Source organism: Sparus aurata, chromosome 5 (genome assembly GCF_900880675.1).
Source record: "Sparus aurata chromosome 5, fSpaAur1.1, whole genome shotgun sequence".
Classification (NCBI taxonomy): domain Eukaryota; kingdom Metazoa; phylum Chordata; class Actinopteri; order Spariformes; family Sparidae; genus Sparus; species Sparus aurata.
In genome coordinates, this window is record NC_044191.1 from 11,137,363 (window position 1) to 11,209,451 (window position 72,089).

Sequence of the window (72,089 nt, forward strand, 5' to 3'; positions counted from 1 at the left end):
AGCTCACAGGCCAGGTGAGGTCACTGTAATTTCACTGCTGGGTACCAAAGGTGTGCCATCCGCCAGCTCCCTGCAGGAAAATTACAGGAACATCCCGGTGATTCTTCTATAAAGTAACATTTATTACAGGGCCTCTCGGTGTGCCCGCGTCCCCACCGGCAGCGCCCTCTGCCGGCCGGCTCTAACTCCTCTGTATAAAGTGCCGCGATGCCTCGACACACATGCAGTCAGTGCGAAAGACGCGTCCACTCCCTCCAGAGGAGCGCACAGCTTCTTCTTTTTCTTCTTCCAGGGAGCCAGTGGTGGGGAGAGAGAGAGAAAAAAAATCCAGTCAGCGTTCTGTGGCACTTTCAGATGAGTTCCTCTACCTCGTTAGAGATATCGGCATAGCTGACAGATCATTTTACGCCAGTTTAAGGGATGTTTTAGGGACAAATTGTCTCCAAGGGGCAATTGGAGCGGGCAGCCTGAGCCCTTATAATGCGGAGAGATCAAGTCTCAGTAGTTTGTCGGCATGAACGCAGCACAGACGGACCCTGAGAAACTGCTTTCATGGATTGACTGATTGATTGATTGACATTTGATTTTTTTATTTTTTGCATTAGCAGAGGATTTTCCTGCCTGCGTCGTGGTTAGTCTAAAATCCCCTTAAAAAAAAAAAAAAAAAATCTAACAAAAAAGAAATCGCGGATTATTTTTTGGGATTCGAGGATTTTCTTTTTTTCTTTTTTTCCCCCACGTCTTTAATGAGGATATTGATTTTTTCACAGTTAGACTACAGCCTGGGTCAAGGATCCGGAGAGGGGAATTAACCTTTCACAAGGTGGAAATATTAGTCTTTTCGGAGCCTAACTCATCTGCGCTGCTGCCGCTGAGTCCAACATGAAGTCTGACACTGTGTGGATGTGCGTCCACATCTTTCTTCTGCTCTTAGGTGAGAAGTGAAATGTGAAATTTAACGTGCAAATGTTGGCAATTCATTAATTCTCACTGTCATGTAGACACATCATGTTATCACTCGTTTATTTCTCAGGTTGGTGCCCACTTTTCTCGTGTTGTTGTTTGAGCGCACGGGGTTTTTTCCCCTTATTTACCCCGTGTGCTGAAATACTGATGGGCGTTCTTGCAGGATGCTTTGATTAGATTGTGTTCAGTTGTCACCCACTGCTTCAGATCGAACTTGACATATGCGAGTGAATCCCCTCTCTTGGATCCATCAACCTAACCACAGCTTCCATAGTAGAAATAGAAAGCTCATTATTGTAACAGCAGAGTTCAGCTCTCAGCCAGTGGATGGGAAATATAGGAGGTCTTTTCAGTTACACACTTGTGTTTGGTTGAATATGAGAAAATTCATCATCATCATCATCATTATCAGCAGCAGCACAATTATCACCATATTCCGCGAAAGCAGCACAATTATCGCTGTATCCGTATATTCTGCTGCTTCAAATACAAAATCTAAATAATCCGCCACACTAAAAAATATGTTAACAGTTGTCAACACAGTAACTTCATGTTACTCTCTCCTGATTCTGATGCAGTATCCCCCTTTCCTTTCTCGAGCTCAGTGCTCCACATCACCACAAGGGGTCTCTCTTGTCATTTCACCAGAATCTTCTGCACTTTGCCTGACTCCTGTCAAACCGCAACACCTGAGAGTCTCTCTTGCTCTGTGGATCACTGTTTGCTCATTTTAAGCTCATTTTCTGGTCACCCAGAAGTGAACTGAATGTAGTTCACATCTTTTAAGTGCTCGTTTGATGTGTGATAATTTGATATCCGGCACTGATCAAGTCCTCCTTTGACTGGATTTAATTGGGAACTGAAAGCTGCAGGTGTTTCAAAAATGCACTAACGTGACTACATCTTAGCACGAGTAAATCACTGTAACAAGACCCCATGTAGAGATGTTGAGGGTTCACGTGGACCGTGAAGAATGTAACTGTCTCGTTAAAAAGATGCCTTTGCCTGTGTGGGCATGTCAGTGCGATCAAACCTCTTCATGGGTCCCACATCCAACCTGTTGCATCAACATCACAAAATGAAAACCAGGTTTTATAACATGCGCCTGCACTTGCACAAACATAAACAAACACAAAATCCTTGACACATTGATTTCAACTTTCTCTTGCCACCTCCGCCTCTGTCTCCTGGTCCCCACCTAGATAAGGCAGCAAGTTCCTTGGATGGTCCCTCAGCTTTGTCCGTGTCCTTGGCCAACGATTCCCCAGGATCTCCAGACGCTGGGTCTGGGCCCGGAGCTCAGCCAGAATGGGTGGACTGCATCCAGGCGAGTGACATGTGCAACCAGAACCCTTACTGCAGCTCTCGGTACCGGGTGATGCGCCAGTGCCTTGTGGGCAAGGAGAAGGAAGCCATGCTGGACAACAACAGGGAGTGCCAGGCTGCCTTGGAAGTGCTGCTGGTTAGTCCTCTGTACGACTGCCGCTGCAAGAGGGGCATGAAGAAGGAGCTGCAGTGTCTGCAGAACTACTGGACCATCCACATGGGACTCACTGAAGGTAGGAGGCAGATGGTTTTACGATTCTCTGTTTCATAAAATTGAACCAACCTCATGTTTAACAGGTTGGCAATTTCAGATCCATGAATAGACTCACAACAATACCTCTTGGGAGTCGCGTAGCTTCTTTTCTCTAAAACTGCAAATGTATTCATGTGAAATTTCAGGTTGTTCTCAGTCTCCTTATTATAAACTATCTGGGCCTTCAGTGTCATTTGTTTCCCTCTGTATTCTCCCAGTGGCTGTGAATTCATCTTCCACCATGGTCAAGGTTTTGTTGCTTGAATACTGGTACGTACAGCAGGGCTCTGCGTGCGTCTCATGGCCACGCGTACAAAAAGAGGCTGTGTACTGCTGCAGTAAGTAGTGTGTGTGTCTGTAGTTGCGTAACACACCATTATTGATATTAATGCGTATGACTTAGAGCCTTCTGCAGCATTATAACATTTATTTTAAATGAATCTTCCGATCTCAAGCACCAGTGTACTTTCCGAGCAAAGGAAAGTGGGTTGTTCGCCACACCCAGTGTTGATGCCCTATTCCCTGATGCCCTCTTACAGTGATACCCAGAAGCCCCTGATGAAAAATATATGCTTTCCTACTTTCCTCACCCTCTCGAAGGTAATGGATCTATAATGGGATTACATCATGTAGACCTGTTATGGTAGACTTATTGGTTTTCACCTAAAGTGTTCCATATTACCATGTAATTAGGTTGCATTTGTGTTGCGCAGTGGCCCTTATGTGTCCACTTACACTGGGCATAAAATAGCACTCTCGCTGTTATATCGAAACCTTCAGTAGAGCACGCAGCAGCCTCCTGGCCTGACATAAGTCTCGGTCCATCCTTAAGGGTCAAAGGCACACAGTGTTTCATATGAAGACAAATGGGACTGAGTCAGAGCTGCTAGAGATGCCGTGCCCCAGGGATAAGGCTAAAGGGGGACCTTAACCCAACAGTGACATTTCTTCATGCTTGCACACGTGGCCAAAGTCTCTGATACTGATGTCAGGTCTCACGGCACGTAAACACGAACATGTACTCAGCTGTTTTGACACGTGGGCTAATGGTGGAAATGTTGCGAAGTCGCTGGGCTCGGAGCATTCTGAGCTTTTGTGTTGTGATCCGTGAAGTGATTCGCCAGGCTGACTGCTCATAGCACCAGCTACACTTCATCAGACTGATGGTAGCAGAGGGTCCCTGACATGAGTTCAAGGGAAATGTAATGACATGGATGCTCCCCAGGCCTTCTGTCTCCCCTCCTGTCTTTCGTTCCTTTTTCTCTTTTGTAGGGATCTTTCTGCTCTCCCTCTCTGCCCTTTTCTCCCTCTTCTTCTGCTTCTTTTCTCGACTAAATAGCTGCATCAGTCAAAGTGTTTGTGTTTGAATGAATCATGCAAGTTGTCTGGCTGTCATGGATAGAGACCTCCTGCGCCTGCGGTATGCCCTTCACAGAGCCTGTGTTTCTTTCCGAATAAATGCCTCTCAGCAGTGTCCCGTTTTGGCCCTGTCGCCCTCAGAGATAAAACCTGCTTTAACACAAACGAAAAGCTCTTACAGTGCAGCTTTAATCTAATCACGATCCATTGTGCAGTCAAGCAGGCTTTTGTTAACTGGAAACAATCTATGTACAACATCCATCTCTGGAAACAAACACGAAGGGCTGAATCCCAGCAGACCCAATCGAAATGGTGCTAAACCACCTCCAAAATGATTTCTGGTCATAACAGGAAGGTTTCGATGTAGTAATTGGGTTAGATAATGTGTAATGTAGCTGTGAAAGTTTTATTTTTCTTGTGGGTAATGTGGAAAGATGAAGAGTGCGGGAGCATATGAGAGGAAAAAGATAAGAAAAGCGAGGAATTAGGGATTAAAAGAAGAGCAGAGCTCAGGAAGGTGAAAGGAAGAGGATGAAAGACGAGGGCAGAGATTGTTGAAGACCTGTGTAATTTCTACTAATGTGATAAGCTCTGCGTGAGAGGTAATGCATGATGGCTTAAGGACAAACATATTTAGCCCCGTTGCACATATGGCCACTTTTCTGCAGCCTCGGGCCATTGCAAAGCATAGAAAGCAGTAGACTGTAGAAATCAGGCTCCAGCGTTGGCATGTTTCTTATGACCTGTGTTGACCGGGGGCCTGCGAGCTCGAGGGCTAAACCATTGTGTCTGTGAAGGGAAAGCTGATGTCGACCAGGGATGGACTAGGATTGAAACAATGCCCAGACCAGCCCTACACAAAGAGCACACAAATGCTCCGCTGCCTCGGGCGAGGTTAGCCCAGCAACTTATTACCTGTGTATTCTGTTATTCTTCAATTAAATAAAGAATCAAATAAATCTAGTAGTAAACAGTTCAATGAAATGTGCGAAAGGTGGACGAACAGGAAAAAAATGTAATGCCTTGAATTTTAATACCTTTAGCAAGATTAAGAATGGGGTATAGGGTTAGATTACGCAAACGTGTGACCTGGTGACGTAGTGTGATGTCTCTGAGATTTTTCACTTTCAAGACAGTTAACGTGCACAAGAACCTATTCAACCCGCTGAAGGAAAGCAAGCAAGTAAGAAAGAAACATATCTCCTTTGTACATGTTCATTGAAGAACTGTATGGTAATTGTTTTCCAAAATGTGCATAATAGAGAAAAAAGAAAAAATCTGCATTGATGTAGTGCCATGTGTGCTTCTGTAACCTGGTTAGGATTAAGACTTATATCATCAGATAAGACTGATGAGTGAATGAAGGAAGGATAAGATATGTACAAGCCAAGGTGGTTTGTACTTGTAAGAGACGACCGTGTTTGAAATATGCACATTACTACCTACTTGTTCTATAAGATTTTTATTTTGCAGATCAAAAGGACTTTGTCAACCTCAGACCACAAGGCATTAAGTAGTCATCATCTGAATTGCTTTAGGGACTGCACTTCTAGAGATAAAGACTCTCTGTTAAAGAGGTGCCGCAACCTTGGACAGATCTGCTTCTTCGAATGAGTTACTTTGCAGCTTCATCTCTTTCTCCAGCTGCTGATTTATGTCGTTCAGCTACAAAATGGTTGCATTAGCAACAGTGCAAGCTCAGTCCTTTAAAGAAATGGCGACTCAGATTGTTCGATTTAATTAATTTTGTTTCGTATTTGTGATGAAAAAGTGTCGAAACAGCCAACAGATTGTTGGAATGGGTCCCGATGATATTGTAATTATAGTAATGATCCATATGGAGTGAAGAATACACTCAAAACTAAAGTATTTACAGGTACTTCATAGTCCCCTGTCATCATTTTCAATACCAGGTGTTGCACATGACCTCCAAGTAGATAGAAAAAACGAAACACCTGCAGTTTGATCGTCAAAGATGAAGTTAGGGTTGGTGTGTATTTAGTCACCATCTGCCAAAGAAAATAAAAATAAAACTCACCACTTGCCCTTCGCCCCACTCACCGCAGAGAGGTTTAAGACGAGAAAAGTAGGCTGAAGCAATGTGTATTAGTTTAATTTCATCAGAAAATAGTCAGCAGTGGCAAAGGTACACAAATTCTTCACTAGATTAGAAGTACATATGTTTGTGAAGAAAAAAAACAAAACAGATTCTGGTAAAAGTAAGAAGGTACCGGCCCTTGAAAATGCTCTCAAAGTATACAAGTAGAAAGTTGTAGGACATTTCTACTGGCCATTTCTGTGCAAAGCTGATTGAACCTCACGTCATATTAATACAATTCCAAGACTATTAAACTTAAAGGTAGAATCAGTAGGATTTGTCAGAGCTGTTTGTAAAGGCACCAGAGAGATTGTTGAGTCTCATTCCCAGGACGTCAAATACCGACAAATTGGGTAGGTAAAGCGCCCAGAGCACTGCAGAAAAAATTGAGAAAGTACGAAAATACAGGCAAATATGAGATACTAACACACCTTTTATTCCCATTTGAGTCTCCCTCTCTGTCTTGTTATGTCTTTTCACATAGTCTTGTGATGTTGGGTAGGCAGTGTGCAAAAATAAAAAAATAAAATAAAAAACTGATCATGCCCCTCAAATGCGTTAAAACTAAAGTACTAAGCCTTTTTTGTAAAAGGTTTGTAATGTAAGGGGCAGAATGCCTAGATATTTGTGTTTTAATATAGGGAGTAAAACTAAAAAAGTTGTCAGAAAAAGAAATGCTCAAATTAAGTACAGATACATTAAAAATCAACTTACTTGTACCCGGTTACGTGCCATCTCTGAAAACAGTTCAGTTAATTTTAGTTGCAAATCTTAAAGTTTTGTGTCTAGCCGAGGGTATTTATGGCATGTCTCGGTTGCCATGGAAGAAAACAATGGTTTATAATGGACAGAAGGGAATATGTTGTGTCACCTTGTGTGTGAGGTGCGTGTTAATTACCCACCCAGGTGGTGTGACGTCAGTACATGTAATTGCTGGTTTCTGCAGACAGTTCTGTGCTATCAAAATTAATTTCCGATTAAAGTGGATATTGTCCACGCGCGGGCTTTAAAACCATTGTGTGAAACGGATCGACATGCACCCCTCGTACGTCTCTTTCTTGTGAGACTCCACGTCTCCTTCAGTCTGATAACTGCAAATCATAGTCAAGTCATACTTATTGAAGATAGAGTCCGCCTTGAGACTGCAAAATTAATCATTCAGTCTTTTGTCAAAACAGACTCACCATAAAATTCACCTGGTTGGAAGGCCCTAAGGCTGCTGTGTGTCCTGTGGTAGTGAGTCGTGACTGTAAATTATGTCGGTTATAGCAAACAAGGACACTGACACTTAACAGTTACGTGAGCCTTCTACTTAGCCCAGTGAGGGGCCGGAATCTTATATCGCACCATTCAGACACAAGGCAAATTCAAAGCACTTTTCAAGGGCAAAGAAATACATTAGAAATAAAACATCAGGCAAATAAATAGCTACTCACTAGCTACAAAATGTATGTATCTGATTTATTGTAAAGCCACAGTAGCACATGTTTTAAACCCTGATTTAAATGAACTGACAGTTGCGGCAGACCTCAGGTCTTCAGGAGGGGAACGGAAACAAAAAGCTGCTTTACCTTTGCTTGGCTTTGATCCTGAGAACACTGAGTCAACCTGTCCCAGACGGCCTGGGAAAGCTGTTTCAAAGTGAATTGCTGCTAAGAAAAACAATGACAGCATAACTCGATAACAGTTATGTGACGCGAGGAATTTGGTCCAATTCTTAAACAAGTCCGGAGTCATTTTTTCTTTGATCAATCAGGAGAGACTTTGTTCTGAATAAATACATATTTCTTGCGATCAGAAAAAGAAATACTCTTTGTGGCTTGGGGTGGGGGATGGGGTGGGCTGTGGGAAGTAGAGGACACGCCTTAATGCTTGTGGTGGTGATGGGATGAAGATGAATGGCTTAAGATCTGGATTTGATAAGGGGGACTCTGATGAGCCTGACCTGGGCACTGAATAGGATGAACCAGAGGTGGAGGAGGGTCCCAACGATTTTGCACTGATGCTAAAGCTGAGAACAGCAGAGAGGAAAACAGAAAGGACATGATTGGTTGATTTAATTGTGGCAAGATGTGGTTGGTTTAATTGAAGGAGTGAAGCTGATTCAGAAGCGGGGAAAGAGAGAGAGAGAGAGTTGTCCAGGATTAAATATTAAAATAGTCTTCCTGATTGAACTGAGCATCATTATTGGCTGAGTTATTTAACCCCTTCAAGACAATGAATTTAGTTTCTGTTGTAATTATAATATATTTAGCAAAACACATTTAATCAAACAAAAAACAAATAACTCTATCAAAGCTTATTTATCTCTTATTTCTTTTCAAAAAAAAAAAATATACCACAAGTGTCCATGCAAAAAGTGGGAGGGAATCCTGAACCGGGGCTGGAACCACTCAAGGTTCTTTGGATCAGAAGGTGGATGATTCGATCCCCGGATCCCCAGCTACAGTATCCTCAGGCAAGATACCGAACCCCGGAATTGTTCCCGATGGATGTTTCAGAGGTGTGTGAGTGTTTGTGTGAATGGTTGAGCATAAAAATATCACGGGGCACTTTAGATAGGAAACGCTGTATCGCTCCCGCTGAGGCAGGCTCGCACCTCGCATGGCAGCCTCCGCCGCCAGTGTGAACGGGTGAATGTGACAGGTGTTGCAACATATTTTGTCTATTTAAATTTTGCACATTGAACTGACAGGCGGACCACAACATGAAACACAATATCTCAGTTATGAGCAGATTTCAGGGTCTTAAGCCACATATGCGTGGGGATTTGTAATTCCTGCCCACCACCATGGAAATAATTAAAATACCCAAACACAAAATGAACAGGGAGAAGTCATTCGAGTCATCGTGTGTCAAGTCAAGTTATGAGTCTTTATCCTCCAAGTCCAAGTCGAATCTCAAGTAATTGTGTTAATTGATGTGTCTTTTTTGAATAATAGCAGAGACATTTCTCTTTTTGACGCTTTCCAGCAGGTGTTTCTGCAGCATTTTAAATGTTTTAAATGTATAATTTACCAGTTGGAATCTGAATGAAAAGGCCTGAGGCTATGTGGGGTCAGATTTCCTTTTTAATTACCATGCAGTTGTTGCCTGCCTTAAGGCTACTGTACTGCCCCGAAAGGCTAAAGGGTCTTATAATGCCGCTCTTTGCGTTATCAGTAATGGTGCTACTGATGAAATGTTAATTGTGTTTTCTAACGGAAAATGGCAGCTGAATTCAATGTGTCAATGCAGTCGTTCCTGATGGATAATGGGGGGTTTCTGCTCTGAATGAGCCTGTGTCAGCGTAAGCAATGAGGTCTTGCAGTTTGAATCTATAAAAGTAGTAATTACTAAAAAAGAAACATTGGCTGCTACACACGGGGATAATGTATAGGCGGCTGTGGCTCTCTTTCAATTGTGCCCTGGGCCTCATGTGAGTATCGCCTTGTAGGTTTCCAGCAGAATTGGTCATTTAAGCGATACGTTTCACACCTCCAACATGCATTATTTCACAGCCTCAGCTATGAAAACATAGCCTGGGTCTCAAAGTAGGAAATCGAAGATCTTTTGTGCGGACCTTTCGGAGCACTTTAATTAGTTGAGCCAACTTCTATTGCAGAGAGAGAAAGGGGGGCTCCACCAGTGCTCCGCACTAGTTTGTTCATTGTGAGAGGAGACCAGACGAGAATATCAGACAGTTTTGTGGAGTGATTTATTTTCTCCATATTCAGGAGTGTCGCCGCTGCAAAGGTCACCTTCTGAATATGTCACTGCGTCATGCTAATACCACAGGTTGGCCCTTAATGCCGTGGGAAGGTGGATGAAACGGGCAAGTGAGCAGGAATGCTGCGCACATCATGATAGACTAGCAGAGAAATGGAGAGAGCCAGAGAGGGGGACAGGAGGTGACGACAGGCACGATAGATAGATGATGAGGGGGGAAGAGACAGAGAGAACCATAGAATGAAAGAGCGAGAGGAAGAAAGAGAGAGTCATGAGGGGAAACCACGGAGGAGGGGGGTTTACAAAGGTACACAGTATTCCTGGGTGAAACCATCATTACTATGAGCAATGGTAGCAGTCACCGGCCATTACCTTAGCCATCCACTGTCATAAGCAGAACATTTTTCCAGCCTGCCCTGCATGTCAGGGGAGAGGGGAAGCAGGCTCTTGCATGCTGAATATGTCCTCTCTGCTTCTCCCTGCCTGCGCTGGAGACACAGTCGGCACTCGCTAGGTGGCTACTTTATCATCAGAGGAAGGGACCTGTCGATAGCTTCTGGACGTGATCAATAAGGCCTTTCAGAGCTTTCCCTTCCCCGTCCTTTTCATTCTCCCCTTTTAATCTCTCATCCCAAAATGCGAAAAGGATCAGTGAAATACGGCGACAAAACAGGCACTGTTTGTCCCCATAAATCTGTCTAATGATTTTCTATACTGTAAGGTGAGCTGTGAGAGATGACTCCCATTCACCATGAGAACGGTATAGAGGGTGACAGCGCGGCTGAAATGAGAGGCCGAGTGAGTTCTCAGGCTCTCTATCAGGCGGCAGGGTGATTGAGTGACGGGCCATTCTGCTCAGTGAATACTGTCATGATGTGGGCATTAAGACTCACTCCTGGCAGAAAGGTTTCGCAGCGGTGCTGAATGAATGTGCATCGCAGAAAGTAGACTACCAGACCCAGCGGCTGTCAACATGCCATGGTTACCTCTCCCCCTCTCTCACTCTCTCTGTCTGTGTCACTCTTTTCTCTGTGTAATTAAATGAAGTAAGTCAGCCAAGTTTTCTTTCTGGCAGAATTCAAAGCACAGAAGTCAAACACAAGTTATTTATACAGGAGACCTACAGGTGAGTAGGGTTGAAACTTTTAACTTATGGATATAAACATAGGAGGTCCTCAGTTAATTACTAAGATTAAGAGGATGATTTGTTGTAGTCGTACGTTTTCTGAAATGTGTTTTAATATGTGATTATTTAAATCATATAGTACATACAGTAAACATAATATAGTTAAATTAATGCTGATTCGTATATATTCCCAGAACAGAAATCTGAATGTCAGATAAAACCAGGTAAAAAGTAATTGTTTCATTCTGTTGACATATTAGATCTGAACATATTTTTTTTTCACAGAGGGGAATTTGCGTATCTGTTTTGATTCCTCCACTAATGAGAATATACTGTCAATAACCATAAAAAAATGAAACAAAGAGAAGGCCCACACACCGCCGGGCTCTAATGTCCAAATGATTTAATGCACCATTGGAGTGATGTTTCAGGCAAACCTGCTCTCCACAAGTCTAAGGTGACACTGCACGACTTTCTTTCTTTCTATCTTAAGTTCACATGACAGCAGCCACATGAACAGTCAAAAGTGTATTTATATAGAAACACACAAGCAACACTAGAAGACACTACACTGTCTCCAAAACATGTTCATACGAGAATAACCCTTAAAATCAATTTTCACCATGTTTGTAAGAATAAAAATAATAATCAAATCGATTGAGAAGATGAAGATGAACAAGTCCTTAAGTGAAAACCTTCAGAATGTAGATAGGAATAAACCTGGAAAGTTTGTTGTATGCGCTTGTTATTAGAAAACAGGCTTTAAAGACATATGTTGCACAATTCCATAGATGTTTAGCCAAAACAATTCTGAATAAGGTAACAATTTTAAATGGTACATATCACCACCAAACTTCCCCATCTGACTTAGGTTAAGAAGGCTACTATAACAAGTATACAGTAAGTATGCATATGAAGTATTATATATTTAAATATATGCTAATTTGAATTGGTTTAAGCCAGATTTAGAATTGTTGTTTCATTGTTGTTTAATGGTGGCAGACTGTCTGGAGCTCCTCGTCTCGGTGCCTCTCTCCACTCCAAGGCCCTTTTAAATTTTCCTACTTGATTAGTTACATTAAGACATCATGATTTTGTATTACAAGTTCTTTTTTTTTTTTTAGATCTAATGTGTAAATAGGCAAACTAGATTAAAAAAAACAAACTAAATGTGTATTTTGGATCTTTTTATTTCTCTAGTCTGACTGAAAGACACGTTATGGAGGCAAAATAGCCCAATTCTTTTTTAAAAGTTGACTTTTGCATGAAGAAAATGCTTTCACCTGTAGTGTCTCTTCTAAATCATTTGGGTTGTCATCCATCTGTTACCAGTGCAGCAGCACTAATCTTGTTTACAGTGAGTTGCTGAATATTGGCTATTGAAGCTGCGGTACATTTCTAACATCCAAAATGACAGTGCTTCCATTTGTTCATGTTGATATAAAGTATAAAATGGCGAGGAGAGGCTGATAAATTGGGCTGCAACTGCTGCTGCCTGTTTTTAATGTTCTCCCCAATATGCTGCTCCGCCATAAAGATGATAGCCGTTTTTACTTAAGTTTTGCAGGATTTACACCCTATTCAACATTTAGCACCTGACACCAGGTATTAAAAAGCTGATTTAGTTAAGCGAGTGTGTAACTATTCGTATTAACATTACAGTCGCATAGCCAAGGGGAAGGCTGGAGATTTCAGCACTCATTTTCTCAGCTGTGTTTGCCCACCACGCCACGCTGGATTGGAATTGTGACTTGAAATATTATTCTGAGCTAATCCAATATTCTATTTGTATGGTTTGAAATTGAGTTTAAAATGTCAATATCACTTCAAAAGCTGAGCCGTTAACTGAATTTGTGCTTCAACTTGTGTTCTGTTAAGCACAACTCGAATGAGGATGCATTTGCCGCGTCCCTCCACTCATTTTTATCTTTTCTTTGGTGAAAACGAGAACTTTATGGGTGTGGAAAGATGAATGCATCTGCCCTAATGTAATAGAAATGTGAATTCCCATATTCCACTGGTGCTACCTCTGGTACATTTCTATAGAATACAAATGTGCTTTGAGAAGTGATTAAAAGAGGAAAGTGTTCTGGCTAGCCTTATCGCCGCTGACAGCTCATTTGCAAACTTTAGGAGCTCCGACAGTGGAAGCTTGGTCACCTTTTGTTACCAGCCGAGTCTGTATATAACCAGCGGGGCTCTGCTGAGGACCTCCGGCTGTGCTCCAGGCTGCTCAGGCTGTGCTAATCTTTCTTTTGTATATAATTACCAAAGATAGCGTTGCAATATATTACTATCATCTAAACACGAAGAATGTGCTATGTAACAGGGATGTGTTTTCCAACACTGCCTGCGGCAAAAATAGATATACAGTATAAATCAATATTAAACAGGAGCACAATCAGTATAGGGCAACTTTAAAAACCAAAACAAGGTGAATGACATTTATTAAAATTGACTTTGCTTCAAGCACTAAACGTTTTGCCAAGAATGTCACTAAAAAATCCATATGACAGTTTCCATCACCTCAGGAGTTTAGCTTCATTGATAATGCATATGAAAAGGATGAGTGATGGCGCCCAAAGGCTTCATAAAACCCCTTATGGCAGAAGAGAGGGCCGTGAATTCACTTAAAAGCAGCATTCCTCTCATGCTGTAACTACGAAAAAAAGAGCTGATTGTCTGTCTGAGCCGTGCCGGTCATGCTCCACACTGTCAGAGCAAATGAAGTCAAACGGAGGCTTAATTACGGCGATAAGTTGTTGCCCTGTGGCTAAAAACATCTTATCGCTAAACAGCTGGGAAGAATTTTCTATTATGAATGCATTATTGGGTCCAGGGTGACTGTCAAAGAGCAGTTTTTTTTTCTTACACAGTGCAACAAGGCCTCCTGCTGCGAGGTTTTTAACATCCTAAGGCTGTGTGTGATTATAGTGTGTTTTGCAATTTAATGATTCAGCACGGCTTGTAACATCCATGTAAATAAGCTTTTAATATTCATTAACTACTGCTGCCTTTGTGGTTGGACATTATTGTTTCATGGGAGGAACACAGCACACACTGTACAGTTCTGCTTTATATTTAATACGGCTTGATTCCCGGCTGATTGTGCAGTGAAGCCTCTCTAATGTGAGATGCTGCCCAGACAAAATGGTAAGCAACCTCATTACGAGATGTTTTGCTTTTGGCAAGAGATGGAGCATCCTGTGTTCCATGTTGCTCAACAGTACAACATGTTCTTGGTTTACTGGGAGAAACATCAGACTTTCCTGTGGAATATTTGCCTCTCTTTTGAAAATACACAATAGCTGTGTGTCTACCACGAAAAAGAAGACATAGCAGGAGGGTTAAGGTGGTTGTTTGCCCGGTAAGTGCTAGTGTTGAGCGCTTGAGAGGCTTCTAAAGCACTATAGCTTTAGAAGGTAATTGTTGTAATTAGACATAGTGAGAGATCTCGAGTCCAGCGGCCACAGGTCCCTCGCTCTTGACAGAAAGGTAAAAAAAAAACTAACATGAAAGGCAGAGGCAAACAGAAAAAATATAGGAAGACACATGCATGTTCTCCAATATGCAAACAAAAAAGAAACTTTTAATAATCATGTAATTCCTCTTCATGTGCAAGTCCTCTCCCTCTCCTCTGTATTTTCTTCCCTCGCCTTTGTGTCTCTGGTCCGACTCTCCTCTGCTCTGTGTTTTTTTTTCTTCTTTTTTTTCTATTTCTCAAGCACACAGACGATCCTCAACTGTGCCAGATGTCGATAGCTATATGTGCTCAGAGAATGGCCAGCTGAGCCGCTCTATCTTGTTATGATTGTAAATATTGATAGACAGGGAGAAGTGTGGAGCTTGGCCCGAAACAATGACTCTGCAGATGTACACAAGTCCGTGGTCGGTTTTTCTTTACCCTTCGGATGAATTGTGAGAGAAAAATTCCCTTTAGTAACTCCCTGTTTGCTTCATTTTCTAACCTTAGTCATTCCTTTTAACCGTGTGCTTTTGATTAGTTTTTAAGGAGACTTATTATTATTATATTATTACTTATTATGGCTTTTTCATTTTCCCCTTTCCTTCAGTATGTTATGTGCGTTGTTGTGCATGTAAAAGATCTTGAAAATTAAGGAAGTCAAAATTCGCACTGTCAGTAGCCAGTCGTCAGTTCTCCTGCCTCTAAATCTGTGACTTTGTGACATCAGTCACACATTTACTTAATTTAGGCCTAGGAGCTAGTTTGGCACATGAGAATTGATTTAGCACAGCTGCTCTGTTGCTGGTGGTGCTGGGTCAGGCGTGTGCGAGCTGACCAATCAGATGAAAGTGGGTATGTGGGAGGGGCCCGAAAAGAGGCATTAGCTAAAAGAGAGCATTTCAGACAGAGGTGCAGCACCTGATAGCATGAGAAAACTGAAATGTACGGTAGTTTCAGCAAAATAAAATCATTAACCTGAAATTGAGCAAAATATGGCTCCTTTAAAAGACAAGTACAATGTCTGCAATGTGGATTCCTCTTTCAGTGAAATAGCAACACAAAGCTGATGTTATCTTTTATTTTATTCCTGATTTCTGACTCTTATTTGATGATAAATTATGTTCACAACAGATATGATGAACACTACTTTGTGTTAACACACACAAATACACGTTTCACAGCAGCTTGGCCTATTATCAAAGCAGCCATATAAGACAACGTGTTATCACCATGAAGCATCCTTTTTCCGAGAAGGATGCTGAAAAAAAAACAAAAACAAAGCTTTATCTATTGGTTGTATCTACTGATTGGTTGTCTGGGAAGCACGGTCTTGTACCAACAGGTTTAGGATTTTGTCATTTGTATCAGCGGCCTCCAAACCTTCCTCCTCACAACACCCTCACTGTGTTTCTGTTGGGATCAGAATGCAAAGCTATTACACACTGGAGGGTTTGTCTCAATCACACCGAATGGCTATGAATTTTAAATGCGGGATTAGGGCCTACAGAGAAGCAGGCACATGGGGGAGACTCAGTCAGTGGAGTGCTAATTTGATTTTTAAATTTTGACTTTTTTGTTTTTTTACACACGGCTCTGGCAACACTTTGTTAACAGGGAAGAGTCACTGCTCGTGCTCTAGGCCTTCAATGCCGCCACAGCAGGAACACATCTTCTTTCCAAAAGGAAATGATGTGGCCATGAAGAACATCCTGTCTTCCATATGAAAAAAATATAGGAAATTACATCACCACAGCAAATTACATTTAAATCCAAAACATGCACTCACTTGATCTATCAAAGAAAAGATAAAAGTGTCTCCAAAAAGGAAACATGAACTGAATGTCCTCTCTGTTGTTGTGTCATTTTCAGGAAACTGGAGCTAAAATGCATTCCTGCACTTTTGATAGACTGAAATGCTCAAATGTTCTGCTTTGCCAGGAAGACAGAGTGCAGGGAAGGTCATCCGCATGGGTGTTAATGAATCTTTGTCATCCTCACTGTTGTTTCAGGTGGAGACATGGATGACTCATCACCGTATGAACCCGTGGCACCAAACCGGCAGCCTGACGTGTTTCGCTTGGCCTCCATCTCCTCAGGTATCACAAGTTTGATCTTTATCATATGAGTGGGAATATTTGTTTTAGAGAGGGGGAAATGGACGTTCCTTTGGGAGAATAAACAGCAGCTGAGTGTCGATATTTCTCCGCTGGAATTCCACCCGTCCTTGGCCTTGCTTATCGTTTGATCTGTCTTGTTACATACGGCGGCAGCTGTCAGCTTGTGAGGTAAATTGTAATCTCGGTGCGCTATCTAACATTTCTCCCAGCTATCGATTTGATTTTAGTTTGATTTCCTCATTGGTTTACTAATTAAACAACCCAGCACTCAGCAGGGGAGTCTTTGGTCTGCTGTTTAATTTACTGTTTATTACCGTCATGGTATCACTAATCAATGGAGATCTTATTATAAAACACAGCTACAGCAGTTAATGCAGTGCAGAGACACGACTTATACAATAGGAGTGATTGGACACAGACGCCTGTCCATTGCGAGAGCTGAAGGCTACGGTGGCTTCCAAATTCAATCATCCACTTCTGACATAAATTTCCGGAGGATGTTCTCTTTTTTTCTTTCCTTTCTTTTCTTTTTTGAGTGTCTTTTTTTGCCAAAAGCAATCTCCAAACACTAAAGGCAGCACATTTTCCTTTTCTTTTGGCTGATGTATCTTTGATGTAGTTTTGTTTTATAACTGGGAGGTACAAGAAAGACACGCTTTCTGCATAATCCCCTTAGCTTGAAATCATCAGTGTATCACTTATTTTTGAAAATGCGCTTTTTCTGATATATTAAAAGATGAAGAGAGTACCAATGCATGTGGAAGAAGCGCAAGCTTTGATTACTTTGGAAATTTGAGATTTGATGGCCAACTGCCTTCCCTGATTTAAGTGCATATCCATCTAAAAAGAACATTCAGAGAGTGAATACTAACGCCAAGGCTGCAGAATCCTCAAAAATTTATATTTTTATTGAAAGAAAATGAAAAGAAGTTGCCTCTGGATTTGAGTTCCACCCTAAAATATTTATAGTCATAAACAATAATCCGGTTTATGACTTTCGAGTTTTATTATTTAGACTTTTTAAGACTTGGTGGTTGAAGTGCCACCTATATGCAAAAACAATTCTAAAGGGGCACATATCAGAGAACCAGACTAACATTTTAATGTGGTTGCCCTTGTGTGCACAGTTTTTTTTTTTATTTAGGTGCACCAGTACATAATTTAAATACACTCAATCATACACTTTAATTAAATTTTGCAACACATTATGGAACAGGACTAAATGTGCAGATAAATGTTTTTCTTAATTTAAATCACAACACAAGCGATAACTGTTATGGTCGGGGAAAAAAAGAGATATGGACTTTATTTACAAAGCCCATTCCCAAAATATCGAAATGCAGGCAATAAATGACAAGCGACAAAAAGGCAACCAGTAAAAACAAAGAACATAAAAGAAAGAGACGGAGGACAAAACCTGGAACGCTGAGAACACAGAGGGAGCAAACGCAGATGAAGAGAGAAGAAAAGACACAGACTTAAAATACACAAGGGAGGAAAGACTAATTAGAGACAAGTGAAACTAGTAGGTAAATCAAAAAAGGGTGGGATGAAACACAAAGACAGGAAGTGGGAAGTAAAACGCGACACACAAGGATAGAAAAAAACAACGCAGGAAAACAACCACACCAAAAAAAACAATAAAAAAACAAGAAGGAAATTGCAATATTCTCCGTAGTTGGAAAATAAATACATTTAAATGTTATGTAAATTACAAGAGAGTGGACGAGAGAGAGGGTGCGTGTAGAATATGGACATAAGTGTGGGCGTAATCCAAAAACTTCCAGTGTTACTCTAAAATTCTCTTGTTTTTGTTAGTTAAGTGTTTGAACTGAACTGCAAACTGAATTCTCTACTAACAGACATATAGTTTGACAGCTGACTCGCATGCACGTGTCAAACGCAGGTCGGTCTGTGTCTCCTGTGGGTAATTACTATATCCTAATTACAGTGTTCCAATGTGAATAAGGCACCGCTACTTCTGCTGATCATTAGGCCAGTTCAGAACGAAGGGAACTGTATTCTACGGTTGTGATGTCTCACAGTTTCTCAGATTTGCAAAATCAGACCTGCCAAATTTTAGGCGCACTGGTGCCACCGATGAAAATGTTAAGTTGTACAATGGATTTTGCTGTCGCGTCCTGGAGCCCTGCATGTTGGCAGCTCTGCGCCAAAAAAAACAGTTGGCGAATGGCCAAATTGAGCAAGATTTTATTGACTTGTGTGTGGTAGTTTTGAAATGCCCTGCTAACTAACACTCAAGCCAGATCATAAGAAAGCGTACAGATGCTTATCTTTAGCCCACTAGAGTATAAGTACAAGTGCCCTGGTAAATCAAATAGCGCAGTACAGTGCACCTCCACATATTAAGATACAACAGGGGACTCATTACTGTATCCATTTTGCTTCAGCTGTTTCCTCCACTCTCTCCAAGGTGAAGTATTGGATTTGCTCTCTGAAATCTGTTTAGCCGCAAGCTTTCCTCATTATTTATCATTTTTGAGGAGAGAGTAATTGATTGTGGCGCTGAGAGGAAACCACAGGCAAAACAGATAAGTAATTACACACTTGTTTCATGGAAATACTTCTCATTTCGATCACTAAACCACATAATAGCATTTATAATCATGTCTATAAATGTTAAACTGTATGGAGACCCAGGGAATATATGATATCTGGTCGGCTGATGAGGACAGGGGAATGTATACTCTCCAAGAGGCAAGGTGGGAAATTGAAAAATAATCTCTGCTATTTTAAAAGTTTTTGTCTGGGGGGTAAGATAAGGGACAGAAGTTGAGATAGAAATGAAAAATAATTCTATACTACTGCACGCACTCACACTCTGGAGTTAAATTAAACAGACCATATGGAGACTGTGATTCTGCATTGCCCCAAGTGATACCTGCAAAACAATTTCACACAGGCCTCTCCTTCTAATGTAGTCTGAGCCACAAATTGTTACAGATCTTCAAACTGAAAATTTGCATTCACTGTACACACACAGACGAAAAGACAATGGCCACATTTAACCCCCTGGGATCTGTCCCTGCAGTGATCGCAATATAGCCAAGGATGGCCTCGTTAGAAAGACAGCAATGAATCCTGCTCCTCCTGCCCCGGCTTGGCTGGCGGTATACACCTGCATCAGCAGCATTTCATCACCTCGCTTCGCAGTACACTTGCATCCAGAGCCAGTGTCCTCGTCACGCCACGTCAGTGGCATTTTTCCACTGATCCCTTTGCTGTGGGGCACAGTGTGGTCTCTAAAACCCTGTTCCTCCACCCCTGTGTGCCATGCCTCTCACCACTAAAGGGTTACTTTGTGTTGTGACAAGGTGGACCGCCTTTAGTGCCACAAAAGCAGCATATTCCTGCTGTCACTGTGCTGACAATGTGCCAACTCGGAGAAGCTACTGGAAGTAGCTGGGTGAAGGAACCGGCGAGGTTACCGGGCAACAAAAATAAAATGCTTACTGACTCCCACTCCTAGGCACAGTAAATATTGTTTTTTTCCAGAGAGGAGGTTCTACTCAGTTTTTCCGTAGACCTTTCCATATAACTGCTTTAAAAGGACATGAAGCCCAGTTGACACCTGGCACAGTTAGGCTCACTATCACATGGTAGAAATTAGTTCCTCAGCCCATCCAAGACGTGCAGCATGAGTTGGATTCTGTCACATTCTGGCCCACTATTTCTACATGCTGCTTAAGAAGGTGCGTGTCACTATATCATGCTGCCGGTGTCTGGGCAGAGGGCATGTCTATCTGATGATGGAGATGATGTTGTACAGGGAAGCAAACATATAAACAGGACACAACTGACACCTGACTGAAAGTAGAAATGACCTCTGGTTACCAGCAAGCAGGAATGCCTGTTCTCCTTTGGGAGTGCTCTTGACAGCAGCAGCGCCCACAGTATATACAGCACTCACTATGAACAGCTGAGCCTGAAATATGGTGATAGTTAACATGCTGCAAACCTGCAGTTCTTTTAGAGGTTCTGTAGCAGTTCAGCCCTGTGAAAACTGCTGTATGTAGTTTTGGGGAAGAAATTCAAAAAAAGGAAAAGATCTTCATTGACTCTTTTTTTAAGGCCTAAATAAACTAAATAAATAAACTGACAACACTCTTTGATACTCTTTTAGTCTGTTTTATATTTGGCGGACCCTGCAACCTTTCTAGCTTCAAACAGTGTTCAGGGGACTTTATTTACCACTGAGAACAGCTTGTTTATTCAGTTATGGAAAAATATATATTTTATATATATATTACTACCTCGATAGTAAGGTAGTAGTTGTAAATATAAAAATTCTGGGTCAGAATTTCTTCTCTAAAGCGACATAGTGTCCCTTTAAAGCTATAATAGTCAGATTATGATCTCAACAACCCCCCACCGCCGAAAAAAAAGTTTAGTCTCACTTTGAAGATACCCGACGTAAAAGTGAGTGATACATTGAGCACTATAGACACTATAAACACTGTGTGGAATCTTAAATAAAGCAGAAATGGAAAGATCCAACAATACCGCAAAATATGTTGCCGTAGGTAGCGACTGAGCAAGTGATTGAGCGAGGGAGAAGAAGATTAAACAACCTCTGCCCTTATTATCAGTGCCTGAGCTGAAGAACTACTATCACAGTGAAAACTAATGGGAGACGCAAAGGATATTGCAGCAAATTTACAGGGCGCATGTGAAGTGCTTTGCACAGGTTAAGCAGCAAAACAACCACAGTGCAGGGCAAAGACCCTCGATGGGCAATAAGAGGATTGTCTCTAACATCAGCACTTCAGCACAATCTAGTTCCAATTTTTGTGATGACTTCCACCACCATTTTATTAACTTACGGAGGTAGTACTTTTTTCTTTCTGTTTAAGCTGGTGACAGATCCAATGCACCATGACTGAATCAGTCAATCATATTACATACAGTACATGTCAAAGGAATGACGCCATAAATTGTAGCCTGAAAATACAAAATTATTTTCAAGAATGACTCAAGTTAGCGGTCCATCCTAAACTGAAACCTCCTCCTGCACCAATATTTTAATTTTGGAACAAGTATAACCGCATTGTCCTCAGTGGAGGCAGGAAGACTATGAAGACACGCATTTAACTTTTTGTCAGTGGAAACATCTTCATCATCAAATGATAGGGAGTGCTGAGTGAGTCTTTCCCACAGGAAATCTATTGATAATCACTTCTCTCCCCCAAAAAACCCTTTAGTCAGTGCAAGAATTGAGTGTAATAAGTGATATTAATGCATATTTCCCCAGTTCTAATCAAATTGGACTAAACACCGGTGGGAATATAACAAAATCAAACAAAAAGATGAAGCATGAAGATGCTGCAGGAAGGCAAATTTGTCTCCTTTATACTCTCAATGAAAGACATCACATTGCCGCACCAGGTTTAGTTAGTTCAGAAAATGAATCACCTTTGAGAACTGATGTTGTCCTGCTAGTTTGTTTGATGCATGCAGGAACCTTTTGTTTCTCAGAGACACTGAATATTCATAAGCCTTGCTGTAAGTTTTGCCAGAATTAGCCAAGAGGCTAGTTTTTTAATCTTTACTCCCTGGCCAGGTGTACAGTTGGCAGCCTAAAAGCTAGAAACAGGTTTAAAACAACAATCATGATCTAAGGCATGTCAGTTACAGTGAATAGCAGGACGAAGACATGGGCAGTGAAGCAGAGCTAATTGCAGTACAACACAGCAAAGTCAAACAACAAGCAAACATACAGTAAGCACAGACATGACACATAAGTAACAGAACCTATTTGCATACTTGCCAACCCTCCTCCATTTTTTGTTGCCCTCTCCTGAGCAGAATTCTTATATTTCTTCTGATTTATGACAGTTTTTATCACTTGGAAATGGAGAGGAGAAAGATTAGTTAAACCAGCTTCAGACGCCCTGGAGAGACAAATACACATTTCTTGCGCAACGAAAGAGGATGTCAAATCGGCCACGTTAGTTTTTCTGTCAGTTGCGGGAGTTGCACTGCGTCGATCCCCACAGAGAGGCTATCAAACAAAGACTCTCCAAAGGGCGGGGCAGAAAGTGAATGAATGAATTAGAAAATATCACTTTACACCACATATTTTTGCAAGTTAACACTAGAGGGTGAATCGTCCTGTTTTTCTGAGAATTAGAAAGCAAAATTGAAACTATTTGACATAGAAATGTTGTTGTTACTTATCGTTTGGTTGTTTTTATTCTTTACATGTGCGATATGTAATAATTTTGATTGAAAACACAAAAATGTACATCTAAATATTGTGTTTTATTAGTGATGCTGAAGTTAGCATGTCAGCCAACTAGCCCCAGCTTGTCCCAGCTCCAAACGCCAACACCCTGCCGATGCTAGCTGCTGGCTAACTGAGCTAACTATCTAACAGCAGTTACAGATGGCAGCAGTGAGTGGTTACTGTGGTGATATGTTGCCCTTTGTCTGTTTTCATTATGAATTTGACAGATGTCCGGTATTACATATTGCACCTTTAAATATCACCAAAATGCAGGAAACGCAGTCCTTGAATCGCTTTGTTTAGGACCCCCAGAGCCCGGCTTTGGCTAAGAAATCAATCCTCTTTGCTTGCTTAAATGTTTAATGCATCAATGAATTGTTTGGTCTATAAATCACAGTTTGAAACTCAAAGATATTCAGTTTACAATTTTAGATTTTCACATTTGATAAGCTGGTAAAATTCATGCATTCACGGAGAGCGAAATTCATGGAACTAGAGTTACGATGCATAACCACGGTTTTCTTGGTTACAGTTGCTGTACAAGTCAATAACCTTCTACTCAAATCAATAAAAGGGATGTGGGAGAGAATCCCTCCCTCCACAATGAACCAGTGCCCTTATCAAAGCCCAAATGAATGCCGCATTACGTACGGCATACAGCAAAGATATCATTGACTGTAATTGTTAATATGCTCCATGTGAAATATATTCTGTTCTCTTGACCCAGCGCTGAGCTAATTAACTTATTAGGAGCAGAGGGCAGCATAGAATCCTGCATTCAGGGGTCCCTCTAGGAATTAAGTTTAACATCCCTTAGTTAGACCTTCTAACTCTCAGCACTAAGCCTCTCACCTCTCAGCGCAGTGTGCCCACCATCCAATTAAATCCAGAAAGCTGTTTCTACAGCTGGGGGAAAAGGACCAGTGCAACAGCCGTGCTCAGCATGCTGTTGAAATGTTCGACGTTTTCACAATGTCCTCATAACAATTACTATTACTTTGGCAAACACTAAGACCTTTGTTTTTTTGTGTGTGTGTGTGCGGTCTGAGTGTATCTGTGCATACTTTTGGTTTGTGCAAGATTTGTCTTGTGTATTCTTGGTAGTGTGCCTGTGTGTATTTACATTACTTTGTTTATATGCTTTCTTATTCTGTGCGAATTTTTTAATCAGTTTACCCTCAGTCCAGCCTTAGCTTGTGTCTCTCAGTGGGTCATTAATGAGGGTTGCTGTTCAAAGCTCACTTCACAGAGAGCCTTTGTAATAGTCAGCGTTTTTCTAACAAGTTTGAATTAAACAACAGTGGATAATCCACAGAAGATGTTTGTTGTTTTAGTTTGTGAGTGCGTTTAGTTATTCCCCACTTGCAGTGGTGCAGGACGTATTCGGATCTGTTAATAAAAAGTATTAATACCACAGTGCAGAGACTGAACATTGAAAGTATAACCAGGACAATGTACTTTAAATAATAGGTGTCATTTCTTTCTGTGGACGCTGGGGACGGTTTGAAAATTGCCCATATTGTCCCTTTTTAAAGGGATAATTTGTGAAATAATTTTTACCTGGCAACATAAATGTTAACTAATAAACCATAACACTTTTCTCTCCATCAGTAGAGTCTGTACTCAAAACCGGCTGCTTGATTCTGGTACAAAATTATGACTAAATCTTTACGGAGGACTGAATATATAGCATAAGACACTTTGAACTGAGAGCCATGTGCAGGAAAAATCTCTGCTTATAGGCAGACTGTGAAATCAGATGTAACACGTTAGATGGACTGATTAGCTATCTAGCAGAAATAGTCTGGGTTTGCAAACATATTAGGATCATAGTGTGTCATTTGATAAAGGCTACAGCAACATAGCCCAGTAAGCTAGTTAGTAGTTTCTAAAGTGTACCAAACTTTTTAAAAATGTGTAGCTTGCTACTCCTTTTCTATGATTGTTTATCCTGTTGTGCCCCCTGGTAGAGTGGATTTAGAGGCGTGGTATTTTGTGTGAAATGTATGTTAATGAATGTTAATTCATTCGGTGGAAATTTAAAAGACTTAAAATCAAATCAATGATTTGAGATCTAGAATTGTAAACGCTGTTTCTCTAATGTTAAAATAGTCTTCATCATCGAAATAACAGTTTAACTTAACATCTCAAAGGTTAGGTTGATTTATTATCTTTGCTGGTGTTGCCGTTGTGGATGTGATGCATATTGATGACTTTACATGTGCGATCAGATCAGCGTTGTTTTTTGCTATTTCTTATTGATGACTCTGTAGTAGCCTATGCTATGATGGGCCATTATGCATTTATTCCCTGTTTATCTCCGACCTCATACCAATCCCTCCATTACACTGGATAAACTTCCCTATGCAGACGACTGTTGAAAACATTTTCTTTCTCATCTGAGGACTCATGTCCCCACCGCTTTTCCACATAGAGTAACACCCTTGTTTGAACTGTAAAGTACTTAATGCAGACAAATGTCCCACATGATAATATATTACGCTGTTCAGTGTTTGCTCTAATTGTATTGTAACAGTGGTGGCAATGGGTATTTTTTTTTTATTTGTTCCACATCCATCCCTGTTGGTCTGTGTTGGTTCAAGTGCTATAACTGGCTGCAGCACTAATATCGCTCATAATTAGTCACTTGACCATGATTAACGGCCTACATCTATGCAGGAGGTCCTGTGCTTATTTGTGTGAGGTTTTTTTTGTTTTGTTATTGAGATGATGATTCAATTTACCATTATATCTAGCTGTGGTGGTGATGTTCCTACTGCAGTGGTCTGAATGTACAGGAAACTCTGTGTTATTGCACATTATATCAATAGATTATTATAACTGATGAACTGATGTTAAGAAAGATTTTACTCCTGTGGTTGGGTAAAGTAGAGCTGATTATGTATTACGGGGCTTCAACTTGAAATGTTCTTATAAATTAATCTCCTGTTTATTTTCTCCATTCACTGATAAATTCTTTGTTTCGTGATAATTAGGAAAATTGTGAGAAATGCCGTCACAATTACACAGATTCCAACATTTGTGAAGCAAATTGGTAACAAAACTAACATCAAATGATGTATTGACTCACCTGCCGGGTAGTTTAAAGGGGCTCTGTGTCATAATTTGTATCAATTTACATGTATTAATCACTTTTTTATTGGCCATATGTGAGCAGATTGCAAGAAGACATGAAAAATGAGACCTTCCCCTTGTCTCTCCGCTGCCTTTACAAGCCTGTGGACGATTTATTGAAGTTGTTTAACACTGCTTGACTGTGAACATATACAGCACACTGTACACATTGACATATACAATGACTGGCTTCCGGCACAAGAAGACGCAGACGTTTTGCAGAATTATTTACCGCTGTTTATTTATAGATTTATAGGAAATCATCATATTTTCTAAGTTCTTTATAATGTTTGTTTGCAAAAATCGTAATCTGAAAAGTTACTGAAGCTATCAGCTAAAGTGGCATGAAAAGAAAAGACTAAAAGAAAGCACCTCAAATTTGTACCTAAATACAGTACAGTACTCCACTAATACCTACTTGCGTGCTGGTAATGAACAATAAAGTAGATTATTGATTAATATCGCGCAGGTTCGCTTGGCACACGCACATATCGTTAGATTACTTCACACTTCATGCTGTACCAGCAGCGATGGCTGAGAGAGCTAAACAGCATGCATATTAAGACTGAGGGGGGCCACTGAAGATGCTCCAGCTTCTGAATTTCACAAGAGGAAGCTCACTCCTAAACAGCTCAAGTATTTAGGAAGTATGTTTGCAATGATTTAAAATTCCTTTGGACGCCCCCTCCTCAACTCCACACACACACACACACACACACACACACACACACGCACACGCACACACACACACACACATATTTATTCTTACATACAAATATTTAGTCTTGGTCTTTTCCATTCCTGCTTACTCCCCTCTTATCTGCATGCTCATTCATTTCGCAGCCACAATTTCCTGCTTAGGGGGAAATTCTTTTAAACCCTTCGGAGCAGATGATTCCATGAACTCTGCTGGTCTTCGTCTGATGACTTCTGTTGGTCTGACTTGCAAAGTAAGGCTCCCGGAATTGATGTTGTAGATCCAGTGCGCCCTCTTCGACTCCTCTGGAAACCCCGCCGCAACACAGAGTACAGAGCTAATGACTGATGAGCCCTTTGACACGGAAATGCTTGACATGCTCCTTGGGGTCCGGACTAAAGACTTCCCTAACAAGCTCTCGCACACTCACCCAGGGCCGTATTAAATCCAAACTTTGGCACCTTTCCTAATTACTGAGAACATACCCGGAGCCAAGAGCCTCTTCCTAACCTGGGCTGAACTCCCCTCTGCAGCGCAGCGTCCCTTGAGTACGGGATGATATATGAAATGCAGAATTCAAATTAGGCTGACAGAGAGCAATTACTGGGGAAGCAAGATCCCTTCTTCCTTTCTTTGGGAAAAAGAAAAAATCCAGATACAGTGTACGTGAACATTTTATCCCCTTCTTGTCATTCATGTGTGCTCCCTCCACCTGCCTCGCCTCCCTCTTTCTCTTTATTATCCCTCTTTCTTATTTCTCCATGGAACACAGGTCTTAGGTAATTCTCTGTTTCTCTCCATCTGTCTCATCTTCCCTGCTTCCCTCTCACTTCCCTCGTTCTCTTTCTCTCCCTGTGTGTGAGTGTGTGTGTGCTGAAAGAATAGATGGTTATTCCCACTACATTGCCATCAGTGGGGTCTAATTTATGATGCCCATCCAGCAAAGAGCCCTATTAAAAGCCTATTTACAGTCGAACGGCAGGATCACCGAAAGCAACGAGCTAAATGTTACGAGGCCACGATTTCCAATGCACACGAGGCAGTCGTGAGTCAACGGAATCCGACAATGTGAAAACTCTTATTGTGAATTCATGCTTTTCTGTTCCCGGAATAAGTTGAATACGTCACATCGAGCTACACGCGTGAGTAAAAAACGTCTACGCACACCTTCATATTAGTTCATTCATTAACAAATAGTAATGGGATAAACATCATTCATGGCCTTTCCTGCACTCAGTGACACTGATTGTTCTGTGTTTATTGCATCCATTAATCAATCAATGCTCCCAGCTGCCAGCCTATATGTTCATTCGTTCAGCCAAAGCCTCGCGTGCTCATTAGTGTATCGTGCGGCCGTGGAGGTGCCTTAATAGATATACGTGTAAGCTATTGTGATGCTGAGAGCTGTTGATGGCCCCGCCAGTGGCTCGGGTTAATTATTCTGAGCACACGAGTCGCACATCTTCCCTGAATTAGGCTGGATTAATTGAAAGCTCTCCAGCATGTCTCTGTAAGTGGCTGTCCAATCTGTTAGTCTGTGTCCTCTCATTTCATCGCTCTATCTGTCATGATCAGCCACTGTAATCAACTGCTCAAGTCTCCTCTCCCCTCTTAAAGCTTTTTCCATTTTTACGTGTCTCGTATCATTAGCTTATCAACCCCTTTTCTCCTCGCGTTATGGCGGAATATGTTTGCTGAAAACCGTCGTTGTAATGCACTTGGAAAATCAATTATAACTCTGTAACACAATACCACCTCATTTCCCCTCCCATCTCCACTTTCTTCGCTTCCTTCCTCCTCCCGTCCCGCTCTTGCTATCATCCTGTTTGTGTGTAAGCACGTCAGAGTCAGGCCCATCAAGCAGGCTTTGTGTCTTATGCTTTGCCCCAGGACATCTTTTTGGGTTGAGCACCAAATTCAATCTCAGCTCCCCAATCAGGGGTAGTAAAAACTCGTCCGTGGCTGTGGCTTCAAAAGCTGCTTCAGCCCTGCTTGGTCAGATAAATCTTCGTAACTCATCCTTCTCCTATACTCTTTTCATCCTGGACCCCCCGGTGGCCCACATTAGAGCCTGCAGATGGCCAGGGGAGATTTAGGAGCTGCAATCCATCAATGTAATGTTGCCTGAACCACTGGACAGCCGCCCCGCTAACCTCTCCTCCAGCTGGGCCGTACTGCACCCGCTCAGGCCCGCTTCAGCCAAGCTTGGCCCACTTAAGTAAAACTTTTGGCCCTGCTTCGGCCTCATCATGCCCGGTGCCGAGGTCAGCTCTCCTTTGTAATCACAGATCAACTGAGCTGCTCCTCCGTGACAAGGTTTACTAATTGTCTCATCCCGCTGAGAAGGTTTGATGTTTGTTACTGTCGCGTAAGTAAATGATCGAGGCACAATACTGCCTGCCTTTTCAGACACTTACACTAACAAGGCTGAGTCTGTTCTGCTGCCAGACATCTGTTGTGAAGTGTTTATCCTCTCCCCTCTGAGAGCGCAGGGATAAACAAGTTTCATTTGATGACGCGATGATGTCTTATTTTAATGAGTCATAAAAGGGAATGCACTTATTATTCGAACAAAGAAGGGAAGGTTCTCCCCAGTGGCCCGTGACGAGCACTGTGAAAGACGGCAGTATTCTCAACATCTCCCGAACTCGAGACGTGTCTTATGACAACATGCATGTTCATCAGAAGCGCCTGCAACATTTAACCTTGATACATCTATGTGAAATGCCTGGTTAACAGAGAGCCAGATTAAGTGTGCTTTCTGCTTTCTGTGATGAACTCCTGATATTCCGCTCCTCTTATTCTTCAGTGGCGGTGAATCTGATTTTATCTGGCGTCATCTGAAGCCCCAAAATCATTAATTTTGGGGCTTTGCTTATTTTTTGGTATTTGATGTGTTCTATGTATCGCCATTTCTAGGATTGATAACGTGCAGTACAGCCCTTGGAAACAAAACAGCATCTCTAGCGCGCCCCTCTAAAACAAATGGTCTTCTTCGAGCTCCAGGCTGTCTGATAGACACAGAGTGAGATTGGTTCTGTTGAATAAGAGATGAATCTCTCTGGGTGTCACTATGCCGCTACGACCTCTGAAATATCATTATCTACAGGGGAGGGAGGTTAACCTCTCTAATATAGCCTGAATGCAAGAGAGGGATGCCACAAGTGAACATGATCCTGCTTTATTACCGGTATATCTCAGGAAAAGGTGTGTTTTTGTCCCGCCGCTGTGGTATATGCAGTATCTCAGAACACACACCTAATGACATAATCTGTTTTCCACAAATATGATGTGCAGCCTGAGGGGTAATTGCAATGTTTCAGTTTTTGATTACAGTGGGGGGAAAAAAAAAATAAGGGAACTTAATCTTCTACTTGAACTGTCCAATAAATGAATCACACAGCTCGGCGTCTTACAACAGCACAGAGTCTTTGCCAAGTCCTTGAGCTTAGCATGTTTTCTGCAGATGCTACAGTATTCAGTATTGTTTCCCAGCGACCAGCGTTCACATCAATACGCTTTCTCGTCAATATTTTCCCAAGGACTCCTGTTTGCTTTACATGATTTCTATGAAGCTAACAAAATACAGTGTTTACTTCATTGTGAGTCAAAATGACAAAAACATCTAATTCCAGTGGATTTCTATGAAACCAAGGCTACTTTTTACGGGAACCAGATAATGGACTGATATTACATTATAAAATTACCTGGAAATGAATAGTTTATTAGCATCCAATTTGGAATCATAGCTTAATTCATTCATATTTCACTCAAGGTCTGAAACAGCGTGAATCAATTATTCAGTTGGAGTGGATGTGGGCTAGCTGCAGGCGTTCCTCCAGTGGTTTACTGTTGGTTGGTGAAACACAGAAGCAGCACAGATGATATTGAAGATTCTCCTCCTGCGCTCAAGTATAACATTTGCAGTGAACTCCCCGACGGGTGGAGATGCAAGGGTTATTGTTTTATTTGTTGATCGTACTTTTCAGCTGAGCCCACTGTAAACCATGTCAGAGTTATGATGTGGAGTCAGAGGATGAATGGGAAGATTTTTTTTATCCTTCTGTTGTGATTGAATTTGATCCAGGTTGTGTTTGTTTAAATATTAACACGCGCGCAGAAGCTAGGATCGTAAATTCAAACTACTCATTCCCTTTGGAAATATACGTAATAGGAGTGAAATCCAAAGGAATGTTTGAAGTGTTTCAATTCATTGTGCGGCTGAGAGTGATTTTAAGCGCTGTGAACCTCTTTTTTGTCTCTTCTCTTTGCCAGGGATGCACACAGTTGCACCAAAAGGCTTCCACTGTCTCGACCCTGAGAGGAACTGCAACCCTTGTCTTGATGCGGCCAAAGCCTGCAACCTCAACGGCAGCTGCAAGAGGCAGCGCTCCGCCTACATCGCTACCTGCAGCAAGGAGGACCCCAACAAGGGTGAAACCTGCAGCAAGAAGCGCTGCCACAAAGCGCTTAGGTTGTTCCTGGATCGCGTGCCCCCTGAGTTCAGCCACCGGCTGCTCTTCTGCCCCTGCCAGAGTGAAGGTTGCGCAGAACGACGCAGGCAGACGATTGTGCCTGATTGCTCCTATAAAGATAAGGAGAAGCCCAACTGTCTGGAGCTACGGAAGGTCTGCCGCCAGGACTCTCTCTGCAGGTGCGGGAACGGGAAATGGTGGGGGGGAGGAAGGTCGTGGAGCGGGGAGGAGGACTGTCCTCTGATGCATGTGTGTGAGGGGTGGCAGGGCATACGTTCAGTTTACGTGCATGCATGTCTGTGTGTGTGCACTTTTGTTTTCTTGGCATGATGGACAGATTTTGGTGCCGTGCCGCCACAGACATCTGAAGACTCATAATCATCTTCTTGTATTCATGCAAAGCGAGAAAAAAGAAAACTGAATCTGTGCGTTCGAGAGAATTAATGTTTGATGGTAATTTCCTCCATCCCGTGGCATCCTAAAGTTGTATATTCCTCCGCTGTAACTGTGCCAGTGAAGTAATTAGACTTTCAGGGGAAGCTCGGGCTATTAGACACAGGATGAAGATGTGAGGCTAAGTTAAAGGGACAACGCTCAATTAAGCTGAACAAAACATTAGTGGATCACGGTGGCTGCACGGGGGCCTCAATTGGATTCAAGCGGCCGGATTCAATTCACACCTACCCAGCCGTGACATGTTGCCTTGTGTTAGTGCTGCTGAGAGCAGGTGAAACACAGCGATTGCACTATCAGCCAAATCAGCTGTCAAGATCTTTTTAACCCCAAGAACATGTGCTGTGTCTGGCCATCAATAGGCTGCACACCCAGCCGGGTGAAGAGGATGTGCGTTCATTAGTCTCGTGGCAAAAAAAAAGAAAAGAGACATTTGAATAATTCTAAGCATTTAAAAGCTAATTTATGAGCCTAATGGAGTTCGACCGAGTGTTAAACCCTTGAAAGCTCACTTCTAAAAATAATACTGAAGATGAGAGAATTATCAGAAGAGGGAAAGTTTTTGCTACTTTTTCATATCTCGGTGTGACAGATGACAAGGCAGCTGATCGGGTCTTGACAGCGTTTCAGGGTTTAATACTCCAAGAAGTGACACTCCCACCTCAGTAGTCATGGAAGACGGTAGCACCATGCCTGGTTCGTTAATCACAAAAACTGCCTGATAATTAGACACCAGACACGTCTCCAGAAAAGTACTTTAAATTATTGTCAGAAAGATTTTTTTGACAACTATTTTCGGGTGGGTCTGTAAATAGAAACTCTGAGCACAGGAGCGCACCCTGCCAAAGTAACCGAAGCTTTTTCTCTAAATTCAGAGCCCTGTTGGAATGTGCCGACAGAGCGCCACATTCTCAGAGGGACAGAGCGCGCTCTGGGCACTGTGTCTGAGGAGATGAAGCAGCAGAGCGCCAAGCCCCAGGAGCAATCACTGTTTCATGAACAGTTGAAATGGCAGTCCTTTGCTAAATGTAGCAACGGTGGACTGATGGGTGTATCAACAGAAATAATTCAACAACCAAGCAAAGAAGAGTGCGCTGTTTGTGTGTGTGCGACATTAGGCAACTCTTACAAAGTGTCCTGGATGTCTCAAACTTACTTTCAAAGGCCTGTTCTTACCGCAGAGTCTCATCATGTAAGGTTTTCATCCGCTTTGCCGTCCACAAGCTCTCGCACATTACATATCGATAGGAAAGTTTATCTTGTATCTGTTTTCTGACGGTTGACCCGTTAATTCATATGGACAGAGCCTGCTCTACTGCTTTACACCCACACTCTCATTTTAGTGTAGAGCTGGACAGGTACAACAAACAGAGGTGAGAAGTAATGAAGTACACATATTTGTTGCTGTAAGTAGGTCGATTTTTCAGGTATCTGTACTTTACTTGAGTATATAGTTTTCTGACAACTTTTTACTTTCTTCTCCTTACGTTCTCAAAACAGGCTCCTTACTTTAGTTTTAATGCATTTACACTCAAACCACCTCTGCAAATCACCATATTTTACTTTTGCTGTAATATTAAGAGAAAGAAAGAAAGAATGAAAGGAAGAAACAAACAAACAAACAAACAAACAAAGATCTAGTTATGAAGGACAGGCGCGGAGGCCAGAGATTGTATTCTTGGTCTGGATGAATGGTTGACAGGGTTTTTGAAACACTCGATAAATGGTCTCTACGTCATGAAAAAAACATCAGCATCAACTCAACCACACTGAAAAGGATGGTTTGGGAGATTCCCAGGACAGTGATGGCCTTGTTCTCGGTAAGGAAGTGTCGTAAAGGCAATTATGTCTCCATTTTGAACTGTGCATTCCAAGGGCTCTGACGGCTCACCAGATAGGGCACCGAATTGTTGCAGGTTTGGACAGGACCAGTGTGTGTATGTGTTCTTGATGTCGTTGTTTTCTTGGATGTGACAGATTTGTAATGACTCTGTTTAGGTCACTAAATTGATGTGAGTCATAGTCATAAAAAGCATCCGTCTACACGTGAAATCATTTTGTGCCACTTTTGCATCACTTGTTGTTTGCCTCTGTTTTGGGTTCACCAGCCAGACTCACGTGAATTTGAAATTAGCGTTGCTAGCCATGCACGACACCTCCTTGTGAGAAGCATATCTACGGCGCATCGCATCCATCCTGTTTCCATTGAGGTTAGCAGCTGTCGAGGCTGAGTGCTAATGGCCGAAACCCAATCCCTCTCCAACAACACTAAATCCGACCACCACGCCGCGAGAGGAGGGAAACTCTATCACCTCCTCTCCGATTTATGATTGTCTTCATAATTACCTGCTTGCCTGCATTGTGTAATCTGTTTTCAGGCTGAGTTGCTTTCTTTGACCTTTAGGCCCTGCGGTGTCTGCTGTGCTCCTCCTCATTGAGAAAGATGAAATAGAACGTTAAAGCTCATTATCGGTGGCTGCGCAATGCCCCGCCGAGGTCAACAGCTCGATGAGCCCGCACGCACACACGTACAGTGCGGACACACGGCGGCCTGCGTAGACACTCATTCGGCGGTCACACTCACGCACACACAAACACGCGCGTCCACTTGGAGCTCGAACGTGACTCTAATAATCTGCTGTTTGGGTGGCGCATTCTCCTGCAGTGAATAAGAGAATGTCACCGCGATTCAATTAAGCTGAGATGTCATTGGTCAGTGCTGCGCTGACAATGCTCTCTGATTGGCGATTTTATCCTGCCTCGAGGCGTCCGCAATCACCACCATCCTGTGAGATATTCTCAACATGTCCTCTGTCCGTCTCCGTGTCCTCTATCTGTTATATGATGTCAGGCATCCTCACAGGACAGCCCTGCGTCCTGGAAGACCTTGGTGGTACTTGATCTGATAATTTATCCAGGCGTGGCATTAACCAACACGTCATGTTCTTAATTTGTCCGGCACCTTCGGTATGTTGTACAAACAAATTGAATTTAAAAGTTATTTGTCGTGCTAATGGAGGCAATGTCCACGAATTAGGGTTTGTTTGGTGCAACCTTGGTGATAAAAAACAATTGTACAACACTAGAAAAGAGCTCTCGATAAAACTTTTCAGAAACGCAAGTCCCAGCACACTGAGGTATAACACCAGAGGAAACTTTCCTGGCTCCATTCTCCCCTCTCAGAGATGTGTTGATAAAAGCAGGGGAAGATCATTCAACGACAGGCCTGCCTCCCCTGGGGACGCCTGTCTGACTCCAAAGAGGGGAAACACAGCTAGCCCAAACCTATTTCATTTTAACACATGGGACAATTTGAGGGAGGAGGAGGGAACCGGAGGAGGAATGAGAAGGAGGGAGAGATAATGAGACAGAGAGGGAGGAGAGGCAGGGAGGGTCCTGGAATCGATCCGGGCTGTAAAGCTACTGCAGCGGGTTGGAGGTCAGTGGTTTGGTCACACAGCTATGGATCTCTGCAGCAGACTCTGCAGGCCATCTCAAAGACGAGCTTAACTCCCTGCAACACTCCGATGAAGAAAGGGTCACGGCTCAAAACACGTCCGAGCCAAGATGGCCTTAAAAATGTATACTCGCTGATTTTATTTTTCATGTCAGACACTGAGGGTCCAGCAGTTCCTTTGCCTTATGCTATGAAAAATACCGACCTTTTTTTTCTTACTCTTTTTCGAGTTTTTACCTTGAGCACATTGGATGCCAGATTGGCTGTGATATCACCTTTGGAGACTGTTCAGATTGTTCCAGGTGGAGCCCAGAGCTCAATCAAACAAAAAGTAAATATTTGAAAGGATTTCAAATATATAATTTTGGCAAGGGGCTTAGGTGGCATATTGCAGTGAAAGATTTCATTCTCCTCCCGGTCTCTGTGGAAGCAATTGTCGACATACTGTGTAGATCTAGGGACTTTAGATGGACAGAGAACAAGCATTAAACTGAGCTGATTTTATTTCTTGAACCTGGTTCTACTGCTGCTGCAGTTATTACATTACTTCCCTCCCTAATCCTGTGCAAACAGACAAAAACAGTCCTTCATATGTTTGTTGCTGTTCTCCAGCTTTCCTCACCTCCTCTCATCTCAGTGTCCTCACCATCCTTCCAATGGATCCAACATCTATTCATTGGGGACTGCTGAGTCCAGGGAGTGACAATAGGCTATATTTAGATGTGCTGTTTTGGGTAGAGCTGTGTGAGCATGTGTGGATGTATGCAAGCAGAGGAACTCCCCATCCATTTCCATGTCAGTTCACACAACGCTAGCCCAATGAAGCTTGACCCAAAGAGCATTGAGTTGTATGTGCGTACTGTATTGATTGTCGGAACGATCAATGCAACACTTCTATCTTTGATTTATATCCCCTGGTCTCAAGGCTCACTGGGTGCTCTTTGATTGAGCTCTTTGGCCACTGGTTATCAAAGTGGGAAGCTGGGAGACAATCGATCACTGTACAGGTAACCTGACCCAGTTTGGGAGGTGTACTGTACCAGGCCGCCTTTATACAGAAAACTCTTGGGATACTCTCTCTCTCTCACACACACACACACACACACAAACACACACACTGCCCTAGATCAACAGTCTGCTCTGCTGTATCTGACAACTCAAACCTTCACTGAGGGGGAACAATGTGGGGAGAATGACTGGCCCAGATGGCAAAAGCTGAAAGAAATTGGGATGTTGCTGCACTTTTATCAGCACTTTCTATCTCACATTCACTCGCACACAGGTATGCCTGTCAGGACCCTCAGCTTATGCCCTGGCCGCAAACCCTTCTCTAACCTCCCATGTGCGGTCAGGTCTCAGTGATATACTGTGACTCTAATGAGCAACCAAGACTTGACTGCATGGAAACAGATTCGCAAATTAACAACTTCTCCATGTGCGGGTGCAACTACAATATAAGTGCATAATTAGAGTCAAGTATGTAAATTATATGCAACCCTAATATGCCAGGGGCTGAAACTCATGAGCGGACAACAACAGGCAGCTTGCCACTATACATCTGTATTTGTGAACAAGGTGTTAACAATCACAGCTCCATGCTTAAGCTGTTGACTGATCTGTCACAGATTTAACCTGAATCTATTCTTCAGGCTCATGTATGCTCCCTTTGCATAGTAAAATAGATGCATCCATTTCAAACAATATAAATGTCACTGCCAGCACACTTCAATGCTTCTGCAGCACTGGCAGTAAAAAAAAAAAAAAAAACTAAAACTAACTGCCTCTTTAGGAGATAACTAAATAATGCCTTTTCAGCAAGGATGTTACAGTAAAACCTGGATAGGTGTTGGAGGCAGAGCCCCATTCATTCCTATGAAAGCTGCTCAGTGGCTCATGAAGCACTAGCCTAGAAATGACCACACTGTGGGGCTCATGGAGGGTCCGCACTAGAGACTTCTTATGTTTTTACATCCATGACTGAAGCTGCTGTTAGCTTGTTAGCTCAGTTAGCCATGTGGACTACCAGGGAAATGATGATGTTTTCACCACTGGCACAGGAGCTTTGGAGGTTGTCAGATATGGGGGCTAGCTGGTTAGCATGCTAACTTCAGTAGATTACTCTGCAACGTCTTTGACATAACGTCAAAACCGTTGTTTTTTTTTCACGTTCTGTTGCTGTTGATAAAAACCAGTTACTATGCTCAGACAAAGGCTTGAAATTTGTTTCTATTTTTTTATTCATACCTTATCAATAGTGATATGTTGTGGTTTCTTTCTTGTGACAAACATACATATTGTAAATCGCTTTGGACAAAAGTGTCTGCTAAATGCCCCAAATGTCAATTTAATATTAATTTTAATATTAAAATATACATTTTTGTTAACTTTGAATGCTTTAAACTAAAACTTTTTTAACTCCCCAATCAAATTGAATAGGAAAAAACTAAGACGTTTACAGAGGCTTGATACGAAGGGGTTCAGCTAAGACAAACAGCAAGAAACCTGCAGCTGCCAGGCAATTGAAAGGCAAGCAAAACTGTTACACAGAGAAGCACGGCACTGATGCAGGTACCCTTGTTGAAGGTTGACTTTTGACCAATACTCAACAGGGTTGTATAATGTTCACAATTTCCCTCAACTAGACAGCAAAGAAATCTCAACCTAAACAGACCAGAGCTTCTGGCCGACGAACTATTTGGATGAGGGCTGCAGTGTGTCATGGAAAGAATCAGACTGACCTGGGTATCATTCCCCACCTCTCTTAAGCCTTCACCAAAGGGCGTCATCACACCCTGACTGGCTATAAGGGAATGCTTCACGTTGCTTACACTCATTAATTAGGAGCCAGTGTCCACACTCTGCGCACATGTGATCTAAATCAGTTCAGGGGGATTTTGACATTAAAATAAAAATATAGAAAGTACTACATACAGAAGCTATAGACAGACAGAAGACCCCATCCTTAAGCTCAAACAGCGTGTGAGGAAGAAATGATTGCTCAAACTGTCCTCGATCTCAAGTAATCAAACTAACATGGTCCTAACAATGACACAAAACATATTACAGATTTCTCTTCTGTGCTTCTAAAAGTCAGAGGAATACCTGGACCGTTTCTGTCTGCCCGGGTACAATAGAATAAATCAAAAGGAGGTGTCTTTCATGATAGTGCAAAGCTCTGGTTTTGCAAGCGAAGCATGTGTCAATTGGTGACCTTTTCTTCATACGTAGTACAGTTTGCTGCAGTGTGCGACTTTAATCAGGCCTCAGCTTCTGTGGAGACGTGCTCAGTTTGCTGGCTACACATGAGACGCGGACATTGGGGCGAGAGGAAAGCAAAAGACAGGAAGAGAGGAAGTATTAAGAGGGATGGGGCAGGAGCTGGAAAGAAAGAGCCGTGCATTTAATTCCAATACATGGATTAGTACATGCCCATTTACTTTGCTAACCGTAATCTCTAAGGGAACATGGTATGGCAGGCAACTGCAGTCATTACTGACAAGACCTCATCCATTCCTTTACAATCACTTCCTCCAGTGGTCCCATATCTATTATTAATGCAGACATCATCAATAGGACTTCAGACTTACCTACAGTACAGGACGGTCGATGCATGCTTTTCAATGTGTCAATTAGAGCTGCTCTTTCACTCTTAATCACTCTTTGCACTTAAGAAGTCCCGCTGATAGCTCTACCTCTCGCTAAACTTTTCCCACAGAATAGTTTGATATGTGACTAATAGCTATTTAATTACTGGTAATAACTGTTCTGCAGCCCACTGCAAAGTCTGCCATTTTTCCGGGGACAGTTCATCCATTTGTTTGATGTGTACACTGTGTCTGGGAGATGCTGTTTGCCTTGTTCGGGGAGTATTTAGGGAGTTCAGATAACCTTGAATAATCTATTCACCCCTTACCAAATAGTCAGCACTGGGTTCAGTGTGTGGCGCGCTTGATTTAGCATTCATCCCAATGACATAACACTCAGTGGGGGGTGGTAAGACATCTGCAGCGGGTGGTGTACACAGAAGCAAACACAGAAACACTGACTTGTGAGCCAATTTTCTGGTCACCAAACAAAGAACACTGCAGCCATGCATAAGTCAGTGTTTCAAAATAAACCACAAAGTGGGCTAATTTAATGACAATGCAATACATTGCTGTTTTTTGGACTTTGGATATTTGGCTCAATAATGCAGGGGAGGTTGTGTCACCAGACAGTTTTTGTTGGTTTCAATTCTCTGCTGAGTAAGGGGGCAAAAGGTTGTGTCATGTGACAGCTAAGCTTAACTGCCTTGTGTTTTGACTGAATGCCATCTGTCCACATTGCCCTTTTAGAGTATTGACTGGGAATCCCAATGAGTACAGTGCTGCCAAAAAAAAAAAAAGGCAGGGCCCTGTCCGGTCACATTTAAGAGAAAATAGCTGTCGGTAAAATGGACAATCACCTCTGACCAGAGCAGATATCAGGGTCACTGACAGAAAGTGAGGTGGCAAAGCAGGAGAAAAATGTCAGTGCAGCGACGAAAAGTGAGTCTTTTAGAGGAAGGAGAAAAAAACACAACTCTGACAGATGTTATGGCCTTTTAATCAAAATATATTCATAGCACTCCACCCACAAGGTCATTGCTGTATTGTTAGGCTTTTCATGATAATTGATATGACATAATGAGCCATGCTGCATACTGCAGAGAATTCTGGGTGTCATAAAAGCGCAATGGTAAAATCTCAGCTACGCCAAGCCTTATTGTTTGCTTTGGCATTTAGCATCAAGTGCCAAAGGACACTCGGGACTATTGATTGACCCAGGGTCAAGTTTCCTTGTTGTTAGCACTTGAGGCTCCAATGACAATCAACTTCTGTGACACTGACAATAGGATTTAAATGAGCAAGGAGGAGAGGAGAGGAGAGGAGAAGAGAGGAGAGGAGAGATAAGGAGAGGAAAGATAAGGGAGGAGGAGCACAACAGAAAGAAGAAAAGAGGAAAAGCAGAGCCGAGTGAAACATCTTTTGTTTTTCCTCATTTGCTTCATGTAACTGCTATTATGTTGGCAGCTATTGTGTCATGGTTATTGTTATGCTTTCTGTAGACGAGTGAGAGATATGGTTTCTAAAGCCTCTCTGGGCTGAAGACTGAGGCAAGTGATAAGCCGTAATTTCACATTTAACAGAAATGATCATCAGTGGAAGAAGTCATATTTGTAGAGGGGAAGTCTCTAAACCAGATAGAACTCCCAATAGATTTGTTTTTAATGTAGAGAGGAAGCTATTAGAGGACTTTGGAGTCTGAAAGCTGTTTTTCCACCTGCCCCTCCTCCTTCATGAGGAAATGGCTTCCAAGACTGACACTCATCTGATTTGAGTCACATTGTTTGTCACGGGCATCAAGTGATAGGAATAAGAATCCATATAAAAAGCCATTAGTTTTCTATTACTGCCAAGCAGGATGGACAGGCACTCAGCGCTCAGCCGAATCACTGTGTTTAAAGTGTCAGGTTGGTTGAAAGAAGTCTACCTCTGTGGGGGCTCCCCTGCCACTTCCCTGGGGGCTGAGTGGCTGAAATGACCATAAAACTCTGTTGAGCTAGACAGCCTGTAATTTCAGCAGCGAGTGGCGCTTTGCCGAGGTATAATGGAAAGCCCGTGGAAGCCATGAAATTTGCTGCATCCCGGTGTTGGAACACCATTGTCTGAACACTCAGGACACCTCTCTAAACTTTAAATTACTGTTTTCAAGCCATCATTGTCTGGAAGAGCTCTGCATCTAAAACGAAACACAGTGGTTGTTCAGTTTCTTTAATCTTCGGCGGTCTTTGCCGTTCCCACCGAAATCTGACTTTCATATTCTTTACCAGCACAAAAGTGTGAGTAAAGTGCTTCGCCCGTGAGAAATAGAAAAATGGAAAATGTGGTTTAAAGGTTGCTTTGTATATGCACAATAGACTTGTTCCTCTCTCCCCTCTGTCTGTTGTATCTTTTTTTATCGTCCGTGGTGTGACTGTGGGTACAAGTGCCTTCTTTCACTCAGAACAGGAATGTTTTAGAGAGGGCTCTGAGCGACGAGGACAGGAGTGGAGAGGCAAAGGTTTGAATTTGGGTGTTCTTTGTTTGCGTGAATTAACATAATGTACTATGTATTGCTATTCGTGTGTGCCTCTGTGTGTGTGTGTGTGTGTGTGTGTGTGTGTGCGTGCGTGTGTGGAGGCATCCGTATCGGACTTTGCAGCCATGGTAGAGCGACCATACGTTCCCGTTTTCCGAAGCGTGGCGTTGGATGTGATGTTAGCAGCATGTCACGTCGAGAGGCTCTCCGGGTGAGTTGATAGGAGGGCGGATGGAGATGCAGTTGGAGTAATGAAGTGAGTCTGAGTGGGGTTTTGCTGCTGGAGGCCTGAGCCCATCACACCACACTGGCTTTATCTCTGCTGTGGCGAAAAGATCCAGCGAGAGAGACACAGACAGACAGGCAGGGAGATGGAGAGACTGTAACCTCCCCGCCCCATGCTTCCCCTCAGCCAAATCTGCTCATCTCCGCTCGCCTTACTCGCAGAGTTGAGATGCAGCATAGCAATAAGCACATTTGTCGTTAACTCACCGCAACAACGGAGGGACTCTCTGTATTAAGGCCACATGTAGCCTCTCTGAGTTTCCTGAATGACAATGTCCCTCCTGCCAGAAGCGATGGATCCGGTGTGTGCAGGTAAACAAGCAGGAGGCTCGGTACCATTACAATTCATCTCATCTAATCCAATTACTTCAGAGCCTTATGAAAGAGGTACAAAATGATGAATAAGTGATCAAGTAGCGCCACTGTAGAATAAGTGATACAGCCGGAATGCATATTTAAAGACGAGGCAGTATGTAAATGTGTCTGACATTAACATTCCACCTGTTTAGGCTACTGGGGCATGAGTGGTGTGCCCCATCAGCGCTTTGTTTTTTGATACAAGTCTCTTGCTGAGTGCATGAAGACAATAGTTGAGATGCATCTGTGAAAGTTTCTCATTGACAACAGAATCACTGAGTGACAGAGAATAATGAATCTTTGTCAGTTTTGCAAATCATCGACACGGATGGGAAGTAAAGAAGTACAAATACTGTCACTGTACCACAAATTTCTGTACGTTCTACTTGTAACATTTTCAAAACAGGCTCATTACTTTAGTTTTAATGCATTTGATGGCAATTTTCAATTATTTTGATTTCAAGACTGATTTTAACCCTTCAGTACATATCACGCACGGCAGACATAGCAACAGGGCTGTTTCTCTCTTTTTGGGGGCCCTATGCAAGATGCTGTTTTGGGGGGCCCCTATTTTGTCAAGCTACGATGGGTAGATTCCTAACCCTTTTGGGTGATCCACAAAGATGCAACAGTTTATTACATTTTAAGAGGAAAACAGGCTAGAGTTGAGAAAACCTCTTTGAAATTCAAATCAAACATCTTAAGTTGACCCACCGTAGCAAGTTGAACTCATAGAAAATGATAAGAGAAGATAAACAATGGGGATCCTCTGTAGGCCAATGAATAAAACTGATGCAGTGTTCCTCCAGTTTGTTTTTATTTTAAATTAACAAATTGGATCAGTTGGTTGATCAAAAACTGGCAGCTGACCTTGTAAGCCTGCAGGAGAAGAAAATGGCGATGCTGCTTCCTGGTCCGCGGCTCTAAAATATTTCAGAACTGCTCCTGCAGAGACAAAACTCCCCAGGTTACCAAGCAAAATGGATCCTAAGCAAATATTCATACTATATAATTGAGTTATGTTACACTGATGCAGAAATTCATGATCTGTTTTTAGATTAAACATTGCAATGTAGAGTACAGTGTCCCTTTAAAATATGCACCCAATTTCAAAGTTGTCACTTTTGAGCAGTTTTCGACACATTGTACTGGACTGGTGAGCACTATGTGATATTGAAGGAATATTTTAGTTTATATTTCACAGGTATTACAAAGTGGACTACTTGTGCCTAACTGATGATATGGTCTTAACCTATATTCTGTGGGCAGAACTAACGGTCATATATAGTATTGTTTACTTGAAATATACTTTAATTTGCGTTATTATGATTCTTGTGAATTAAAGTAAACTGTAGGAATGTAGGCACATTTGTTCATGTCATATTGTCACAATAAATATTCTAATAAATGTGGTAAAGAAAGACACAACTAGCTCAGTAGAGTTAACAGTCACTTCAGTCAGTCAGTCTTACGGCATTCACATGTGACATATACATTTTATTTTAGCCCTTTCCTAAAGCAAACATTTAAGCTAGCTAAGCTCCCCCTCCACCCCACATCATGAAAGAAACCTTACCTTTATCCTGTGAGCGTTTTTCTTCATCTTGTTTTTTCCTTTTTCTGAACCAGATGATGACGCTCATTTTTCATTTCATTTCATGCCATGCTGTGAATTACCAGTTCTGGTGGTTCAGCGCAACGTGCCTCGCCTCTCCTTGCTAAGTAGTACTGGTCGTCATAGCAACGTGGCATGGTAAACACTAGATCTGACCAATCGGTAGAGAGCAGATCTCACTAATCAGCGGGCCAGATGCCAGGTATTTTCACACCTTTTACATCGGGTCACTCCTCAGATATTAAGGGCTGGACTTGCAACTTGAGGGGGGGCGCCCGCATAGCCCGCATATAGCAAGAAACAGCCCTGCATGGCAAAACAAAAAACGTCAAGAAAAGACCCTGGATTTTCATATTTTCTCAGTTTGTTGATGTGCTTGGTACGTTTCACCAACCCAAAATGTCCATATTAGACATCGGAGGAATGTGACCCAACAATCAACTCTCTTTCTTGCGTGTTAACGAACAGCTCCGATGAATCCTACTGATTCTACCTTATGTGACGGGAGGCTCAGATAGCAGTAGAAAAGTCCTTCAGAGGGACATGTCTTACTTTTATACTTTGATTACATTTCAGCACCTGTACTTTATTTCTTTTACTTGAGTAAATAATGTGCGTACTTTTGCCACCTCGGATCAGTGGTATGTGGGTATGAAAATTCACGCTTAAATTACATATTTAGTACCGTTTCTATTCTGAGGTGCTAAGTGTGTAGCATTTTAACATGAGGCGATTATTATGAACTTCATGTTCAGACACTTCGATAATGACTTACCAGGAAAATACTTGAAATGAAAATCAGCCAAGAGGAAATTGTTCCTGCGGCACAAATTAAGGTACACTTTTTAACACCTCTTCCACACAGCAGAGGAGTGAGCAAAAAAAAAATGAGCAGGGAGAACAAGAACGATGAATGAAAAACCCAATTCAAACATGCTCACTCGAGTGTAGGTAGGTTGTTAGACTTTGTAAGAAAAACATAGAAAAATTCACTGAAAAAAAGAAAGAAACACATCACCTTTCTCTGCGGAGTCAAGGAGAGGAATAAAAGAAGCTTAAAAAAAAGGCTGCGTGTAAGGAATAGTCTTTTTGGAAATCCCTCTATTGCAAAGAATTAAAACAGAAGATCAGTATGACTCTTGTGTCTGTCTTTTAGAAATGTAAAAAATACAACCTGGAGATTGCTAATTTAGTTCAGCATAACGAATGGAAATCCAAGAAATAGATTTCTTCATGCTGCATCTGTATGTTCCCTTTACATCAAATTTCAAATTGTATGTTAATAATAATAATGGTAATGGGATTTATTTGTAAATTTACTTCAAAATTCAATGAAAGAAAAATATTGGAAGCTAACCATATCCTGGCTCCGGCCACATGACGCACAGGCAGTCGTTCTCTTCATAACCTTATGCAACAAAGCAAATGAAGGTATCTCCCAAAATGTTGAGCAGCTCCTTCAAAGTGTGAGAAAGTGTGAGCGGCACCGACACCACTAGCTTGAGATTGTTGCATGCACTCTGGCTGGCATCTGGACGGTGATTCGATTCTTTATGGCAATTAAAGTGTGTGACAATTAATCTGACAATGTACTGAGTTGGCCAAAAGAAATGTGCAACTAACTGTATACCAGCCAGAAAACACTTTCAATCCAAATGCCCTGACTAAACTTTCTGTGTGTGTGTGTGTGTGTGTGTGTGTGTGTGTGTGTGTGTGTGTGTGTGTGTGTGTGTGTGTGTGTGGTAAGAGAGAGAGAGAGAGAGAGAGAGTGAGTTTGTGTGTGGGATGCTGGTTTGTGTTCATTAAGGACAAAACAGCCTGAGGATTGGTACAGTACCTTTGAACTCAAGGCTGCAAGAAGTGGTCAGACCAGGTCAGAGGGAATGAATCATGGCAAAAGAAACAGAGAGCGAGAGAGAGAGGGAGAGAGACAGAGGGAGAGTGTGTGCATTGGATTGTGATTCACTTAGTGGGCAGCTGTGATGTGAACAGTACAGACAGAGCAACTTTGCACACGCTACTCCCAATAAACCTACTTAAGTGGATTAGCAATGCCACCCTGGGGGACTCTACAGACTTAAAGCCCTTATCACAAACACACACCAAAACAAAACATACTATTTTTATCAGTTCTCCCGGTGTGTGGAGAACGGCAGTTGTGGGATTCGGTCGAGATGTACAGCGTGTGCGTGGACGCAACAATATCTCTCTTCAGCCCTACACAGATGCAGGACTGCTGTGTGCACACTGCATGGCAAAAATGGCTTGTTGGCACTGAGGCTTGAGTGAGACCTGGTTGCTATTCAGGACACCTGTTGTAGTGACCTGGAAACAGCTGTTTCATGCTTTCCCAGTTTGATTTAGGTCACAACAGGCAGCTGCTGTAGAGTAAAAATGGTGCCAAAAAATTAGGCCCATATTGCTTTGAATTTGTGTATTTGTATGTTCATCTGTCACGCTCTTATAACTGAGCCCCTGTCTCTCTTTCTTTTCCCTGTCTGTGCTGCAGGTCTAGGCTGGCTGATTACCTGGTGAACTGCTGGGTAACTCCCCACGCAGTGAGCACCTGCCCCAACCAAGACAATCACCAAGCCTGCTTGGCCTCCTACGCGAGGCTCATCGGTCAGTACAGCCAGTGCGGCGGGTTGAGTGTGTTTGTGGGAGAGAAAAAAGACGGCGGGAGACAAACTGAAATGCACAATTTCTACCTCCAAATTGCCACAATGTTTTTTCTCTAATTTCAGATACATGGTGAGATAAAGAGTTATGATTATAGACAGTGTGACAGCACACTTTTATCGCGAGGAGCAGCGACAGGACTGAGACTCTCATTTAGCTCCCTTCTCGCCTCATATCTCCCCTAGCACGCTGGACATCAGCTCGCTACTAGAAGTAATTTGGGAGTGGAGCCACGGAGGGAGCGCTTACTTAATTAAAAACGCTTGATGACAATCTGTTGCTCAAAGTAAATGTTGCTCAAACAATGTGCATTGACTGGTACATGCATATTTTTCAATCCCCTGCTAACGTTTGATAACACCACATTGATGATGTAGAGCTGGAATCCCAGAGCTTACAATGGGTTCCAATGCACATTTACATAAAATAACTTTATGTTCTGCTCAGTGGCTGTCGGAGAGTCCATATTTCAGTATCAGTCACTGCTTCCCCACCATGTGTCATAAATTGTGCGGGATGAAGTGATAATATGCCACGGTGCTTCCTGGATTTCTCTGGAAAATGCTGCACAAAGTGCATCTAACGCCCCTGACTCCAGTTGAAAGCACCGACACCGAGAGACATTTGAAAAGTAAAATGTGTTGCTACAGCAGTGCTATATTCAGACAGCACACACACACACACACACGCACACACACACACTTCCGAAAGCACCTACTTTGCAAAATATTCACAACATAATGGCCTCTTTACATCTAAAATAAAGCATTACAGAAAGCCTCACCTTCCAATAAACTGAAACAGTGCAAACCCATTCGTCTGACTAACATCTTGTCGTCCATTTTATATACTATCTGCGATAAATGTAGTCCATTATTGCCCATTAGTGACCTATAGCTGTTTGTCCTAATGTGTGTATGTGTCTGTGATTGTGCGTGGATGTCCTCACAGGGACAGAAATGACTCCCAACTACGTTGACAGCAGCTTCTCCAACTGGACCATCTCCCCGTGGTGCACCTGCAAGGGCAGCGGAAACCAAGAGGAGGAATGTTTGAACTTCCTGCGGTACTTCACCGACAACACATGCCTAAGTGAGCCACCCTGACGCACGCATACTCTAAATCTAAAATGTGTTTTGCAACTGATAGGGATCCAACAGTCATGTAATATTGATAAGAGCACAAGCAAGACCATGCAGTGGTTACTCTTGTTGCCATGTAAGAGAAGAGCGAGCCGCGAACTTTGATCTAATGCAACTTTAATGGTTTCATGTCAGATTCTGTTTTTTCGATGTTGGAGAGCTCTCCAGTAGAGATGACTGTGGATGTGATGTTGTTGAGGAGTGGATTGTGTTGAGGGCACGGCATGCACGAGTAATGGCCGCTGGGGCTGGAGCCGTGGAGCTAGATACTCCTCAGATATCAAGATATCAATGCTGCTGTAAGCTTTATTTTCTTATTGAGTGTCCGGTCAGTAGCACATATCTCTCCTCCCTCTGCTCATGCAGTCAAAGACAAAAGGCATTTTCCAGTATCCCTGCCCACATTATCCAATCAAGACCAGTGTTGGGCAAGTTACTTGGGCTATTACAAGTTACTATCATTTGCAATTAATAAGGGCATTATACACTGGAACAGAGTAATATTGGTTCAAATATTACTGAAATTATATGATTAAAATATCATCGTTTACTTAAGCCAGGGATTAACCTGATCTCTACTGACTATAAAACCTTTTACTATCATAGCAAAAGCTTACACATTTTGTGTGCAGCTGCATTTATAAAACAACTGAAAAAGATGCCACTCACTGCAAAAATTGACCAGAGCCGTAGGCGGCAACTTACGAAAACAAACACGACCAACAACACAGGGGAGGGAGAATAGAAAATATGTCTCCTGTCGGAGAAAGAAACTTGGATTCATTTGATGAAAAAGCCTTTTTGATTTCTTCTGATCAGTAGACCTACGGAGCTAAGGAATATGAATTATAAAGGAGTGGACACAAATTGAACGTTATGATATCTTCAAAGCAAAGGAGTCACTTATTCTTTGGTTCTCTAACTAACTGCTCTAACCATGTATAGCATGAACATTCATATTGTTACGAGCCGCTTTGAATGAGCTTAAAGAGGCTGACTACTTGAAACTGCAATAATGTTACTGCAACTCTATTAGAAACACGCTGTATTATTTAGTAAAGTAATATATCACTTTAATGTATCACTTTTGTGTTTTGTGCTAACCCCAACACTGATCCAGACTCGGTCAAGAGGCAGTCTTGTCTGCTCATGAACACGCAGACAGCTGGAGCCTCGTGTTTACCGGCAATGGTGGAACAATGTGAGCTACGAGTTCTCGCGCTCCAGGGAACAGCTTATACTCCCAAACATGGCAAGCAAAAAAAAAAAAAAAGATAGAGGAAGAAAGGATAGAGAAGAAAAGAAAGAGGCAAAGAAAGCTGCCTTGAAAAAAGAGGGGAGTCGTGCAAGTGTGGAAGCCAAAATGACGACACCCCTTAGAGCAGCTTTAAAATGCCAAAATAAAATGTATGTAATTTAGACCACAATGTATCAATTATATTATTATTATTATTATTATTATTATTATTATTATTATTATTAGCAAAAAGCGATACATTATTTACTATATAAGGTTTTGCCACCAAAGGGTTGTAAGGATTTAGTGAATATATTTATGGATGGATGGAACTTCGTAATGAAATTTTTTCTGCCTCATAGTTTGGTACCATTTATCCACGGACATCCCCTTTCCCACTGATTAAGTTGGAATTAAATATTCTCAGTTTCGCAGAAACTAGTCATTTCTTATCATTTCTCATCCCTCCTTTGGGCAAGATCTGCCCAGACTTTAATACAAAAGAAACCATTTGCATGTCATTTTCACATTCAATCTGAGGGAGTTAAAGGGCTTATCCCTGACGGGAGAAAAATGTCATGAAAAGAAACAGATCCGGCACAAATGAAATAATAGCAGAGGCTAAAATACATATCATCTGTACATCTAATGCATAACGCACAGGGCGCAGCATGACAGAGTGCTACCTCAAACATTATGCTTTTCTCACTGAGGAGTAAAGTACAGAGAGCTCCTTCGTGGCCATGGCGGAGCGAGCAGTGTCATCAGTGCTACAAGACACCATTGCCTTTAACATGTTCCATTGTGTGGATAATGCTTTGAGACCATTTCAATAGATTGCTAGGGTACCGTTTTAGCTGAGTGTGCAGGATGAGGGATGAGGCTGGGAGCTGAGGAGGCGTCTTGAAAAATAACACAAAATGCAGCATCTCCTCTCTGCAGTCAAGGGGAACAGGCGATAAACTTCAACACACCAGAGAGGAGAATATACACTAAAATACACTTGCTATACAGTACTATACATATACACAGACAGATGATCTTTAAGCTCCATGACCCACATCAACCCCAGAATCTTATCCCTATCTTCCCCCCCCCCCTCCCCCTCTCTCTCTCTCTCCGTTTCTGCAGGGTAAGTCCTTTTTTGCGATGATTGACAAAGCACACTGCAAATCGTTTATTATCCACACACTCCTCCTTACAACAGCAAATGAACAGAAGAATAGCTACAATATTTATTCAAGTGTTCATGGAGGGCCCTCTTGTGCGCGCCCTCTTATCTCTTACTCCATCCATCCCGTGCAGGTAGGCCAATACATGGCATGCCCAGGGGTTAAAGGAAAACTTATCCGGAGTCATTAAAACATGGAATCGCTATTGGCACTGAGCTTCATCACTCAGTGGAACATTTGGGCACAGTAAAACATCCTGTGTGGAAGCCCTCCGGCCAACGGGTTTGAGTTATGATTTTATTCCGACATCTCACAGCATCTGTGGGGGATCGCTAGCTGTAGCCGACCCCGACAAACAGATGCGTGACATCACATGTCTCAGCAGTGCTTCGCTAGCTCTTCGCTGCTAGTGTTCGAGTTGTTCGGCTTCACTGGTGAGCTCTGCTCCCTCTGCTCTCCCTCTCTCTGTTATTTTCCTGCAGCAGCCCGGCATCAGAACAGAATGAGAGACGTGACTGCTGCCTCTGTATGTGTGACGTGTGCAGGTGTTTGTGTGTCTCTCTGTGAACAGTATGTGTGCTCGTGTTAAACAATGTGTAGGTGGACAGAGGACGTGACAGACAAATCTAAAGGGCCCATGCATCCGGAGTGCTAAGGACCGAGTGTGTTCCACAACTATCCTGTTTGTCCTCCATGCGGGTGGCGGTGGAGAAATGCCAGTTCCCCTTTGTTTGGGAATGTTTTGAATTTGATCAGTCACATAAATCTATTCAAAGTCATCTCTGCATGCTGACCTTATAATGGAGGTGGTTGCCAAGCAATTACATGCCTTGCCTTCTCTCTGGCTGAACAAAGAGAAACAAGCCCCGTGTTTTAAACGGATGAGCAGTGAAAAGGTACTCAGCCCCTATTTTACCATATCTAGCTGAAAAGCTGACTGAACGGGGATTTATCACATTTTTGCAGAGGCTCACACATGCACTTAGACACAAAATTACGCACATGCATGCGGTACATCTGCACACGGGTACACAGGCACTCATGTGCATTCACGGGCGGCTGCTCCCCCGTTTGAGCTGACTGATTTGCTTCTTTTAAAAGATTCCATTTGTGAGTGTGCAAACAAATTGGGGTTCATCATCTCAAGTGCTACTATTTGGTCAGCTTGTTGAGAACGGCTGTGGCGACATGAAAGGGTTTTCGTAATGAGCTGAGGACGTGAACCCAAGTTGTTTGTATTTGATAAATGCGTCCATTGTGTCTCCACAGGATTCCTTATAGAAGGATAATTACAAGCTAAATTGATAGCAAAACATGTTGGGCATTTAAATCAGCTTAAAACATGAAACATGGGGCGGTATTAGAATTGTTGTAAGACAGTAGAGTCATCCACTGAGTCAGATTTTACAAACAAAACCTCCGATCTGTTTTTGATCAGTTTGGCGTACAACTGAAAGAGCAACTACACTGTCTCTCCGTACTCTTTTTACTCCATCCCTCCCCAGTCCCACTCCCTCGGTAAGATTGGGCAGGGGTCCAAGAAGTTGACTTAGAGCTGTCTGTCTGTGTGCTGACTCCCTGCTGTGACGGCAGTCAAAAACAAATGACTTTGTATCTCGTCCCCACAGGAAATGCCATACAGGCCTTCGGTTACGGGATCGACAACGTGCAGAACAAAAGTGTGTCTGTCCCGGCCCCCTCGGTGACGACGAAGATGGGGTCAGATTGGTCAACGGCCACCTCGGAACCGCCCTTTGTCACCATCCCAAAGGTAATAAGATTGCATCGATTCTGGTCTTACAAATGCGCAATGTAATGAAGAGTCATTATTTACTGCCCGCTTGTCAATCAGGAAGGCTTTTTGCTTCACATGTAGGCCGCCTCATTGTGTGAGATGGAATGAAACAGAAATGAGTTGTTGTCGTTGCAGCACAAACACACCCATGCATACACAAATCCATATGTTTTCAGTAGTCCCCGGCAACTTCTTTGCATAGATTTGTCAAAATGGACCTTTTACAAGACGAACCACAAAAACACTCCTCCTCTCTGCTTCCATGAAAGGAGGATTTTGTGTGCAGGGGCAAAACCGTGGAGCTCAACACACTGCGCCATTCGCATTCACATCACATTCAATCTCTGTGCTTGTTAAAGCAATTGGCACATCAGAACCGACGCTTTATGATAAGACAGTTTATGCTACACCCAAGATGATGACATTTGGTTGAAATATTATATTTCTCTCTCACACAATGAAATAGTGAAAGAAATGGGAGGTGGGGGGTTTAATCTGGATTAGAGGTTCTAAAATACTGGCCCAGGGCCTGTTCTCTGCTGAATGCCTTCTAGTCTGAAGACTGCAGTCAACTCGGCAGTAACTGAGTTCACCGTCAGGAGCAGAAAAGCATCTCACCTCTTTGCTGTGCTGCAAGAGTGCACGTGTGTTTGTCTTCTAATAGAACTGTATTTCATTTTCTTCTTCAAATAAAATGCAAAAAAAAGACAGAGCCACGTTGTCCGCCAAAGACCCCCTCCCTCTGTCTGTCTCTCCTGAACGGGCAGAAATATTTCACTGCACTTTGGGCCAAATGGAGGGTTTTTTTCTTTTCTTTTTTTATCTAGCTCTCGAGTTTGATTAGTTTCCACCGTGAAATATTGTCCTCTTTTACGGATGTGCTTTAGATGTGCAGTGCAGCCTTCTGGTGTAAGACTAATGACGTGTTTCACCTTTGCAGGAGACCTAGTTACCGAGCCCGGCTGTTTCAGACACTGACGTGTAAAACTGTACTTAAACCGTCTGCAGCTGTTGCTCCTGTTTATGTTATTGTTGATGTCAGTTTTCAGCGACTATTACAGATATACACGAAATCCAAGCGCTGTGCAGTGTTTATGAATGCAAATTTGCACGCTGAGTGAATGGCTCCCATTAAGACATCTATTTTGAGTAATTTCAGGGGCTTTCACTGCCATTAAATGGTCACACTGCGCCCGAGTCATGCAGCATTGTCCTTTTACGCAGAACCCCTCATTGTTGTGAAGACAGCAAATTAAAACTTTAAAAATGTAGCGAAGAGGAGAATTAATGAACGAGCACCTCCGATAACAATAACAGTGTGTATATGGGAGAGGTGCCGGAGAGAGGGGGACGGCGAGGAGGGAATGGATTGTGGAATTGCTCTCTCCAAAGGTTCTGTGTGTGTATGTCAGTATTGATGCACCGTTCTGTGCCTGTCTCACTGCAGCATGGTGTTTAATTTATTGTAAAAATGGTAATTAGGAAACAATAAGACGTGTGATTACTCAAGCAGGAAGTTTATAATTAGAGAGGGAGCTGGTAGGGACATTTTGGGCGGCCCTGCGTTCTCAGACAACTATGCCTGGCAATTAAAACTTGTCAAACTTCCCTGGCAGATAAATTGGGGGAGTGTTGTTATGGTATGCGTCCTCTTGGCAGAAGACTGACTGTCCAAGGCAGTAAATCTTACGCCGGCCAGCGCGGGCCCCCTTAGTACCACACACATGCTTACACGCACGTGTACAAACAGTCTGGGTAAAGGAATACATTAGATGTCTGACGGATGGTTGGACGTCAGACGACCCATAACGTGAAGCGCAGCTGGAGATGAGCGAGTATGGGAGAATCTGCGGTCTGTGACTAAGCCTGTTCATGTCAGTCACACCGCGCTCTTATGGCGTATAGAATATTTCCAGCTAATTTAGATGCATAATTATTCAAAATGTCACCGCCAGTGGTTGTGGGCTTTATCCCATGCTCAGTGAGTAAACATGTGGGCTGAAGCTTGGTCCTTGGAGCCTTGTAAGTCAGCCGGGTAGTCATCAAAAGTCCTGCTTTGTTTACACGGAGAAAAAACAATAGTTATTCACATATATTAACACTCAAATTGTAAACTCCCCGCGTCGTCTTTGCTATATTCCCAAGGTTGGTGTGGGTCTCGCAGATAAGATGGATTTTGTGTGTCTCATAATTGCTATCCTGATTTGAATCCTAATGTCCTCACTTAACAGATCCCCCAACAAGGAATTGTTTGGGTTTAACTGTTAATGTTTAATTTTCAGCGTAATATAAACCAACTTCTTTATGTCACATCAACAGTTTAAATAAAAGCTTGTGATATTTTCCATCCTCTGTGCTTGTGAGTAAACGAGTGCGTGTTGTGACATTGTCTGTTTTCCGTCACGGTGCATGCGCGCGCGTGCGCATGTGTTTGCGCCTTTCGCCGCGTGTCTATGCGCGTGTGTGCCTTCTCATGAGCTTGAGTGTATGTGTGGATATTGGCTGCAGCCAGAGATCTGGACTCATGTCAACAGGCTGCTGCCACACATCACTGCCCCTGCTAATTAATTGGCTTTTAGTCGCGGATGTGTTTGGTGCATTGTCAAGCTACCCATAGCCCCCCCCCTCTTTTTTTTTGGCAACTGTCATTTAACCATCTCTGTGTAGAGCGCAGAGAATGCACATGCCCAGGTAGTGTGATAAATGGAGCTATTTTTGTTACCCCTCCTTCCTTTTTCCCTTTAGAGGAAAAAAAAGGAAAAATAAACGCCTGTCCTGCTAATATAATTCAACACTTTCTGTTTCATTATTTATTTTCTCGTTCATACGTTGCCCTGTTCAGTTGGAAGATGAGGTGCTGGTAGATAACATCTGAGTAGATGTTTTTTATTTATTTATTTTTTTTTCTGTGTACAGGGAAATGGACCAAAGTGCAATCTCTGCAAAGGTTACATTGGTGAAGATGAGTTGAGGGGATGGTGGTGGTGGTGGTAGGAGGGGGTGGAGGAGGAGGAGGAGGAGGAGGACGAAAATGTTTCATGTTCCTTATGATGTGGCTCTGTATTGCTGTGCTGGGCTGAAAATGGTGCCTCCGCAAATTGAGCGAGACTACTTTAACTTGCAGGCAAATGGTTCTGCTTTGTGTTACAAGAATCCCAGAAAATTGAAAAAGTATTCGAAATGCTAACAATTTTATGGAAAAGCACATAATAAGGCCATTGTAGTGTGGATATAACAGTGGAGCTCTAGAGGCCACAGAGTTTAATATCTGCGCTGATATGTTCCCGCTGCTCTCTGTCATTATGTGAGCCGAGTGGTAAACATGCACCGCTTTCTCTCAGTTTGCACACTGTACATATCTTTTATTTCCTATTGTGCACAAGAATAAACATTGTGCCGGTTTGATTGTGCACAGTCAAGCTGCATACAAGAGGTCTAGCAAGTGTTTTGTTCGGCGTCTACTTGCTGTAATTTATGCCTTATAAAATATTGAAAGAAATCCACAGCTGCTGTTGGCTTCTGTGGTGCGTGTTTGGCTGCGTAGCATGTTTTTCTTGTAAATAAAGTCTGTAATGATAGCTTTAAAAACTGTTTAGAGACTTGCTGGCACAACCTAAAAGAGTGGGAAAAAAAAGGAGAAAAAAAAAAACTCCTCACAAGCAGCTTTCCTTTGTTGCCAACTTGTTTAAGAAGCAGGGAGCATACTAAGCAGCAGGGGCTTGAAATATACTTCACATATCAAAACATTTGGTGGATCAAACACTCAATGTCGGAGCCAAAGTGGGTCTTCCATGGTTACATGTCATTTCTGACTCTTACCCCGACTCCGTGACTCTTGTTTTCTCCTCCTCCTCCTCCTCCCTCACCTTCCTCCCGACGCCTGTTTCTCCTTCCCCTCATCAAATGCCAGAACAAGAAAAGCAGCACGAGCAACCGAGTCATGTCTAACCTTTACACGTCTCTCTTCCCCCCCTGTGTGTCTCTCTATCTGCCTAGTATCCTGAACCAAGAGACGGTGGCCTGGGCGAAACCCGGGGCCTGCCAGAGGATCACTCTGCCTGTCTGTGTGCCAACGTCTGGGCTCTGGTTCCCGGCCTGGCTTTGGCTCTGGTCCTGGCCCAGCATGCCTTATAGGAGCGCCAGGAGGAGAAAAAAGAGGTCATCCACCCACAAGCTGATCCCAAAAGCAGAAGGTGTTATTTCTGAGACTGATATTAAGAAGGCTGAATCTCTGGGCAGTCGACCTGAATGGCATTTGTGAAAGAAGAAAAAAAATAAAAAAAGAAGAAAGCGGGTGGAAAATATTGAAATTTTACAATTGTGAATTTGTTGTTCATTTGATGTATTGTTAGGGACGGACCAAAACTGTGATGAAGCACACGGCGTTCAAAGGGACCCTTGACAGGAGAGGCCGCGAAGGCTGTTCTCTGGGAGCGATTCTCTCTCTCCGACCAAGGCACAAAAAAAACCTGGAGGACTGAAGCCGATCACGTCAAAGACTACTGCACATTTCTCACAGGGAGAGAGGGAATGAGCAACATAATTAAAAGAAGACAGGATTGACAGTAAAGAAATTGTTGCAGAGAGAAAAAGGAATGAGCGCGAGGTAAATTGGGTGGAGTGAGAGCGAACAGAGAGAGAGAGAGAGAGAGAGAGAGAGAGAGAGAGAAAGAGACATATTTCTGCTATCAGTCACACTTTTTTTTTTTTTTTGTCTTGAATTGGTTCTCGACTTAATCTTCTTGTGGATGAGCAGACCGCAAATTTCGGGGCGGGGATGTTGGGGGGGGTGGGGGGGTGATTACATTCTGTCTCTTCAACACAAGTGTAAACTCTAAACTGTAAAGCCTACTCAGTGTTCTAAGTGTTGGTATAGTATCCGTGACCATAATCAATCTACCGTACTGCTCTTTCATTTGGGTGCTACGTTAAACTTTTTTCAGTGGTCGGAGAAAAACTACTAAAGGCGGCGGCGTTACCAGTTTATGGTTCTTTGGTCATTTGAGATGTTGTTGTTGGTGACTCGTGGGTGTGCGCCATACGTCCACCCGCTCATGTGTATATTTCTGTCTCTATGTATATAAAACAACACTTTTCTCTCATTCAGCCGAATGATATCCCCAGTACTTTGAATGGACATTACTGTACGCTATGACAACTCTGTATTGATTATTGGTACTAATGGAAGGCCTTCATTATCTGCGTTTATATTTGTCTATAAAGGTTTGATCACAAAGAATGTATACAGGGATGAGATTAAACGAGCTCAAACTGCTTGGAAAGCCATAACCTGTGTGTGAGTATCATACTGTGGTCCCTGAGTGTGTGTGCGTGTGTGTGTGCGTGTGGACACTTACTGCGATGTGTACGTGTATGTGTGTGTGCGCCTCTGTGTTTACATGCAGGAGAAAAGTAGCTTATAAGGCGCAGTTTAAATTGCCAGTGTGGGAGTTCACTCTGCCCCCTAGGAGAGCAGAGGTTATGATGCATGGTGTAATTAACGGCCGGGTGTTTTTTTTTTGAGAGTAAGGATGGCCACCAGTTTAGGAGAGTGCATGTCCCGGCCCCTTTTAACACTGTTTTTATTCTTTTCGTAGAATATTTCGAAAGGTCTCGTATTGTAGGAGTCCAAAAACATCCTTCATTTACATCCGTAGTATATGACCATATCTATTATAAAATATTTTGTTCAATAAAATCTGAACGTGTCCTTTAAAAAGTCATATATTTTTTTGTCCAGAGTTTGTATAAAGCGGACTTCGAAACAAGGCGGTCGTTCAAGAGTTCATATTCAGCTTTGTAGGCTGGATATAAATCAACTGACAGCATGAAGACTGGAAACAAGAGGACACCCGTAAACCCGCTCAGTGAACTAAGTCCTCTCACCCTTTATGCATCACTGACTTTCACATTAACAACACCCAAGGCACAGAAAGGGGATTGAAAAAGGTGAAATTGCAATAAATTTGTCCATATTGACAACTGCAGTTATGTGCACGGAGAGTTAGTCAGCTATGTGACATGCTCATATTCAGGGCCAATTCTCGTTTACCTTCTCACAAAGATTATCTTTTAAATAGACAAACATCATCTGCGTCTTTCATGGCACAGTTCAAACGGTATAAAGAAATGATTTGTCGCCTTCCGTTCACTACTGCACATATTTTCTCTGAAATGAGGTCCCATGGTAATTCACCATTCACCACATGTATCAGCACGTGTATCATAAATCACTTCCTGTCCTCCGTCTGCAGTTTTTGCTTTGCTATGGAAAGATGTGACATAATAGAAAAACAAGCTATTAGTATGTCGTGTCCTGCTTGTTGAGTCCTTACTCAATGTGAGGCATAAAAGTGATACCAAAGGCACTCCAAAAAAGAAAATATCAAGAAACGAGTAAGGGAATTTAGAAAAAAAAAGACTTTCATGTCATGGCTATGTTATTAAAAGTGCATTCAATAAAAAAAGACAACATGTTTCCACCATCAAACAAACAACACCATGGCCACAGCCAAGAGGTTTGTAATAAATTTTTTCTGTAAAGGCCTCCACCTTCTTTACAGCCCTATGGGACATTATTCTATTTGTGTTGCAAGCATGTACACATCTCCTGTGTTTTTATGCTTCATTAACTTGAATTAGCCACTTGGTGCTGTTGATGGTCGAGACATGTTGGCCTTTTTTTTAATGATTTAGCCACAATAAGAAATGCTTTTTATTATTTTATATTATATATGCCTGAATTGCCTTTGGAATTGACATTTTCTCCCGTTTTCCAAGAGCACGCAACACAATTTGTTGCCTACATTGTGTTAAATAGAGCCAGTCACCTTCTCTTTCTTCTGTAAAAGCGATATGTTTGGATTTAATGCGGGTGGACTATTTACCTTGAGCTTACCCACATGAGAGTGTTATCAATCATCCATCTACATCCTTTTCAAAAAGCGTGGGTTTTATACTGACTTTGGACAAAAGGTACTTTTTTCAGGATTGTTTCAGGTTTTTTCAAGTGCTTTCAATACTCAAATGCCTCATGTATGCACATGTGTGGCTCCACCTTATAAAATGAGGGGCAGACACAAAGAGTCACCTCCTCTGCAGCGCTAGATATAAATAAATATATATAAGCAATTTCGGATGATACCCCCTTGAGTTGACTGGTGATTTTGTTAGTAAAAGTTCTCATCATGGCCGGTATGGACAGCAGCTCTATTGTATGGACATGCGAGCGTCGCATTTAAATCGTGCTGCATTCTTCTTTTTAATCTGATCACATTTCAGCCCTCAGGCCCTCTTCAAGTTCAACAGCTGTACTTAGTCGCAGGCACTGGTGTTTTATATAGGCTACACCCTAATGGCACATGTGATGGTGATAAGACAACCATCCTCCAGCACAATGGAACAATAATGAGGCCTTAAGTGACTTGTTTGTTCCCACCCTAGCGGTTGAGGATGATCATGATCTTGAAGAAGGCCTGAGGGCCGAAACGTCATCGGATTAAAAAGAAAAATGCATATGGAGCCAGCATGTGGACCTTTTTTTTTTTTTTTTTCAACTTTTGAGTGTACTTGCAGTCCTTGGTGTATGTTACTTTCCTATTAAATAGTAAATATCTTAACCTAGTCTCCAGTGGGCAAATTTCACTATTTTCTTCATCCAATCAGCTGCAGCCATCACTGAGAGGACTTATGCATTATATATATATATATATATACTATTTTTTTAATGCATGGTATTTGTTCTGTACATTAATATGCTTGCAAACAAGAACAGGCAGACTGGATAATACTGGACCTGTCCTTTAAACAATATAAGTGTGTTTATACTCTAGAATGTTATTTAAGCCATGATTGGTTGCGTCTTCGTTTCAAAACATACCCCCTCTCACATGTGCTGTAAAAAATCCAAACATTCTCAGGGATGTTTGCACATGATGAACGTATTTCTGTTTGTCTTTGCATATGTATTTTTCTTTCCCCTGCAGAGAATGAAGGTCGACCATCACTGATACACAATTAGTGTCTCCACCAAAATGTTTATGTCTTCAGGCGGCACATACAAGTACAGTGTTGTGCCACATAAATGCATGCTACTGAACCAAACATCTTTACATTACCCGCTGATTTAGAAAAAAAGGTTTACAATCTGTCACAGGAACAGATGTAAACATAAATGCTGCTCAATATGTTATTGTTAACTGTGGTTGCACTGTATACAGTGTGGCCAGGTCTGGCAGAAATTACAGCGATTTTCTAAACTGGTGGGTTTACTGCTCCGGGCCTCTGAGAATATAACATGTCAAACATTTGAATATGATTTGTGTAGTTTCTCACCGCGAGCCCCGCATTCAGCACATTTGAACGGTGACGCTGCGTTTGATGTTTTGGCTCTGTCATCTTGCTATCATTTCAGATGTTAAAATATATGATGACTGCGAGGTGAAAGGCACAGACAGTTCCATCTCAGGGATTCTTCAACAGTCTTATAACTAATAATTGCACATCACTCATCATTTCAACATCCAAAAGTATTTTTGAAAGATAAAATAATGCATTAGCAATCTGTGCTTGCTGTCTACAACCTGCACACATCTCACCTCTCTCTTTTTTAAAAAAATCCAATATTGTTCCTGGCAGCGCAGCAGCCCTTTTGAATTATAATGTACCTCTTTAAAAGTTTACAAGCTGCTCTAAATTACCCTCAAGGCATGATTTTGAGATATGGCTGCCTCACTTAAAAGAAAATAGGAAATAGGTCTTGTGTGCAAAACAGTTAAATGCAGTGGTGGAAAAAGTACTGAAAATGTAAAGTTACATTACTGAAATATTGCTCGATTACAACTACTGTTATGCAGGAGTGGTTCTGATAACCGGTATCAACATAAAGGTTATAATCAAAGAATGAAATAGTCATATCGTGTTAAAAATATAAAAATATCAAATATTTCTGTCTGTTGAAATGACAGACAACAGATTTGTGTTTATGTAGACTCGAATTCTATTAATTTGACGAAACACAATAAACAAAGTCAAGATGAATTTGACAGAGGGCCCTTTTTTCAAATTGTCTCTGATATTGTGACAGCCCTGCTGGTATTTAAGGTCCACTTTGTAAGAAAGTTGATTTTTGAGTCTCATTCCCAACTTGGCTGACGACAAATGGCCTACAATCCCAAAGTGTTAGTATCTGTTGGGTTGGGAATAAGATTCAAAAAGTACAAAGTATTCTTCTCAAACATAAATGCGTATTTATTACGTTTTGACTGCTGCTGTTGCATTATAATGCATAATCAAAAGCAGGGGGCCCCGTTCCTCCAAATCAATCAAGTATCAAATACTCCCACTGTCCTAATCAGTGCCTGGTCACCTCTCCAAACCTGGGCCTGCTGCCCAGTTTTTATTTGTGTGGGGGGTTTCTTCTCCATATGTCAGGACAATTTGTTATCAGGTAGAATTATTTGCTATGAAAATGCAGATGAAAGGTAAAGATATCAATTCAAATTGTGCTGAGTACTCAAAAATTATGATTTCATAAGTAAACAAGTAGATTACACGGTGAAATGTATACTACAAATGTATATTACAAGGTGAAAACTGACACTCTGTTTCTGAGTGCATCACCACTGTAATAAATACAAATCCAGGTGTCTGACAATTTGTGAGACGTAATGTAGGTGCGCACTACAAACAAAACTTTTTACGTCATCTCTGACCATGTTATGTGTTGAAAACTTGCATCTTGAAGTAAACATGTATGTAAAGCTGTAAAGCTGATCCCACCCTCTCACTGAAGCTACATAGTGCAGAAACAAGTGATGGGGGCAGAGACACCATTCACCTTCTTATACCACACTGTACCATCACGATGATTCTGAAGCTGTTATTAAGTTGGGAAGTTACATAATGTTGCTTTAAGTAAGTAAAGTAAAATTACGTAAGTAAAATTACAGACCTGAAAAAATACATAATTATAAATCATTTTCGTAATAGTACAAGTACAAAATGACTTAATTACAGTCAATTGACTGGCTTTAATTAATTACTTCCACTCCAGTTGGATTTAAACATTTCTATCTAACCATCTACCTAAAAACACATCAACCACATCAACAGTATCAGCCAGGTGTGGTGTTTAAGAATCAAAAAGCATCTGACATCAACTTTAAACAATTTCAGAGGAAGAAATCCATCAAAGATGAAGCAGAGCTGCCAAATTCTCCGGCAGCCCCAGTGGTCCGTAATGCAATCCAGCTATAATATAGCACAGACCCCGTCACAGACACAACCCAGTGCTCAAGACTGATTGTCCATTGTGGATCTTTTTATAGCATGAAAACCTTATTCTATCTATATTTACATTTTCACATTAAATTAAAAAATACAGTGTACAGGAGCTCACTACAGACAGATGTGTTCCCTCAAGTTTGACACTTGGGCCCCCTTCACCTGCATTCACTTACACCTCTATGTATTTTACATTGTGCCTGAATAATTCAGAGCTGAGTGGAGTCTACAGCAGAATTATTACCGGGAGAAGGTAAAATGCAAACAGACTGCGGCATTTGTGCATGCATGATAACGAGACGCCGGTGATGTTTCTGGGTTATGTACTGTGAGAAGTCACTGCTCAACACCTCATGTTCAACCCTTTTGACAAAGTTTTTTGAGGCTTTCAATTTACATCAAACCAGAGTTCTTCAGGCCTACGCGGCATGCTACAGACATGAATCACAAAGTTTACCTGTTAACAGGATTTTCTCCTCTATAAACGCAACGCAAAAAGTGAACTTCTGCCCTGCTGTGTGTATTTTACAATCAGAAAATGTATAGCTAAAAGCTCTCTGGGCTTTCTGTGTACGCAGCTGTCACCAGAACAATGTTGTATAGACCTCCCTGCCTATTAATCAAACTTTGATTTGGTCAGTTTGTTGCTTACTTGCTTACTTTTCAGAAAAATTGATGACGCAGTACCAGTGATTATATAGTCAGCTCCCCATAAAGTCCATCAGAAACGGGTAGATAAATTAAGGGTTCTGACATGTTGGAAATGCAAATAAACTGATCAAAATTCAAGCCTCCCCGGAGTGAGTTTGGGGTGAAAAAGGACAGCGGATCAGCAGTTCTTACACAGCGTAACAGAGTATATGTGCAGGAGACCTACACAACACACAGCACAATTTAGAAATGTATCAGGGGTTTCATGGCAGTTTTTACCGTTCCAGGAGCGCAGTGATGGGACAGTTTGAAAAGAGAACAAAGTGCTTTTATCAGAGAAAAAAGTGAGCAGTGGGAGGAAGGTTTGGACGTTAGATTTAAAGCCAAAATAATATAGTTATCTGGCTGCCTGATCCTGGCAGAGAAATGCATTGGACATGTGTCTGTGTGTGCACAACAAAGTGCTCAGCTGCACAACTTTAAACCAGTTGCAGAGTCGTGATCGCTCCCTTTGCCCTTGTGTCCTTGCATTCCTGTGTTTAAACACCGAGTGTGTCTCTGTGTGTGGCGGACACGCGTGTTCACAATGCAGTGTGTATGTTGGGTGGGAGTGAAAAAAAATAATAATCTCGAAACGGGAAATCTGCAAGGAGAGCATTTTTTTTTTCTTTCTCAAAAGGAAAATCCTTGTGGAGTCCAGTTTGTTTCTTCCTTTTACAGACGGGTAGAAGAAGAGAAGCGGAGGGGTTTTGGGGGCACGGGAATAAGAAAGCGGCAGGTAGCTGTACATTTCACAGTTGATTAATGAGTCAGTGGGATGATGTCTCTTATCAACACTCTGCACATGGCGGTGGGAGAAGAAAGGTTTACTGGGGCTAGGAATGCTCCAATCACAGACGGCTCCCATTGCCGTCCCGTCATTCCTTTCTGAGCTCACCCACCTGTTTTTGAGGGGCTCTCTTCTTCTCTTCTCCACAGCAGTTTGTGGCTGATGCAATAGGACCCCTTACTCTGCATTAGGTAAGGTGCCAGCGAGTTTTGCCTGTGAAATACAGTTTGCGATACATCTGTATCATGGTCTTTGTTCGGAGATTACCGCAGAAACTGATGTAAACGTTTGTAATAAGTTGTTAATGTGGCTGATGTCATCATGCAAGAGGAGAGCCTAGTCGGCTGCCAGCAGACAGCCCGAAAAAAGATCCGCCAGCAAAGTGTTTGGTAATAGTTACAGATGTGCTTGGAAATATATCACTTTCACGCTTGACAGAACTAGATGTTTGATATAAACTCCTGTTTATCAAGTTTGCTACGCAGGCTGGATGTGTTGATTCTTGATAAATATGTATGGCATGCGCTAATGGCTCTCAAAACCACTGTGATATGAGCTGAGAATGATAGTTCTTTGAATGCCTGGGAAGAAAAATCTCAGTCACAGCATGTATCCTTCGCACTGCAGCACACTGTGAGAATAAATCACATGGTTAAAAAAAAGAGAAAAGAGAGAGCGGCAGACCAACAAATTCAAAGTAACGACCTGCTCCTCTTGTTTCGTGTGTACTATATATCCCTGTGAGATTAAATATTACTTCAGAAGATGTTAAGATGTTTTGTCCTTAGCAGTAAATGATTTTCTCTGTCCTTTCATTTGTTCCACTGAAGGTGTTAATATCTTACTATAATGTGAGAAATCCTGTCTGCGTGATCAATTTGCAATACACCGTTAATGGCAGTTGGGAAGGGAATTAAAGTGATTAGAGGGAGACGGATGCAGCGCCAGTATGTTGGCTTTCTACGGCTGAACTGCAGCGCTCGCTTATTGTTGTCAAAAACACTTTGTGCCTGTCTTGGATGAATCAGAGAAGACAGAGATGTGAAACATAAGAAAGAGGAACGTGAAAGGAAATTCACGGTAATGTGGTTTTGCCAGTCGTTTCTTTTCTATTATTGTATGTAGGAGATGGAACAATAATATGTGACACTAAAAATCAAAAAGATCAAATCCACTGAGTCTTAATCATGAAATGTACAGTTGTTAGATTTACTTTGCTACTCTAGCTGGTTCTACAAGAGTTTTTTTAGCCTGTTAAACTGCGCTGAACCAAAACCATTCAAGGTAAAACCGCATAAATCAACAAACAAACTAGCTAACAAAAAAATCATTGATAAAGTGTCTGGGTGTTTCAGCAGTGTATAAAACTCCAACAAAATTGTCTTCTCTTATTCCCAAATGTTGGTTAGATCCTGAGATAGCAGACATTTGATTGACAGCTCATTTAAGCAAATATGAGCATCTATGCCCGCCTTAGAGCCTACAACAGCCAATGAGTGATCATGTTGAACAGTGACCCATTCTCTCTTCTTTCTCTTCTCTGCTGAGACCATTACAGGCCTCTGGATGACCAGTGCATCATGAAGCTGATGATGATAACAGGCTGTCAGGATTCAGTGTCTTCTTGTGTTTTCTGTTTTATTTTTGACATTATGCCCTCTTGTGTCACTTCTTGCTTTTTAGTTCTCCTGTGTGTTTTTCCCCTCTCAGTGTTTTTCTATTCGTTACCTCACCTGTCCTCTTCCCTCCTCACTCCCCTCACCTGTTTCTGATCCCCTCGTTAGTGTCTCTGTGTACATAGTCTCTGTTCTCCCCCACGTGTTCGCCAGTTCACTCTGTGATGCACCCTGTGATTCCGCCAGCTTCGGTCCGACTCGCCATTACGTTCTCTAGCGTCTCCTCCTGTGTCTTCCCCGTTGATATGTTTGGATTTTGATTTCTTATCTTTTCATTTGATTTGAGCTTTGCTTTTTTGTTGCACCTTGTTTAAGCTGTTGTATTGCTACTTTGTTTTTTGCCCTTGACTCATTTTTGTTTTTTCTAGTTCTCCTGGTTTTTGTAAATTTCACCTTTTTTAAATTAAAGGTCGCTTTTTGTTTCCCCTATCCTTCCTCCCGTGCGTCTGCACTTGGGTCATCCTCTAGTTTTCCCCCTCAGTGTAACACAGGCAATATATAGTTCATTGTTTAAAGCATTAAAAGTCCCATATTATGAAAAACATGTTTTCTCTGGTCTCTACATATATAAGCTGGTCCTCCCTGGGCCTGCCAACTCCAAGAATGAGGAAAGCAAACGATTCCTGCATGGTCTCTGCAGCCCACCCACTGGTAAAACGGAGCTCCTACAGGCTGTTCAGATTCTGCTCCTTTCATTACGTAACGGAAGGAGTCATTTTCATAGGCAGGCCGCCTCTGTGCGGTGATAGGAGATATCCGAGAGGGAGGCGTCCTTCCCCGAGGTGAATTTTGGTGTGTCCAGCGGTAAGATAGCAGTGTTTTGCAATGTCGTCGCTCAGAGTTAGACACGCAAATTACTGTTGTTGGTTGTAAAAATCAACATCAGTGTCTATATTCTGTCCAAGCACACAACAGAAGAGACAGTGGTTGAATTTCATTTTTAATGACAACGTGCCTGCCACTGTTTGTGTTAGCTTGTGTGTGTGTGCTAACCACTTAACATCAGACTGCTTCAGTAACGAGGGTCAGTACAAAGCTGGCTTTGCCTCGACACTGACCCTCGTAAAAGGATCAGTCCTAACCATACCGGACCCAGCAACTGCACCCGAGCCACAGGTAAGTGTCGCCACGTTTTTATAGTATTTACAGGTGCCTATGAGTATGGTGAAGTCAGCTGGAAATTGGCTAACTAGTTAGCTCCGCTTCGGTCCGCTATGCAATGGCGTTTGAAGCAAGTTTAATATTACAAGGGCGCTTGGTTGTCACTGTAAAAAGTCAGGAAACATGTGAAGACTGGAGACAGAGACGATGCGAACAGTGTCCAAGAGTTTGGAGACTGTGTTGGAGACAAACACAGCTTTTGCTAGCTGTTAGCCATTAGCTTCATGGTAGTAACTGTAACAACACATAGAACAAACTAACATTATTCAGACACACTAACCATTCTGAAACGTCCTGCTGCAGCCGCAGAGTCTGTACTTCTTCAGGAGCCTCTCCTTCTGGGTCCGATTCTGGGTCAAGCTAGTATGGTTGAACGACAGCTTCCCGGCGAGCCATAGCGTTACAGCCACGTCAAATATTAGCACATGCTACAACTAGCGCAAGCGGCATCCTCCACCTAACATCCAATTTCCACTGGATACGTCTCCGCTGTGTTGTGTCTCCGCCACGCCAGCGGGGCAGATATGTTTCACTTTAGTCAATGTGTCAATCCCCACCAGGTCCGCTGCACTGCGTATCTGCTCCGCCCCAGCTCCGGCAGTCCGGAGCCAAGCGCTAAAATAACAAACAACATCCGGTTACCTTTCAAAATAAAACACTCCATGTTGACACCAGCACACAAATCTCACAAAAGAGACAAACACAAGCTCTTCTGCTGATCCCTCGGTTGGGAACACTTCCTGTTATTGTTTTTAATAACACAGACCTATAACTGAGTGATTATGTGAGTGAGTGAGTGATTATGTGATTATCGCGGGAACTGTCTACCGTACTGCGCTGTGGCGGACTCAAACCGCAACAGGTGGGGATAGCCGGACGGCAGACCGAGGAGCAAAACCGTATCGGAGCCGCAACGCAGAGGACACGTATCCAGTGGAAATTGGGGGTAAGAGGGGCATGTAGCAGGCAAGGCAGGCGTTAAAAGACGGAGCTCTTTAGCATTAAAGGTGCAGGCACAGAAACAGCCTGCTCTCAGTAGAGCTCACTTGAGCGACTTTTAGACAGCTGAAATGCAGGACCACGGATGGGTTTGGGGCAAAACATTTTGAATACAGTGTTGTTGGACTTCTGACAGCTGTGTGAAATTGATGAAAAACAGTATAATATGGGACCTTTAAAATTGGAAATTATGTAAGTAGATGTCGTTTTATGTCTTTTGTTCTTTGACAAGGCTGTTTTTTCCAACTAGACATTTGTTTTTGACTATGCTATAAGCATAAAGTTACTGTAAATAAGGGAATAAAGAACTATAGTGAGTTGTAGCCCCTGTTACTCTCAAGCAGGGGTATTTTGAGGTCATAAAATGGCCGAGATATTTAATTGGAAAACATGTGTTAGGTATACATTTTTAGTGATATTGTTGTCGAATTTGGACCATTTTAAGAATAGATGATGCGGACCCATTGTGTTTTCCAGCTAATGGGGGGCAGTTACAGGTCATCTGCACGCTTATTATTGCATTAATACATTCAGGTGAGAAAAATGAATACATAATTCAGTGTATTCTTACTCCCCTGAAAAGAAATTCAGACTGTAATCTTTCTCAAAGTCATGCCTGTACTCCAAATGTTTCAACAGCCTTGCAATTACTTTGGGCTGGACGAGGACTTAAGATTATTTTACATACATTTCCAGGAATAGTAACAGAGTGACAAAGTCTTGCTTATTAGAATATTTGTCATGCATTTTGGAATATCAGCATGTGCTTGAATTAAATGCATTTCTTAAACACACATTAAATAAAAGACAGCCGGGCCAAAGCAGTCCCTGGGCGGTGGTGTTTCCAGAAGGTGGCGAGAGGTAATTGAAAAATGTGAACTTCAACAACCTGCATTCATGCAGCCTAAGTGGCTGCTGTACACAGATATTTCCGCCTCTCCAGTAAATGTCCTGTATGACACGACAAATTTGATCAAACTGAATAACCTGTCTGCTGCGTGACCTTTTTAACGTCATATAATGACAAACCTGACAATCCTGTTGCATGTGAAATATTTCTGGCATGTGTGCTCATGTCATTTTGCTACGAAATTCTCAGCAATCTGTGGTCTAGCCAAAGGTCATTCATGATATGATGTCAGCACAATGAAATAATGAAAAGCACCTATTATACACACATGTTGGGGGTTTGAAAGGTCTATGGTCTACTCTTCTGTTTTGAATAGAAATGCTGGAATCCTTCAGATTGTTGAGTCTGAAAGCGCAAATGTCTGCTGCATTTGAAAAAGTTAAATGGGTTGAAAAATCTTGAGAATTCTTCAGACTCTTTTCTTCTCTTCATCTGACTGTTGAAACAAAACCTTCAAATGGGATGACAACTCTGCCAGACACTGGTATCCTTTCCGTCTATTCGATGCCTGGTGAAATTGTTTCAACCTTCATGAGACCTTTTTTATAAACGTGAGTTCAAGTCTCTTAGATGGACCGCAGTGTTATGTATGAAGAGCTTCACAGAATGACTCATTTGAATGAACATGGAGATATTTAGACGTGAGGGATGGAAAAATCTTGCATGTGTTAATGGAAAAGAGCCGGGGTCTCCTTTTATGTTGACACACAGTAAATGAGAAGAGCACATGCATATGGATTTTCTAAAAAAGAACACAAACACCTTTCTTTCCCCATTAAATGATGTTATTGTTTTACTTAATTGTAAGACTGTCTCTGTAGTTGTTTGTATAAGAAATAGTGTTACTTATGACACCCTGTTTGACAAGTGAAAATTGTTTCAGTGAAGAGGAGAGAAACCGAGAGACAGGGAGAGAGACTGTAATTGGAAATCAAAACAAGGGCCATATATCTTTTTAAGCAAACATCTTCGTTGTCTGGCGAGCGGAGTGGACAGCAGTATTGAACCAGACCACTTGAGATCTAATTCCTTGCTCCATTGAAGAAAGACTGGACATTTCTATTGTCAAGAAAAAAAAAAAAAAGTGAAGGTGAAAGCAAGAGAGGGGGACGGGGGGAGAATGAAAGGGAGGCATCAGCCAGAGCAAAGAGGCGTTGGAGAAGAGACTCAAGCTAGTGGAACTGTGAAACAATCCGATATAGATTCTGCCATGGCTGTGCGACTTTGACTGCGTCATGCTCATCCCTCTGCCTCTCACATGTGGGGTGGTTATTGATGGAGCCGTCATATCCAGGCTGAACATCTGTAATGAAATTCTACTCCTCTTATTGGATTTCCCGATGGGATCTCTGTCTCTCTCACAGCTGTAGTCTGGCCTGTATTGTGCAGCCATAGCCATCCCGTGGAGGGCACACATATACACACAATACACAGCACAGTATGGAGTCCTGCACACATGGGAATGTATTGCTGCTCACCACTTTAGGTGTCTTTTACCCTCTCTGGATTTGCCCGCCAACAGTGCGTCGTAGCCATATCTTAATACTGTTTTTCACGCTCAGAAGAATTTTTGGAACTGAATCAGGAGTTGAACTTAATGGACACCAGGCTCCCAAAGAAAAAGGCAGGGGCGGAAACTAGAAGCAGAGTTAGTATCAGCAGTTGCTGCCGGCGGCGTTCAACAAAAGGTTGGTTGGCGGGAAGAGTTCTGCAAGTGGCACTGTGGTGTGCGAGCAGGAACGTAGCAGTAATAGAATAATACGGGAAAGATTTGAACAGAATAGAATAAAAGAAATGGTCTAATGCAAAGCAAATGTATGAATAATTTATCAGTGAGGCACTAGAATGGAATCTGGATATTGCGGTGGACTCCATGAAGAGCCATCCTGGCCGCCGGAGGAGCTTCCGTCCAAATTTCCAAAGGGAGGAAAAACCAAAGGCAAGAGTGCAAGAAAGAGGGACAGCACAAACAGAGCGAGGAGACAGAGTATAAAATTCACATGACAGGTCTCGTTATCTTGAATGCAAATGCCGGCTGTGTGTTTGCCGGAGTGACACATTGGTTCTTTTATTGATAAATTGAGGACCGCTATGCTATAATGCTACCAATATACTTTGCAGAGGCCTGGGTAAAGGACCCACTCTAAAGGCATAGATGATGACAGACTGTTTGGACTGCCTCTCATTACTCTTGCACCTCCTGGCCCAGCGCGTTTACATGTTTATGACGTCCACACTGCGGAAGATTCATTATTCCTGCTGCCTGTGGTGATTTAAAATGGTATGGGTGGATTTTTGCATTACAGGAGTTCTCAAAAAAAAATAAACCTTGATTTTTCTTTCTCACAACTGGCGTATTTGAATTTAGAGGAGATGACCCCATCACGACACCTCCTGCAAATAAAACAAAAAAACAGTGCACCAGCAATTTTTGTCAAATTAACTTGGCTTTGCAATCTGCTTTATTTGTATCATAATTACATGATTACAGTATTTCCTAAATGAGGTGGGAGGAATGAAATGTTTCACAGCAATACCTTTGAAATTCTACTCATTACATTTCCCACAGAAATTTACTTTGCGCAAACGTTTTCTGTGATTTCTACATCTTTCTTTATCTCAGGCATCTAAAGCTTCATTCATATAAGACACTGTCAGGTGTGGAAATCCATTATGCAGATATATTCAATACATACCTCTGCGTTGAAAGGGCCAATATAGGAGCTTCTCTGTGTGTTCTCTCTGTGGACATGCACACACTGTGTGTAGCGTGATTTCTTTGTCTTCCAGACTTGTAATCATATTTACATGAGCTGTACATATTCCAGCAGGAGTGCTGTATTAGACCCAATCACTGCGGAAGGAATTCGAAGGCCAACCTCAGGAAAACATCACTTATATCATAAAGCACAAAGAGGCGCAGCAGGCAGTCCAGCAGTGTGTATCCGTCAGCAAGCATACGGGAAAAAAGAAAGATTTCCATTGAACCCACAGAGATTCACGCTGCATATCACAAGGAGCTTCTCAGTTCATCACATTTCTTTCCCCCTTTTTCTTTCCCCTCTGATGAGCGAGTGCTTCTCCTCGCTGAGGGCGCTGCAGGGCTGCACAACAACTCGCAACCAATTCGAAAATTACTCAGCATATGAAATACTGTACAATATAGTGCTTCATCAATTACAGTAAAACAGAGTATTTCGCTGCTCAGCAAATCTGCCTCAACTGTGCCGGTGGTCTTATTTATTTCCTGGTGTTAACAGTCATATCATAACCAACTGCAAATAATATTAATAAATATTTAAGCGTGCTGCCCAACCAAACGCAGGAAGGAAGCTTATAGGTGAGGAGCGGACAGGGCATTATTGATGATAACTCACCCTGACTGACAGTATTGACAAAAATGCATTATTGTAATGAATATTAGATTTGTCAGCATCAGCAGCCACTAAACTAGAAACTAGACGCAGTGTTTCAAAACTGCATTAACTGTTTAAAAAATGGAAAGGGGAATAAAGAGATAAGAGATGGATTTTGACATCTAGAACACCTTCATGTCTGATTTGTATTCCAGCTAAAAGCACAATTGAGCTATGTTCAGATCAAAAACTACAGTGAAAAGTGTGGACAGAGATTTATTTAGTGGAGAGAAAGTCTGAGTAAAGGTGAACATCATAAAAAGCTCAGTGCAACGGTAGAGAGCAGCTCTGGGAATCTCAGAGTGATATCAAGTGCATGTGTGTGTTAGCGTGCGTGTGTGTGTGTGTGTGTGTGTGTGTGTGTGTGTGTGTGTGTGTGTGCGTGTGTGTGTGTAGCCTCGCGTAAGGGTGTGTTGAAGCTTGTATTTTTAGGTCTTTGCCCAGGGCCGTTGTACTACCCTGAGTCTGTGTACTTTATGTATGCGTTGAGGCATAGAGAGGGAGGGCAACATAGAAGAAGGAGGGGGAATAAGAGAGGGAGCAGTGGACCCGAAGGTAGGGAGGGGGGGATGAATGGATGAAAGAGGGGGTGGTGTTAAACCCCACTCATGACTGTTGTATTCACACTTTTTTTCCAAGGATGGTGACAGAAGGTCACATTATTCATCCAATCAAAATGACAAATGTTCTTGACATCCAACCCAGGACTGTTAGGGTGAGGGGTCAGGGCAATGTCAGAACCTATCAGCTATCTCCCGTGGCGGATTAAGCCTCCAGGGGCAAGAGCAAATGTTTCGGGGCTTCCGGCATAGCCAGGGGATATCCGGAAAAAAAACACAAAATGGATATCCTGTTGAGATTTCTCCTCTGTGCTTCAAACTGAAGATGCCAGAATGGAG

The 72,089-nt window shown here is 42.2% G+C and overlaps 1 protein-coding gene across 1 annotated transcript; it reads left to right on the plus strand.

The window, feature by feature from the left end:
* Positions 1-216: 216 nt before the first annotated feature.
* Positions 217-56,695, plus strand: LOC115582198 (GDNF family receptor alpha-2-like). The gene is made up of 8 exons (XM_030418013.1): positions 217-934; positions 2,169-2,525; positions 16,312-16,398; positions 30,774-31,152; positions 45,749-45,861; positions 46,870-47,010; positions 51,098-51,240; positions 55,261-56,695. The coding sequence occupies exons 1-8, from the start codon at positions 883-885 to the stop codon at positions 55,396-55,398; spliced, it is 1,410 nt and encodes a 469-aa protein (XP_030273873.1). The 5' UTR covers positions 217-882; the 3' UTR covers positions 55,399-56,695.
* Positions 56,696-72,089: the final 15,394 nt, after the last annotated feature.

What these genes read in the sequence shown, in the direction of transcription:
- LOC115582198 (XM_030418013.1), top strand. Translation starts at nt 883, where the DNA reads ATGAAGTCTGACACTGTGTGGATGTGCGTCCACATCTTTCTTCTGCTC. An exon ending in CATCTTTCTTCTGCTCTTAG is followed by an intron (nt 935 to 2,168) that starts GTGAGAAGTGAA and finishes GTCCCCACCTAG; the next exon opens with ATAAGGCAGCAAGTTCCTTG. An exon ending in CCACATGGGACTCACTGAAG is followed by an intron (nt 2,526 to 16,311) that starts GTAGGAGGCAGA and finishes CTGTTGTTTCAG; the next exon opens with GTGGAGACATGGATGACTCA.